A 72,089-nucleotide genomic window follows, 5' to 3' on the forward strand; every position below is an offset into this window, starting at 1 on the left:
GATGTTTTCTAAAATGGTTTGAGTTGATAAACAGGAAATTAAATCAGAGGATTTATGTAATTTAAATAAAAACCTTAACCGGGAGTAGATTATTCGGAAGTCCTATCCTTGTTGGAGTTCTCCCAAGATCAATTGATAATTGAAGGTTGTTCTGCGCAGTTATCCCTTACCAGATAAAGAAAAGTTAAACAAGTTGGAAGTCAGTTTCTATTCACAAGTTATAATCCTCTCCCTTGGGAAGGACTAGTGCCAGTGACTAGAGGGCGACGCAACGATAAACCCAATTATAATTTTACTCTTGAGCATTCCAACTCAAGGTCCTCCTTTCAATCAACTCCCAATCAAGTTATGGAACTACTTGCTCATTATGATTGTAAACTTCACAAAATAAGAAAGGAAAATAAAGAAAGACATGATAAATAATAATAATCAAAGAGACCAATTAAAAATAAAAATAGTTCTTGTATTAATAAATTCTAAAAATAATTCAATAGTAATTCTGAACAAATTAAGGACATGAAAGAGTAAGTGACAAGTAAGGAAACAAACTAGAATGATGAAGTCTTGGCAGAGGTAATAACTCTTCTCAATAGCCCAATCCAAAAAGCAATAAAAACAAAATCCTAAGAACTATGAATGTGTAGAGAGAAAACATAAAGGAGGAGTAAAATCAGATCTCAAAAACTAAAAATTATGCGGAATGAATGTTCCCCTCATCTCTGTATGTTCCCTGGCTCTAATCTGCTTTTCTGGGCTGAAAATTGGGTCAAAACAGGGCCCAAAATCACCCCTAGCGAATTCTGCAGATTCTGCAGATCGCGCACGTCACGCGATCGCGTCATCCAGCATTTTGCCTTGCCACGCGTGCGCGTCGTCCACGCATTCGCGTCACTTGTGCAGTTTCCAATCCATGCGTTCGCGTCAGGCACGCGATCGCGTCACTGCAATTTCCTCTATTTCGCGCGGTCAAGTGAGCCATGCGCCCGCGTCACTTCTCGCTGGTCATCTCCTTAATTTCTTGTGTTCCTTCCATTTTTGCAATCGTCCTTTCCAATCCCCAAGTCATTCATGCCCTATAAAGCCTAAAACACTCAACACACGGATCACGGCATTGAATGGAATAAAGGAGAATTAAAATACATAATTAAAGTCTCTAGGAAGCAAGTTTTCAACCATGGAGTAATTTTGGGAAGGAATTGTAAATACATGCTAATTTAATGAATAAGTGGGTAAAGATTTGATAAAACCACACAATTAAACACAATATAAACCATAAAATAATGGTTTATCAGCACGCCTGCAACCTAAGAAGGTACTATAGTTAGGGATGATAAAGGATCTTAGCATAAGGTGCACTCTTTTTCCTTAAAAGGTTTTTTAATGAGGCACCAAGCCAAGACCTACAAATTATCCGACTTAAAGGGATAAAAATTCCCGCATGTATATATTTGCATTTTCTTTTGAATAAAATATGTTTAGATATTCTACAAATTCTCAAGCCGCATTAATCTGAAACATTCATCGTCCGATTATAAAGCAACAGATCGGCAGAAAGTGAAAATCAAATTCACTGCACGATCACGATAAAGACCAACAGAGATGAAAACCAAATTCATCAAAAGGTCGACCAAGCGAGGATTGAACCCAATTTCTACAAATCGGCAAAGATGAAAACAGAATAATGCAAGAAGTTATCGAAAGTGATCCAGAGAAAGGACCTGACGAGGTCTTAATAAAATGGATTGCTAAATAATAACTTAAAGACTGGCCGACGTCAAGAAGTCGGACCAGTCGCAATAACCAAAGTTATAAGTAAATCCCTAGAAAGAGGTCTGGCCAGCCCTATAAAAGAGGATTACTATAACTTAGAAGGGCCTGACATGACGAAGTCGGCCCAAAACATAAAAGTTATAAAAGTAATCCCTGAAAGAGACCTGAACAAGGTCCAAGAAAGAGGATTACAAAAATAACTTAGAAGGGCCCAATATGACGAAGTCGGCCCAAAACATAAAAGTTATAAAAGTAATCCCTGAAAGAGAACCTGAACAAGGTCCAAGAAAGAGGATTACGAAAATAACTTAGGAGGGCCCGACATGACGAACTCGGCCCAAAACATAAAAGTTATAAAAGTAATCCCTGAAAGAGACCTGAACAAGGTCCAAGAAAGAGGATTACGAAAATAACTTAGAAGGGCCCGACATGATGAAGTCGGCTCAAAACATAAAAGTTATAAAAGTAATCCCTGAAAGAGACCTGAACAAGGTCCAAGAAAGAGGATTACGAAAATAACTTAGAAGGGCCCGACATGACGAAGTCGGCCCAAAACATAAAAGTTATAAAAGTAATCCCTAAAAGAGACCTGAACAAGGTCCAAGAAAGAGGATTACGAAAATAACTTAGAAGGACCCGATATGACGAAGTCAGCCCAAAACATAAAAGTTATAAAAGTAATCCTTGAAAGAGACCTGAACAAGGTCCAAGAAAAAGGATTACAAAAATAACTTAGAAGGACCCGACATGACGAAGTCGGCCCAAAACACAAAAGTCACAAAAGTAATCCCTGAAAGAGACCTGAACAAGGTCCAACAAAGAGGATTACTAACAACAACTTAGACAAAACCAACATGATGAAATTGGCCTCCCGAAAACCTTGGTGATATACAAGGTAATTCCTAATGAAGACATGAGTAAGGTCCAAACAAAGCGAATTACTAGAAATAACGTCAGGCCAAGAAATCAAGCCAATGAAGTCAGACTACGAAAATTCCAAACACCTAGAAAGGTACCGAGATGAGTGCAAGACAAACATGTTACGAAAAACACAATTTATAATAATAACAAGCTCAAGAGGCTACCAAAACTAGCCTCAAGAGCTTGGAAATCACTTTGTTTTTCAAAAGAAAGCTGCTAAACAAGCAACCAGAAATGTAGCAAAGGTCAAAACTATCATCTACAAAATATAAAGAGTTCAAAAGGCCCACAAACCGGGCTATACACACAAACATCTAGAAAACTCATTAAGGATCCAAAGTCTTCTCAGCAGCACGAGGAGAAGGAGGGCGAGTCTGAAGAGGCACTGCATCCACTGTTCTGTCATCTCTGTTCAAGATCTGACAATCTGGTTCAAATTCAGGATGACTAGTCTCGGACGAAGGAGCCGAAGAAATTGGCCCAGCTGAAGTCCTAGTGGCAGGCACAGGGGGGTTCGACATCATCGTCATCAGGATCGTCAGGGACAATCTTGCCATCCTTTACAACATTATCCAGACTGAAGAGAGTAAGGTTGGCCTCAGGTGCAAGAACTTGAACCTGCTCCTTCAGGTTCTCATAAGCAGCATTTACGCTGCCTACAAGATGACCCTGGAGCTCGGCATAATCAACCCAGGCAGACTCCAACTCCTCCCTGAGACGCATTACCTCCCTGTAGGCCGTAACATAGCTATCCTTGTGCCTCAAAGCCATGTCTTCAGCCAACTTTACAGAAGCCGCCAAGGCAATAGAACTAGCCTTCTCACCCTCCAACTCTTTCTCCAGCTTGGTCACCTTCACCTCGAGCTCCTCCTTTAAACCCTTCATCCGATCGAACTCCAATTTTGCCTCCTCCATAAAGGCCTTCGTAGCATGAAGAGGAAGATCTTGGGTAGTCCGATATAAGGCCGCCCCCATATGAGCCATCTTGACACTACTCCGAGTTATAAAGTCTAAATGGTGAAGGAGTGATACATCATCCATAGGGAGGACACCATAAGGACCGATCTGCTGGTCGACAAACCTAACAGCATCGAAGTCAGGGGCATCCAGATTGAAGGGTTCAACAGTTTGAGGTCTTTTGGAAAGGGGAACGACCGGAGGAGAAGATGCAGTAGCAGTAGAAGACTACGAAGGATCCACTACACGGACTCGAGGAGTAGGGATCATTCTCCTCGGGCCGGGAGAGCTCGGCACAGACGGTTTCGACGTCACCTGAGAAGACCCTTCCCCATCCGTTTTGGCCGAGATGTTCTGTGCGGCAGTAGCCTTTCTCGCCTTCTTGAAAGCTTTCATCGAGTCATTATTCTTTGCCATCTCTGCAAAATAGAAACCAGTAGTTTTACAGACCAGGAAAAAAGAGGAAAGCAAAGTAAAAACAAGAATCAATATGTATCAAGTAATACCCAATGCAGTTCGAACAAGGGAGGGGTCCCCCAAGGATTTTTTAGTATCTAGATGAGGAGGTTCCCCCCAAAGGTCCTCCAAAACAGTTACAAAAGCCTGCTCAATCTCGTCGAGCATTTCCCACGTATATCGGGATACTACTACATTCTGCTGCCAACAGAGAGGGAAGGATGGCTCATCATTCGCTTCCAGAAAAAAGGGGCGAGCTCTCTCAACAGCTCGAATATTGAATAAATAATTCTTGAAGTCCCTAAAGGACTCGTCATACATGGTAAAAACCTTATGTCCTTGTGCAGATCTAAAAGAAACCCACGAGGCTTTCTTTTTCGAAGAAATCCCGGGCTTAGTTAAAACAAACAAATAAAGGAAAAGAGTTTGAGAAGGGGTAACATCTAATTCTTGGAAAAGAAGCTGAAAAATCTTAATAAAACCCCAGGAGTTCAGATGAAGCTGGGACGGAGCTACATTACACGACCATAGCAAATCGGTCTCAAAGGAAATAAAGGGACAAGTGATGTCCAACTGGCTGAAAAAATAGTCGTAAGCATAAAAGAAAGGGCGCTCCCCTTGGGTCGGGACAGCGAAGCAAACCCTCTCTTCAGAGTCAAGTGCCACCAATTCATAATTCCTCTCTTGATCTCTACTCTTGCAAAGACGGTGATGTTTTCTAAGCTCTACGCAAAATTCAAAATTGGCTAAAGAAACACACAGTAACACTAGGGAATCCAACCAATCAGACATCCCCTCGAGAACCTTAGAAGACGCCTCGACAATAAATTTGCGAGAAGACATGGCCAACTAGTCTTACAAACAAGAAAGGAAGATTGGATTACTAAAAACATTTCGGACAAAGCCAAAACAACTCGGCCAACCTAATCTAGCACAGCACAAGCAATAAAAGGAAACCCCAGGACCTACACCAAAAAGATCCAGGGGCATCCTTCGAGGCAGGCAGGGAACAAGGATTCAAGAAAACCTACAAGATTAACGTCCCAACAAAACTCGCAGCAAAGACAGAGAAAAAACCTTTTTCAAAGACGCAACATCCCCAGAAAGCTACAAATCAAACAGAATCGAAATAGCTACCTTCCAAATTCACAGTCTCAGCTTATCAGCAAACAAATAGCAAAACATATCAAGAAGAAGCCATCAAAGACACAATCTTTTTCAGAGAAATAAAAAAGAGTCGTTATCTTTTACAAAATTCATCAGCGAAGAAAGCTATCGGCAAGGCGAAAAACATCAAAGGAGCAATCTTTCGAGAAAGCAAGCAGGTTCATGCAGTTCGCAGAAGAGGAAAAACAAGCAGTATGAACCCTAGAGTACAGAAGGACCACTCCAAAAGCCAGAAAAATCCCCCACAATAGTAAACAAGTAGGCGCACAATGATACGAAAAGATTCAGATTTTCCAACATGCACTTTAAGAGAAAAATCAAAACTTTATCAAAAACCGAAGGTAAAATGACAAAAGAGAAGGTAAAACCAACCTGGAGAAAGGAGAAAGAGCTCTGAAGAAAGGAGGAAACCGTAGTAAAGAAATTTTCCCTTAAGCAAAGCACAAGACACAGCGTTGCAGAGAAAAATGAAAAGGCAAGCTCCAGGCGAAACAGAAGAACAAAGAAAAGTGGGAAGTTACAGAAAAGAAGAAACCGTTTCGTGAGAACAAAATTCAAAAAAGCCAAGAGAAACGGAGCATTAAAACCAATTAATGAGGGTATTAAACCACCGCACATTCCCAAGGCTAGGACGCTAATACAAAAGCGCGCGCTTTTAGAGGAAACGAAAGAAGAAATGTTTCGCATTCAAAAAAGAACTCTACAAAGATAAAATCGACAAAAGTGCTCGAGTTCGGCTTCACCAGAGAAGGATCAAAGTCCTAAAACTAAGACTCGACCTCAAAAGAAAGACCGAGCTCGAGCAGGGGCACTGTTCATACCCTGGGTCGAACTGTCCGACCCGGGATGTTCTACCAACAAGACGACCGACCTCTTCAGGTCAGGACAATCCGACCTCTTCTCAAAGAGCTCGGCCAAATCGACAGGAAAGCCCAAAAAAGGGCCCAACTCGAGGAATACAACCCAAATCCAAAGGCAGCCCAAGCCTATAGAGATAAGGGCGGTTTCCTTAAAGATAAGCTGACCTCACCAAAAGAAAGATAAAGATAACTAACTTATCTTATCTAAAAAGGTCACTCCACACTACTATAAATACACTAGAGCACCCAGGTATAACTCATACTCTGATTCTACTAAAAACCTGCTTAATACCCTTGCTAACTTAAGCATCGGAGTCCTTTGCAGGTACCACCACCCTCCGGTGACAAAGGATCAGCAGCATTACTAGTCCAACAAGTCGGACGCGACTGCTTCGGCCACCACCCACAGCCGGACACGTCATCGCCGATCAGTACAGAAGATCTCATCCGAGATTGACCTACAATTTCAGGTAACCCCCGGAACAACACCAAACTTAAAATTTGACACTAGACTCAAACAAGAAACATCAAATTATTTTTGGTTCTATGATTTTATTAATTTTTTTGGATTTTTCAAAAATAATTCGGAAAAAGAAAAATAAGGATTGAAGAACATAGAATAAATTATTTTTTTTGAAAATTTTTCGAAAATAAAAAGCTTTAAAATTAAAATAAAATTACCTAATCTGAGCAACAAGATGAACCGTCAGTTGTCCAAACTCGAACAATCCCCGGCAACGGTGCCAAAAACTTGGTGCACAAAATTGTGATCTTTGGTAACGGTGCCACAAACCTAATACGCACATTCATAATCTCAATTCTTTTTCACAACTCCGCACAACTAACCAGCAAGTGCACTGGGTCGTCCAAGTAATAAACCTTACGTGAGTAAGGGTCGATCCCACGGAGATTGTTGGCTTGAAGCAAGCTATGGTCATCCTTGTAAATCTCAGTCAGGCAGATTCAAATGGTTATGGGATTTTGATGATTAAAATATAATTAAAACATAAAATAGGATAGAGATACTTATGCAATTCAGTGGTAGGAATTTTAGATAAGCGTATGGAGATGCTTTGTTCCTTCTGAATCTCTGCTTTCCTACTGCCTTCATCCAATCATTCATACTCCTTTCCATGGCAAGCTGTATGTTGGGCATCACCATTGTCAATGGCTACTTCCCGTCCTCTCAGTGAAAATGGTCCAAATGCGCTGTCACCGCATGGCTAATCATCTGTCGGTTCTCACTCATGTTGGAATTAGGATCTATTGATCCTTTTGCGTCTATCACTATGCCCAGCACTCGCGAGTTTGAAGCTCCTCACAGTCATCCCTTCCCAGATCCTACTCGGAATACCACAGACAAGGTTTAGACTTTTCGGATCTCAGGAATGGCCGCCAATAATTCTAGCTTATACCACGAAGACTCTGATCTCACGATCAGGAGGCTAAGAGATACACGCTCAATCTAAGGTAGAACGGAGGTGGTTGTTAGGCACGCGTTCATATGTGAGAATGGTGATGAGTGTCACATAATCAGCACATTCATCATGTTCTTGGGTGCGAATAAATATCTTGGAATAAGAATAAGCTTGTATTGAATAGAAAAACAATAGTACTTTGCATTAATTCATGAGGAACAGTAGAGCTCCACACCTTAATCTATGGGGTGTTGAAACTCCACCGTTGAAAATTACATAAGTGAAAGTGGTCCAGGCATGGCCAAATGGCCAGCCCCCTAAACGTGATCAATGATCAAAAGTGATACAAAGATAGTCTCAAAAATGATCAAAAGGTTTTTAAATAAATCACTAAAAGTAGTTTTTATACTAAACTAGTAGCTAGGGTTACAGAAATAAGTAAATGATGCAGAAAATCTACTTTCGGACCCACTTGGTGTGTGCTTGGGCTGAGCATTGAGCTTTCATGTGTAGAGACTCTTTTTGGAGTTAAACACTAGGTTGTAGCCTGTTTCTGGCGTTTAACTCCAGAATAGGGCAGGAAGTTGGCGTTTGAACGCCAGTTTGTGTCATCAAAACTTGGGCAAAGTATGGACTATTATATATTGATGTAAAGCCCTGGATGTCTACTTTCCAACGCAATTAAGAACGCGCCAATTGGGTTTCGGTAGCTCCAGAAAATCCATTTCGAGTGCAGGGAGGTCAGAATCCAACAGCATCTGCAGTCCTTCTTCAGCCTCTTAATCAGATTTTTGCTCAAGTCCCTCAATTTCAGCCAGAAATTACCTGAAATCACAGAAAAATACACAAACTCATAGTGAAGTCCAGAAATGTGATTTTTATTTAAAAAATAATAAAAATATACTAAAAACTAACTAAATCATACTAAAAACTATGTAAAAATAATGCCAAAAAGTGTATAAATTATCCGCTCATCATCCTTCAATTCTGAAGTAAAGTATGGACTATTATATATTTCTAGAAAGCGCTGGATGTTAGCTTTCCAAATCCGTTCAGAACGCTCCATTTGGATGCTATATCTCCAGAAAAGCTCTTTCGAGTGCAAGGAGGTGATACGTAAAAAATTAATTTCACGTAATTACCGGCAAGTATACCGGGTCGTATCAAGTAATAAAACTCACTAAGAGTGAGGTCGATCCCACGGAGATTGGTAGATTAAGCAACTTTAGTTAAATGGTAGATTTAGTCAAGCAGACATGGTTTTGATTTCATAAGAATTTTGATTTTTGAACATAATTGCAAGAATTTAAAGGGCAAGGAGTTTAAAGAACTAGAATATAGAAAGAAAATGAAAGTAAATAACTGAAACTTAAAATGCAAGAAACTTAAATGACATTAAAGATAAATTTCAAGAAAGTAAAGATTGCAGAATTTTAAAGAGCATAAGAGTAAATAGCAAGAAATAGAGAAACATAATGTAAATAACAAGAATAATAAATTGCAAGAATGTAGAAGGGAATTGGGTAATGGGTATTCAAACAACTAAAGAGCAAAAGAAATGAGAAATAATGATGGAAAGGATCATTAGGGATCGGAGATGCAAATTCTCATGAATTGATGTTGATCAATTCCTTCTCAATCATGGGTATAGATCCATGGCAAATTGTGGGTAATTGAGTCCCAATCTCTTGGTAACTCAATTTCTCTCAACACAACCAATTGCCACTCTCGTGATCTAATTGTTCATGAGAAGAGATGAAGTTCAATTTCTAATCCAAGCCACACAACTTCCAGAATCTCAACTAAGGGAGGTTACATCTCACATACCAACCAAAGTGTATTGATCAAGGAAATCATGAAAGGATGAACTCTAAACTGAATTATGTGGCTCCTTTCTCAAATTCACCACATAATTCATATAGATTAATCCCTCTCTCGATGGTGATTAAATCTGTAAAGAACAAGAGTTTCCTCTTAGATGAACCACTTGAATTGAGAAGGAAAAGAGAAGTTATCAATCCATTCAAATGAGCAGAGCTCCTCCCTCTAATGAAAATGGGGTTTAGTGAATCATAGCTCAAATTTCAACAACAAGTGCAAAAGTAAACATTCAAAATTCAGTAGAGAAGAGTAATGAAAAATGAAGAAGTTCTTTAAAAAAACTGAAATTCAAACTTACAGAAGAAAACAAAATAGAGAACCCGTAAGAAGCAGTAAAACAGAAATGCTAGTTTTTCAATGTAAAAGGCTAAGTGTCCAAAATAAAAAGTAAAAGTTCCCCTTTGTACAATTTCCTTCTCTATTTATACTAGTCTTCAAAGCTTCTAGAGGTTCATCAATTGGGTTAGCAATTTGGGCTTTGTCTTTGTTGATTTGGCTGGCTCACTAGAGGAAATGTTGGCCTTTGAAGAGAGCAGAGGATTACAGAGCAAGTTGGCATCAATTCTGGCCCAAGAAGGACGTTACTGGCAAACACGCCAGCCTTGTTGCATGTTGGCAACGTGCATGGTAATTTCCTGGGAGTGGGACATAGTGCTTGGGCATTGTTGCCCAAGTTGTTGCCCAAGTTGTTGCCAAACACTTGCTTGTTCTTCACTTTTTGTGCTTGATGTTGCCTCTGGTTTGACCTTCAATTTTGTGTTCCACTATAAATATGGTTAGAAAGCTCTTGATGTCTACTTTTCAATGCAACTGGAATCACCTCAATTGGATCTCTATAGCTCAAGTTATGCTCCATTGAAGAGGGCAAGGTCAGGCTGCCCTGGTTGGGCGTTTTTGCCAAACACGCCACCAGTAACGCCCATGACAACGCCTCAAGCCCAGATTCTTGGCCTGGGCATTGTTTCCCAAGTTGCCAAGGAACACGCCAGGCCATTCTAGCCTTGGCAACGTGTTTGATCACCCTTCTTTGGCCCATTCATGCTTCCTTGAATTTCAACCTCATTTCCTTATTTTTGGGGCCTAAAGATGACTCTGATTCGAGCTTCCATTTCATACTTTACTATGGACTATTATATATCGTTAGAAAGCTCTAAATGTCAGCTTTCCAACGCAACTAGAAGCACTCAAATTGGATCTCTGTAATTCAAGTTAGTCATCCTTGAAAGAGATGAGGTCAGGCTGCCTTGGTTGGAGTTGTTGTGGGAGTTATTGTGAAACACGCCCATGGCAACGCCCCTAGCCCAGATTTCTTGGCCTGGGCGTTGTTGTCCAAGTTGCCAAGGAACACACCAGGCCATTTTAGCCTTGGCAACGTGTTCGATCACCCTTCCTTGGCCCATTCATGCTTCCTTGAATTTCAACCTCATTTCCTTGTTTTTGGGGTCTAAAGATGACTCTGATTCGAGCTTTCATTTCATGCTTCACTATAAACTATTATATATCGTTGGAAAGCACTAAATGTCAGCTTTCCAACGCAACTAAAAGCACTCAAATTGGATCTCTGTCACTCAAGTTATTCAGCCTTGAAGGAGGTGAGGTCAGGCTGCCTTGGTTGGAGTTGTTGTGGGAGTTATTGTGAAACACGCCCATGGCAACGCCCCTAGCACAGATTTCTTAGCCTTGGCGTTGTTGCTGGCGTTGTTGATGAACATGCCACTTTAGCTTCAAGGCAAGAACGCCTTCGAGCTCTCCTTGGCTCAATTTCTTGGCCTTGCGTTGCCAAGGAACACGCACATTCAACTTCAAGTTGGCAACGCCCATGGTCATTTTTCATAGCCACCTTGCAGGGGCCAGCGTTGTTGTTGGCGTTATTGCCACAAACGCTAGTTCATTATCTCCTTGATAATGTGTTCGAGCCTCTCGCAGGATGCCTTGAGGTGGCCAGCGTTGTTGCTGGCGTTGCTAAGAAACACGCCTTCTCCTCCTTGCCTTGGCAACGTGCTCGACCTTCCTTGGCTTAGCATTTCTGAAGCTGGCATTGTTGCTGGAGTTGCCAAGGAACACGCCACCAACAACTTGCTAGTGAGCTCCTCTTGCTAACAATTTTCACCTTGGCGTTATTATGGGCGTTGCTAGGGAACACGCCAGTTCATTCCCTGCCTGGCAACGCCCTCGATCCTCATCTTGTGGCTCTGTTTCAAGCTTCTCTCCTTGCTCTGTTTCCTTGTCAAGATTGATGCATCTTCAACCCTTTTTACTCTAATTCCTGCTCCATCATCTTCTTTCTTCATCACCTAACATAAACCAAAGAATCTTCCTCAAAGTTTTGCTATTTTATGCAATGAATTTCAAGGACATTATTTAAATCAACGTATTTATAAACCTCTTAATTCATTTGCATGAAGTATGCCAAATTTCACCTAGTTCTTGGTTTATGAATGCATGTAGAGAAAACTCACAAAATTGCTTTTTTATTCTAGTAATAATAAATGAAATTAAGCTAAAACCACCTAAACTAACTAGTTAAAATAGCAAATATGAGAATGCATCACAACACCAAACTTAAAATGTTGCTTGTCCTCAAGCAAGAGATAAGAGGATTGGATAACAGAATTTAAGATGGAAGAATTAACTATCTTAACAGAGAGGCATTTCTTTTAACAAATATTGTTCTCCTCATTTGTGCAATCCTTTGTTCAATGCAAATGATCAAGGCTTCTTCAACATCTTTAGTGAAATGCTTCCTTCACTATTAAACTAGTTAGCTTCACTAGACCTCTTTCTCTTTTTCTTTTTCTTTTCTTCTTCTTCTTTTTTTTTTCAATTGAGCTAAAAATCTTGTCTTAAGGCGGCTCTTTAGAATAAGCTTTCAATCAACAATCCCAAACCAGTTGGTTTAAGTTGTTAAGTGTTGGAACACTCTTAAAGATTTACTAACTCAAGCCTCTCTCCTTAACACATTCAATCACAGGCATATAACTTTAAGAGTTTATTTGGATAGTGGTGTGGTGCACAAAATTGTGATCTCAGGCAACGGTGCCAAAAACTCTGTACGCACGTCTTAATTAATCACTTTTCATTCACAACTTCGATACAACTAACCAGCAAGTGCACTGGGTCGTCCAAGTAATAAACCTTACGTGAGTAAGGGTCGATCCCACGGAGATTGTTGGTATGAAGCAAGCTATGGTCATCTTGTAAATCTCAGTCAGGCGGATAATAATTGGTTATGGAGTTTTCGAAAATAAATAATGAATAGACAGAAAATAAAGATAGAAATACTTATGTATATCATTGGTGAGAATTTCAGATAAAAGTATAGAGATGCTTTCGTCCCTCTGAACTTCTGCTTTCCTGCTGCCTTCATCCAATCAGTCCTACTCCTTTCTATGGCTGGCTTTATGTAAGGACATCACCATTATCACTGGCTACTTTTCATCCTCTCTGGAAAATGGTCCGATGCGCTGTCACTGCATGGCTAATCATCTGGAGGCATCACCGTGGTCAATGGCTGCATCCTATCCTCTTGTGAAAATGGTCCAAATGCTCTGTCACAACACGGCTAATCATCTGAGGTTCTCGATCATACTGGAATAGGATTCACCCTCCTTTTGCGTCTGTCACTACGCCCAGCACTCGCGAGTTTGAAGTTCGTCACAGTCATTCAATTCCAGAGCCCTACTCGGAATACCACAGACAAGGTTTAGACTTTCCGGACTCTCATGAATGCCGCCATCAATCTAGCTTATACCACGAAGATTCTGATTAAGAGATCCAAGAGATAATCATTCAATCTAAGGTGGAACGGAAGTGGTTGTCAAGCACGCGTTCGTGGGGGAATGATGATGATTGTCACGTTCATCACATTCATGTTGAAGTGCGAATGAATATCTTAGAAGCGGAATAAGTTGAATTGAATAGAAAAATAGTAGTACTTTGCATTAAGTCATGAGGAACAGCAGAGCTCCACACCTTAATCTATGGAGTGTAGAAACTCTACCGTTTGAAAATACATAAGTGAAAGGTTCAGGCATGGCCGAATGGCCAGCCCCCATGATCTAAGAACTAAACGTCTCAAGATGTCTAATACAATAGTAAAAAGTCCTATTTATACTAAACTAGCTACTAGGGTTTACAGAAGTAAGTAATTGATGCATAAATCCACTTTCAGGGCCCACTTGGTGTGTGCTTGGGCTGAGCTTTAGCTTTCCACGTGAAGAGGCTTCTTTTGGAGTTGAACGCCAAGTTGTAACGTGTTTTTGGCGTTCAACTCTGGTTCGTGACGTGTTTCTGGCGTTTAACTCCAGACAGCAGCGTAGAACTGGCGTTCAACGCCCTTTTGCGTTATCTAAACTCGGCCAAAGTATAGACTATTATATATTGCTGGAAAGCCCTGGATGTCGACTTTCCAAAGAAATTGGAAGCGCGCCATTTGGACTTCTATAGCTCCAGAAAATACATTTTGAGTGCAGAGAGGTCAGAATCCAACAGCATCAACAGTCCTTCTTCAACCTCTGAATCTGATTTTTGCTCAAGTCCCTCAATTTTAGACAGAAAATACCTGAAATCACAGAAAAATACACAAACTCATAGTAAAGTCCAGAAATGTGAATTTAACATAAAAACTAATAAAAACATCCCTAAAAGTAACTAGATTCTACTAAAAACATACTAAAAACAATGCCAAAAAGCGTATAAATTATCCGCTCATCACAACACCAAACTTAAATTGTTGCTTGTCCCCAAGCAACTGAAAATCAAATAGGATAAAAAGAAGAGAATATACTATAAATTCTAAACTATCAATGAAACATAGCTCCAATCAGATGAGCGGGACTTGTAGCTTTTTGCCTCTTGAATAGTTTTGGCATCTCACTTTATCCATTGAAGTTCAGAATGATTGGCATCTATAGGAACTCAGAGTTCAGATAGTGTTATTGATTCTCCTAGTTCAGTATGTTGATTCTTGAACATAACTACTTTATGAGTCTTGGCCGTGGCCCTAAGCACTTTGTTTTCCAGTATTACCACCGGATACATAAATGCCACAGACACATAACTGGGTGAACCTTTTCAGATTGTGACTCAGCTTTGCTGAAGTCCCCAATTAGAGGTGTCCAGGGTTCTTAAGCACACTCTTCTTTTGCTTTGGACCTTGACTTTAACCGCTCAGTCTCAAGTTTTCACTTGACACCTTCACGCCACAAGCACATGGTTAGGGACAGCTTGGTTTAGCCGCTTAGGCCAGGATTTTATTCCTTTAGGCCCTCCTATCCACTGATGCTCAAAGCCTTGGGATCCTTTTTATTACCCTTGCCTTTTGGTTTTAAGGGTTATTGGCTTTTTGCTCTTGCCTCTTGGTTTTAAGAGCTTTTGGCTTTTTCTGCTTGCTTTTTCTTTCTATTTTTTTTCGCTCTTTTTTTTTCTGCAAGCTTTGTTCTTTGCTGCTTTTTCTTGCTTCAAGAATCATTTTTATGATTTTTCAGATTATCAAATAACATGTCTCCTTGTCATCATTCTTTCAAGAGCCAACATATTTAACATTCTTAAACAACAACTTCAAAAGACATATGCACTGTTCAAGCATTCATTCAGAGAACAAGAAGCATTGTCACCACATCAATATAATTAAACTAAGTTTAAAGATAAATTCAAAACTCATGTACTTCTTGTTCTTTTGAATTAAAACATTTTTCATTTAAGAGAGGTGATGGATTCATAGGACATTTATAACCTTAAGACAAAGTTACTAAATACTAATGATCATGTAATAAGACACAAACTTAGATAAGCACTTAACATAGAAAACAAAAAACAGAGAATGTAAGAACAAGGAATGAGTCCACCTTAGTGATGGTGGCGTTTCCTTCTTGAGGAACCAATGATGTCCTTGAGCTCTTCTATGTCTCTTCCTTGTCTTTGTTGCTCCTCCCTCATTTCTCTTTGATCTTCTCTAATTTCATGAAGGATGATGGAGTGCTCTTGATGTTCCACCCTTAATTATCCCATGTTGGAACTTAATTCTCCTAGGGAGGTGTTGATTTGCTCCCAATAGTTTTGTGGAGGAAAATGCATTTGAGGCATCTCCGGGATCTCATGGTGATGAGCTTCATGCGTCTCTTGAGATCCATGAATGGGCTCTCTTGTTTGTTCCATCATTTTCTTAGTGATGGGCTTCTCTTCCTCAATGGGAATGTCTCCTTCTATGTCAATCCCAGCTGAGTTGCATAGATGACAAATGAGGTGGGGAAAAGCTAACCTTGCCATAGTGGAGGACTTGTCAGCTACCTTGTAGAGTTCTTGAGATATAATCTCATGAACCTCCACCTCTTCTCCAATCATGATGCTATGGATCATGATGGCCCGGTCTATAGTAACTTCAGACCGGTTGCTAGTGGGAATGATTGAGCGTTGAATGAACTCCAACCATCCTCTAGCTACAGGCTTAAGGTCCAGTCTTCTCAGTTGAACCGGTTTGCCTTTTGAGTCAATCTTCCATTGAGCTCCTTCCACACATATATCCATGAGGACTTGGTCCAACCTTTGATCAAAGTTGACTCTCCTTGTATAGGGGCGTGCGTTCTCTTCCATCACTGGCAAGTTGAACGCCAACCTTATATTTTTCGGACTAAAATCTAAGTAATTCCTCCGAACCATGGTGAGATAATTCTTTGGGTTCGGGTTCTTACTTTGATCATGGTTCCTAGTGATCCATGCATTAGCATAGAACTCTTGAACCATTAGAATTCTGACTTGTTGGATGGGGTTTGTTAGAACTTCCCGACCTCTTCTATGGATCTCATGTCGGATCTCCGGATACTCATTTCTCTTGAGTTTGAAAGGGACCTCGGGGATCACCTTCTTCTTGGCCACAACATCATAGAAGTGGTCTTGATGGGCTTTGGAGATGAACCTTTCCATCTCCCATGACTCGGAGGTGGAAGCTTTTGTCTTCCCTTTCCCTTTTCTAGAGGATTCTCCGGTCTTGGGTGCCATCAATGGTAATGGAAAAACAAAAAGCTTATGCTTTTACCACACCAAACTTAGAATATTGCTCGCCCTCGAGCAAAAGAAGAAAGAATAGTAGAAGAAGAAGAAGAAATGGAGAATAGGTAGAGAGAGATGTGTTTCGGCCAAGAAGGGGAAGAGAGGGTTGTGTTGTGTGAAAATGAAGAAGAATGGAGGGCTTTATATAGGGAGAGGAGGGGGGGTAAGGTTCGGCCATAAAGGTGGGTTTTGGGTGGGAAATTGATTTTGAATTTTGAAGGTAGGTGGGGTTTATGAGGTAGGTTTATGGGGAAGAGTGGATGGATGTGAGTGGTGAAGTGGTGATAGGGAAGAGAGATTGTGGTAATTGGCGAAGAGTTTTAGGAAAGAGTGTTTATTGGGAAGAGAGGATGAACATTGAGAAGAGGGAAGAGAGTGAGTGGTGGTAGGTGGGGATCCTGTGGGGTCCACAGATGCTGAGATGATCCTGTGGGGTCCACAGATCCTGAGGTGTCAAGGACTTGCATCCCTGCACCAATTAGGCATGTAAAATGCCTTTGGATGCAATTCTGGCGTTTAAACGCCGAATTAATGCTTGTTCTGGGCGTTCAACGCCCAGATGCAGCATATTTCTGGCGTTGAACGCCAGCCAGATGCTTGTTTCTGGCGTTCAGCGCCAGCTCTTCTTCACTGTGCATTTCTGGCATCTGGACGCCAGGATGCTGCTTGTTTCTAGCGTTCAACGCCAGATCCATGCTCTGTTCTGGCGTTGAACGCCAGACAGATGCTCCTTACTAGCGTTTAAACGCCAGTAAGATCCTCCTCCAGGGTGTGATTTTTCTTCTGCTGTTTTTGATTCCGTTTTCAATTTTTATATTTATTTTGTGACTCCACATGATCATAAACCTAATAAAACATGAAATAACAATAAAAATAAAATTAGATAAATAAAAATTGGGTTGCCTCCCAACAAGCGCTTCTTTAATGTCAATAGCTTGACAGTGGGCTCTCATGGAGCCTCACAAATGTTCAGAGCATTGTTGAGACTCCCCAACACCAAACTTAGAGTTTGGATATGGGAGTTCAACACCAAACTTAGAGTTTGGTTGTGGCCTCCCAACACCAAACTTAAAGTTTGACTGTGGGAGCTCTGGTTAACTCTGTTTTGAGAGAAGCTTACTGTGCCTCTTTTCCATGTTTACAGAAGGATGTCCTTGAGTTTTAAACTCAAGGGAGTCCTCATTCAATTGAAGAACTAGTTCACCTCTGTTAACATCAATCGCAGCTCTTGCTGTGGCTAGGAAGGGTCTTCCAAGGATGATGAATTCATCCTCATCCTTCCCAGTATCTAGGACTATGAAATCAGCAGGGATGTAAAGGCCTTCAACCTTTACTAGTACGTCCTCTACTTGTCCATAAGCCTCTTTTCTTGAATTGTCTGCCATTTCTAATGAGATTCTAGCAGCTTGCACCCCAAAGATTCCCAGTTTCTCTATTACACAGAGGGGCATGAGGTTTATCCCTGAACCAATGTCACATAGAGCCTTCTCAAAGGTCATGGTGCCTATGGTACAAGGTATTAGGAACTTTCCAGGATCCTGTTTCTTTTGAGGCAATGTCAGTTGATCCAGATCACTCAGTTCATTGGTGAACAAGGGAGGTTCATCTTCCCAAGTCTCAATACCAAATAATTTGGCATTCAGCTTCATGATTGCACCAAGGTACTTGGTAACTTGCTCCTCAGTAACATCCTCATTCTCTTCAGAAGAGGAATACTCATCAGAGCTCATGAATGACATAAGGAGGTTTAATGGAATCTCTATGGTCTCTAGTTGAGTCTCAGATTCCTTTGGTTCCTCAGAGGGAAACTCCTTATTGATCACTGCACGTCCCAGGAGGTCTTCCTCCTTGGGATTCACGTCCTCCCCTTCTTCCTTGGATTCGGCCATGATGGTTATATCAATGGCCTTGCACTCTCCTTTTGGATTTTCTTCTGTATTACTTGGGAGAGTACTAGGAGGGATTTCAGTGATCCTTTTACTCAGCTGGCCCACTTGTGCTTCCAAATTTCTAATGGAAGACCTTGTTTCATTCATGAAACTCACAGTAGCCTTAGATAGATCAGAGACCAAGTTTGCTAAATTAGAAATATTTTGTTCAGAGTTCTCTGTCTGTTGCTGAGTGGATGACGGAAAAAGTTTACTATTGTTAAACCTATTTCTTCCACCATTATTAAAGCCTTGTTGAGGCTTTTGATCCTTCCATGAGAGATTTGAGTGATTTCTCCATGAGGGATTATAGGTGTTTCCGTATGGTTCACCCATGTAATTCACCTCTGCTATTGCAGGGTTCTCAGGATCATAAGCTTCTTCTTCAGAAACTGCCTCTTGAGTACTGTTGGATGCAGCTTGCATTCCATTCAGACTCTGAGAAATCATATTGACTTGCTGAGTCAATATTTTATTCTGAGCCAATATGACATTCAGAGTATCAATTTCAAGAACTCCCTTCTTCTGAGGCATCCCATTATTCACAGGATTCCTCTCAGAAGTGTACATGAACTGGTTATTAGCAACCATGTCAATGAGTTCTTGAGCTTCTGCAGGCGTTTTCTTTAGGTGAATGGATCCACCTGCAGAAGTATCCAATGACATCTTAACTAATTCAGACAGACCATCATAGAATATATCCAGGATGGTCCATTCTGAAAGCATGTCAGAAGGACACTTTTTGGTTAGTTGCTTGTATCTCTCCCAAGCTTCATAGAGGGATTCACCTTCTTTCTGTCTGAAGGTTTGAACATCCACTCTAAGCTTGCTCAGCTTTTGAGGAGGAAAGAACTTGGCTAAGAAAGCCTTGACCAGCTTATCCCAAGAGTTCAGGCTATCCTTAGGTTGAGAGTCCAACCATATTCTAGCTCTGTCTCTTACAGCAAAGGGGAAAAGCATGAGCCTGTAGACTTCAGGATCTACTCCATTAGTCTTAACAGTATCACAGATCTGCAAGAATTCAATTAAGAACTGAAAAGGATCTTCAGATGGAAGTCCATGAAACTTGCAGTTTTGCTGCATTAGAGAAACTAATTGAGGTTTTAGCTCAAAATTGTTTGCTCCAATGGTAGGGATGGAGATGCTTCTTCCATGTAAATTGGAATTAGGTGCAGTAAAGTCACCAAGCATCCTCCTTGCATTATTATTATTTTCGGCTGCCATCTCCTCTTCTTGTTCGAAAATTTTTGAAAGGTGCTTGCTGGATTGTTGTAATTTAGTTTTTCTTAGTTTCCTCTTCAGAGTCCTTTCAGGTTCTGGATCTGCTTCAACAAGAATATTCTTGTCCTTGCTCCTGCTCATATGAAAAAGAGAGAACAGAAAAATAATAATAGGGATCCTTTTTACCACAGTATAGAGGTCCCTGTGTGAGTAGAAGAAAAGAAGAAGAGAAAATCTGAACTCAGAGAGAGAGAGGGGGTTCGGATTTTTGGTGAGTGAGGAAGAGATGTTAGTAAATAAATAAATAAATAGAAGAGGATGAGAAGGGGAGGTTTTCGAAAATTATTTTTGAAAAATGGTTAGTGATTTTCGAAAATTAAAATTAAAATTTGAAACAATTAGTTAATTAAAAAGAATTTTTGAAAAAAGAGGAAAGATATTTTCGAAAATTAGAGAGAGAGATTTAGTTAGGTAGTTTTGAAAAAGATAAGAAACAAACAAAAAGTTAGTTAGTTAGTTGAAACAAATTTTGAAAATCAATTTTGAAAAGATAAGAAGATAAGAAGTTAGAAGGGATATTTTAAAATCAAATTTTTGAAAAAGATATGATTTTGAAAAAGATAAGATAGAAAGATATTTTTGAAAAGATATGATTGAAATTAGTTTTGAAAAAGATTTGAATTTTAAAATCACAATTAATGACTTGACTCACAAGAAATCACAAGATATGATTCTAGAACTTAAAGTTTGAATCTTTCTTAACAAGTAAGTAACAAACTTGAAATTTTTGAATCAAAACATTAATTGATGATGATATTTTCGAAAATTATGAGATAAAATTAAGAAAAGATTTTTGAAAAATATTTTTATAATTTTTGAAAATAAATAAGAAAAATGAAAAAGATTTGATTTTTGAAAAAGATTTTGAAAAAGATAAGATTTTTAAATTGGAAATTTGATTTGACTCATAAGAAACAACTAGATTTTAAAAAGTTTTGGAAAAGTCAACTCAAATTTTCGAATTTATGAGAAGAAAAAGGAGAAGATATTTTTTTTTATTTTTGAATTTTTTTATGATGAAAGAGAAAAACATGAAAATGATGCAATGCATGAAAATTTTGGATCAAAACAATGAATGCATGCAAGAATACTATGAATGTCAAGATGAACACCAAGAACACTATGAAGATCATGATGAACATCAAGAACATATTTTTGAAAAATTTTCAATGCAAAGAAAATATGCAAGACACCAAACTTAGAAATCTTTGATGCTTAGACTCTATGGATGCAAAAATGCACATGAGAAATAAGAAAAGATACAAAACAAGAAAACATCAAGAACAAACAAGAAGACTTACCAAGAACAACTTGAAGATCATGAAGAACACTATGAATGCATGAAATTTTCGAAAATTTTATGCAAACTTTAAAACATGCAATTGACACCAAACTTAGAATTGACTCAAGACTCAAACAAGAAACACAAAATATTTTTGATTTTTATGATTTTATGATTTTTTTGAATTTTTCGAAAATTATTTGAAAAAGAAAAATAAGGATTCCAAAATTTTTAATATGAATTCCAGGAATCTTGCATTTTTAGTCTAAAGCTCCAATCTGAGGGTTAGACATGGCTCAATAGCCAGTCAAGCTTTAGCATGTAAATCAGGTGGATCTGGAACAGCAATAGGTGAATTAGCAACAACTAGCTTGCTCTTGATAATATTGGGTTGGGAGTCACAGTCCAAATGAATTTAGACATGGCTTTGCAGCCAGTCAGGCTTCAACATGCTTTATGAAACACTAAAATTCATTCTTAAAAAATTTTAGAATAATTTTTGAAAACAGATGAGAAATTTTTGAAATAAATTTTTTTGAAAAATTTTTTTTTGAAATTTTTTTTTCGAATTTTTTTTTTGAAAATAAAACAAAAAGAAAATTACCTAATCTGAGCAATAAGATGAACCGTCAGTTGTCCAAACTCGAACAATCCCCGGCAACGGCGCCAAAAACTTGGTGCACAAAATTGTGATCTCAGGCAACGGCGCCAAAAACTCTGTACGCACGTCTTAATTAATCACTTTTCATTCACAACTTCGATACAACTAACCAGCAAGTGCACCGGGTCGTCCAAGTAATAAACCTTACGTGAGTAAGGGTCGATCCCATGGAGATTGTTGGTATGAAGCAAGCTATGATCATCTTGTAAATCTCAGTCAGGCGGATAATAATTGGTTATGGAGTTTTCGAAAATAAATAATGAATAGACAGAAAATAAAGATAGAAATACTTATGTATATCATTGGTGAGAGTTTCAGATAAAGGTATAGAGATGCTTTCGTCCCTCTGAACTTCTGCTTTCCTGCTGCCTTCATCCAATCAATCCTACTCCTTTCTATGGCTGGCTTTATGTAAGGACATCACCATTGTCACTGGCTACTTTTCATCCTCTGGAAAATGGTCCGATGCGCTGTCACTGCATGGCTAATCATCTGGATGCATCACCGTGGTCAATGGCTACATCCTATCCTCTTGTGAAAATGGTCCAAATGCTCTGTCACAGCACGGCTAATCATCTGAGGTTCTCGATCATACTGGAATAGGATTCACCCTCCTTTTGCGTCTGTCACTACGCCCAGCACTCGCGAGTTTGAAGTTCGTCACAGTCATTCAATTCCAGAGCCCTACTCGGAATACCACAGACAAGGTTTAGACTTTCTGGACTCTCATGAATGCCGCCATCAATCTAGCTTATACCACGAAGATTCTGATTAAGAGATCCAAGAGATAATCATTCAATCTAAGGTGGAACGGAAGTGGTTGTCAGGCACGCGTTCGTGGGAGAATGATGATGATTGTCACGTTCATCACATTCATGTTGAAGTGCGAATGAATATCTTAGAAGCGGAATAAGTTGAATTGAATAGAAAAACAGTAGTAATTTGCATTAATTCATGAGGAACAGCAGAGCTCCACACCTTAATCTATGGAGTGTAGAAACTCTACCATTTGAAAATACATAAGTGAAAGGTTCAGGCATGGCCAAATGGCCAACCCCCATGATCTAAGAACTAAACGTCCCAAGATGTCTAATACAATAGTAAAAAGTCCTATTTATACTAAACTAGCTACTAGGGTTTACAGAAGTAAGTAATTGATGTATAAATTCACTTCCGGGGCCCACTTGGTGTGTGCTTGGACTGAGCTTTAGCTTTCCACGTGCAGAGGCTTCTTTTGGAGTTGAACGCCAAGTTGTAACATGTTTTTGGCATTCAACTCTGGTTCGTGACGTGTTTCTGGCGTTTAACTCCAGACAGCAGCGTAGCACTGGCGTTCAACGCCCTTTTGCGTCGTCTAAACTCGGCCAAAGTATGGACTATTATATATTTCTGGAAAGCCCTGGATGTCTACTTTTTAACGCAATTGGAAGCGTGCCATTTTGAGTTCTGTAGCTCTAGAAAACCCATTTTGAGTGCAGGGAGGTCAGAATCCAACAGCATCAGTAGTCCTTCTTCAACCTCTGAATCTGATTTTTGCTCAAGTCCCTCAATTTCAGCCAGAAAATACCTGAAATCACAGAAAAACACACAAACTCATAGTAAAGTCCAAAAATTTGAATTTAACATAAAAACTAATAAAAACATCCCTAAAAGTAACTAGATTCTACTAAAAACATACTAAAAACAATGCCAAAAAGCGTATAAATTATCCGCTCATCATGGTGTCCAGCACCTCTTTGGGTTGCTAAATGTCCTGTCATAGAGCTACTCTTGAAAGTGAGTTTTCAATCGATAATCCCGAGTTAGTTAACCCAAGTTACCGGGTGATGAAGCACCCCTCGGATTTACTAGCTCAAGTATGTCCCTTAACATCAATCACCACAGACACATATCCAAATTTTGTCATTGATGCCTAGCTTTTCATTTTGTGTTCTCTGTTTTCTTTATTCAAGATTTCTAACTTCTTGGGTCTTGTAGCTTTCAACTAACTAGCCTTGTGTAAGCAAGCATCCTTTTGATTCCTTGAGCCTTGATTCATTCTCAATGAAAGCATGTATATTGACACTTTTGTAGGACAACTTTATTTTCTTTAGGCTAGATTTCTCTCTGTTTTTGCTCAACTGCATCTTTTATTCCATTATCTAGCAAAAGGGCTTAAAGCAAGCAAACATTCCAAGCATATGCGGATACATGATGTAAACATGCAAATGCATATTATAGACATTAAAGTGCATAAAAGACTCCTAGAAGGTATATCATGTTTCAGACATACATCTTTATTTATTAAAATACTAAAAGAACTTCACCACCTTTAAGTTTTGGGTTCCTTTCCTTTGCTTGATTCTCCTTGTTTTCCTTTGCCCTTTGGATCTTCTTTCTTCTTCCTTCTTACTTCTCCTTGTTGTTTTGTTGTTGGGTCCTCCTCTATTTTCTTCCATATCCCTGAGCTTATCATCCTATCCTTTAGCCTTTGAGCATTAAATTGCACCCTTGCAATTTCCTGTTCTTCTAATACCTTGTGTGCTTCATTGAATTTTTGGATTTGTGGGTTGAGCACTGGGAGCGTTCCACAAATGTAGCTGAGTTTTTCTTGGGTGCATATATCATAATCAATCCTGTCTCTGTGTCTAGCTTCTTTGAACATCCTGTTCTCATTGTAGTCTCTTTGCAAGGCGTCTTGCATTCTTTCCATCCTAAGGAGGAGCTCCCTTTGCTGAGCTTGTTCTTTCCTTAGTTGAGCTTGTTCTTGTATTACTTTCTCCATATATCTTTCATGTTCAGCAGCTGAGTTGTTGATGATTTCATACATCTTGTCATATTGTTCTTGTTGTCGTTCCATCATGTGTGTTTGATATTCACTTTGCTGACTCATCCATTGAACTTGAACTTCTCTTTGCTGATTCATTGCTTGCCAAAGGTCCCTTTGTTGTTGAGCTTGTTCCTCTCGGCTTCTTTGAATTTGTGCATATTGCCCAGAGATTCCTTCCAAAGCGGCTTGGAGTTGATTCATGTTTAAGGCACTTGATTCTTCCATTTCTTCATGCTCTTCCTCTTGTCTCTCTCCTTTCCTTTTCTTTCTTTTTGCTAGAGGTTGCCTTTCCAATTGGATTGTGGTGACGTACTCCAATCTCTTCTTGGTGATGGGCTTCTCTACGGACACTATGTCTGTTTCTTCAAACTCTTCAAGAGGTACCCCAGCTTCTTCACATAGGCGTAAGATGGTACTAGGATATCCTAGCCAACTATCTTGTTTGACATTTTCAGCTGTGTCAATGATGTTTTTAGCTATGATTTCTCCCACATTGATCTCCCATCCTTTCATTATGCAGTGGATCATTATTGCTCTGTTTATTGTCACCTCTGAATTGTTTGAGGTAGGGATTAATGATCTTCTCACTATGTCATGCCATCCTTTTGCTTGAGGTATGAGGTCACCTCTTCTAAGTTTGAGTGGTTGTCCTTGTGAATCCAACACCCAATTCGTGCCTACTTTGCATAGATCACTTAGCACATCCACACATCTTTGGTCATATTTAACCCTCTCCTCATAGCTAGGTTGCTTAAACCGTTTTGGCTTGATCATTAGCACCCTATTGACGGTGTCTGGGCTGAAGTGGACCACCACTCCTCTTACATAGCTCAAATATGGTTCTTCATCATCAGCTTTCTTTATGACATTGGCATAGAACTCATGAATGAGAGGCATGCTTACAACTTGAGGTTGATTACAGAGAAGCTCCCATCCCCTTTTTCTAATTACTTTTTCTATCTCAGGGTACTCCTCCTTTCTTAGCTTGAAAGGTACCTCCGGAATAATGTCTTTGCTTATCATCCAATAGAAGATGCGCTCATGGTTTTTGGATTTGAACCTTCTCTCACCAAATGTGATCTCCTCTTGCATGGGTTGCTTGCCTTTCCCTTTCTTAGCTCCTGAGGATGAGGCCATTGAATTCCAAGTGAGATGGCTGAATTGTCCGCACCAAACTTAGAGGAATACTTATCCTTAGGCATACAAGAATTGGAAGTGAGAGGTGCTTAGAAGAATAGGCTTATGAGGTAAGGAATGAAGGCTTGAAAATGATTATGAAGGGGATGAGGAATGGAGGTGGTTCGGTGGTCTATATATAGGTGTGAAGGCAAGGTGAGTGCAAATGTTCTTGTTGGGGGGGGGGGGCACGGTATTCTTTAAGAAGTGGATGAATTGCCTTAATGGTTTGATTGTGTTATGGGAAGTATGAATCTTCTAGCTAATGCATGTTGAGTTATTCTTTCCAATGCACAAAATTCAAGGCTCATGTGACTTCCTTTTCCTTGTGTGTGTATCCGTGACTCCTCTTCCAAGATTTTCCATCACTTCTTTCTTTCATTTCCCTGCAACAAAATTCCAAAACCTTGAGATTCTTGAAGTGTCTTAACTAATGCTAACAAATTATGATGATATACTAATATAAACTTGACTATAACAAAAATTAAAATCAAAGGATTGCTTTCATATGCTAAAAAAAAACTATACTTTCTCTTTTTTCTGGCATTATTTATGTATGTGAGGACACCAAACTTAGTTTGTGACTAAGTGTTATAATAAGGTTAAAATTTACCATTTGCTTCAAAGTTAGCCACACCAAACTTAGTGTCCTACATACACTACATGCTAATTCAACCCCCGCCCTTTTTTTTAAATTGTATATGATGCAATCTCTCATTGTTGACTACTAAAGTATAAAAATAAAAGAAAACTCCTGTGCATGGGTTGCCTCCCATGAAGCGCTTGTTTAGTGTCCTTAGCTTGACATTGCAGCTCCTCTGCTCATGTTAACAAGTGCACACTTTCTTCCTTGCTCCAAGGGCCACCAAGATAAAGTTTCACCCTATGTCCATTGACTGTGAAGGTCTGTTTTGAAGTTTCATCAAGTAACTCCACATAGCCATGAGGGGATACTTTGGTGATGGTGTATGGACCAGTCTATCTAGATCTCAACTTCCCAGGGAAAATCTTCAGTCTTGAGTTGAATAGCAACACCCTTTGGCCTGGTTCGAATGTTCTTGGGGAGATCCTCTTGTCATGCCACATTTTTGCTCTTTCCTTGTATATTCTGGCATTTTCATATGCTTCTAGTCTGAACTCCTCCAATTCATTGAGCTGTAGTAACCTCTTTTCTTCTGCTGCTTGAGAATCTAAGTTCAAGAGTTTAGTGGCCCAAAAGGCCTTGTGTTCAAGCTCCACAGGGAGATGGCATGTTTTCCCATACACTAGATGAAATGGAGATTTTCCTATGGGCATTTTGAATGCTGTCCTGTATGTCCAAAGTGCATCATCCAGCTTCCTAACCCAATCCTTTCTTGTTGCTCCCACAGTTTTCTCCAAAATTCTCTTTAGCTCTCTGTTTGCGAGTTCAGCTTGTCCATTTGTTTGTGGGTGATAGGGTGTGGCCACTTTATGAGTAACTCTATATTTATGGAGAAGAGAATTTAGTTGCTTGTTGCAGAAGTGGCTTCCCCCATCACTTATAAGTCCCTTAGGCACTCCAAACCTAGTGAAGATGTTCCTCCTTAGAAATTGCAATACCACATTAGCATCACATGTAGTGGTGGCTATTGCCTCTACCCATTTTGAAACATACTCCACTGCCACCAAGATGTATTTGAATGTGTAGGATGGAGGAAAGGGTCCCATGAAGTCTATTCCCCATAAGTCAAAAAGTTCCACTTCCAAAATGAACTTCTGAGGCATCTCATTTTTCTTTGTCAGCCCTCCTGTTCTTTGGCATTCATTGCAGTGACTCACAAATTCTCTAGCATCCTTGAAGATAGAAGGCCAATAGAACCCACTTTGGAGGACCTTTGCAGCAGTCCTTTCGGCTCCAAAATGTCCACCATAGCTTGAATTGTGACAATGTTATAATATGTCTTTCATTTCAACCTCAGGTACACATCTTCTAATCATTCCATCTGGGCATCTTTTGAATAGAAAGGGCTTATCCCACAAGAATAACTTAGCCTCATGTAGCAGCTTCTTGATTTGTTACCTTGTGTATTCTTATGGGATACTCCTTCCTGGTTTGTAGTTGGCCATGTCCGCAAACCAAGGAGTCTGCTGAATCTGCAAGAGGTATTCATCTGGAAAGTTCTCATTCACTGGTTGGGAGGTGTCTTGATTCGTTCCTTGTGGCAACCTTGATAGATAGTCCGCAACTTGATTCTCACTGCTTTTTTTGTCCTTGATCTCAATGTCAAATTCTTGTAGAAGTAATATCCATCTGATTAGCCTTGGTTTGGCATCCTGTTTTGACATTAAATACTTGAGAGCAGCATGATCAATATAAACTAAGATTTTGGATCCAATCAAATATTGCCTAAACTTGTCAAAAGCATACACCACAGCTAGTAACTCTTTCTCTGTTGTGGTATAATTTTTTTGAGCTTCATTCAATACTTTGCTTGCATAGTAGATGACATGGTGCTTCTTGTCCTTCCTCTACCCCAGCACAGCACCAATTGCAAAGTCACTTGCATCACACATCAGTTCAAAGGGCAATCCCCAAATTGGGGGTGTGATGATTGGTGCTGTGGTGAGCTTAGCTTTTAGAGTCTCAAAGGCCTGCTTACATTCATCATCAAAGGAAAAAGGGTTGCTCACCACAAGCAAGTTGCTTAGTGGTTTAGCTATTTTGGAAAAATCTTTGATGAATCGTCTGTAGAACCCAGCATGGCCCAAGAAACTTCTAACAGCTTTTACACTTGTTGGTGGTGGAAGTTTTTCTATAATCTCTACTTTTGCCTTGTCCACCTCTATACCCTTTTTTGAAATTTTGTGTCCAAGAACAATTTCCTCGGGTACCATAAAATGGCATTTCTCCCAATTTAAAATCAAATTGGTTTCTTAGCACCTTTTTAAGACTAGGGTAAGATGGTGCAAGCATGTATTGAAAGAATCACCAAAAACAGAGAAGTCGTCCATAAAAACTTCAATAAATTTTTCTACCATGTCTGAGAAGATGGATAGCATGCACCTCTGAAAGGTAGCTGGGGCATTACACAACCCGAATGGCATTCTCCTGTAAGCAAAAACTCCAGAAGGGAAAGTGAAGGAGGTCTTCTTTTGATCCATGGGGTCAACCACTATTTGATTGTACCCAAAATATCCATCAAGGAAGCAGTAATAAGCGTGGCCAGCTAGCCTTTCCAGCATCTGGTCAATGAAAGGGAGGGGGAAATGGTCTTTTCGTGTGGCATCATTCAACCTCCTATAATCAATGCACATCCTCCATCCAGTCACTGTTCTTGTTGGAATAAGCTCATTCTTCTCATTGACAATGACAGTCATCCCACCTTTCTTTGGTACTACTTGAACTGGGCTAACCCATGGACTATCAGAGATAGGGTAGATGATCCCAGCTTTACATAGCTTCAGTACTTCCTTTTGAACCACCTCCTTCATTGTGGGATTCAATCTTCTCTGAGGTTGTACCACTGGTTTAGAATTTTCCTCCAAGAGAATTTTGTGTATACATATGGCAGGACTTATACCCTTCAAGTCATCAATGGTCCATCCCAATGCATCTTTGTGAGCTTTTAACACCACAAGATGTTTTTTCTCTTCCTCTGCGCTCAATGTAGAGTTGATGATCACTGGGAGGCTGTCTTTTTCACCAAGGAATGCATATTTAAGATGAGGGGGTAATGGTTTCAACTCTTGTTATGGCACCTCTTCTTTCTTGGTTTCACTTGGTTTCTCTGGTGCTTCCAATTTGTTCTCTTCTTGTTCTTGGATGTCATGGATTTCCTCCTGTTTCGCTTGATGGCTTGTTTCAAATACTTCTTCAACCAAAGAATCCACCACATCAACCCTCATGCAACTCTCTTTCTCAACGGGGTATTGCATTGCCTTGAAGACATTTATGGTCATTTGCTCATCATGTACTCTGAAGATCATCTCTCCCTTTTCTACATCAATGATTGTTCTAGCTGTAGCCAAAAATGGTCTACCAAGGATAACTGAGTTACTCCCCTCTTCATTCATATCTAGGACCACAAAATCGACTGGGAATATAAAATTCCCCACTTTCACCAAGAGGTTCTCAACTATACCATTTGGTATCTTGATAGATCTGTCAGCAAGTTGGAGAGACATCCTAGTGGGTTTCAGCTCTTCTATCATCATCTTCTTCAGCATGGTAAGAGGCATTAAGTTAATGCTTGCTCCCAGGTCACAGAGTGATTTGTCAATGGCTATATTCCCAATTGTGCATGGTATGAGGAAGCTGCCTGGATCCTTGAGTTTTGGTGGCAGTCCCCTCTGAATAATAGCACTACACTCTTGAGTGAGAATCACTGTTTCTTTTTCTTGCCAACTTCTTTTCTTGGTGATTAATTCTTTAAGAAACTTTGCATATAATGGCATTTGTTCTAAAGCTTCTGTCAATGGAATGTTGATTTCAAGTTTCTTAAAGATTTCCAAGAACCTTGGAAATTGTTGATCCTTCGTTCCTTTGTGTACCCTGGTTGGGTATGGGAGCTTGGGTACATAGGCTTTAACTCTTTCATTCTTGCTCTCCTGTTGTGGCTTGACATCATCCTTGTTATTGGGGTGGCTATCTTGAGTGTGTGTCTTGCTTTGTGGATTTTCATCTTCTTTGCTTTTTTGAAGTGTTGATGCCTTTTCTTCATCTTGCGTGTCCACTGTGTCTTGCTCCTTGAGTTTTGTTGCTTCCTTGTTGGAACTTTCTCCGATTACTTTGCCACTTCTCAACTGCAGAGCTTTACATTCTTTGCTTGGGTTGGGTATTGTATCATTTGGGAGGACGTTAGTTGGCCGTTCATCTTGTTTGGCCAATTGTCCCACTTGCCGTTCAAGGTTCTTCATGGTAACTTCATATCTCTCTTGCCCTTTAATCATGGTTTGAGTGGACTGAGCAATTGTTTGTAGGGCTGCCTCAAGACTTGAAATCCTATTTTCATGATGGTCAATTGGCGGTATGATGGGGGTGGATTGTTGTTGCTGGAAGTTATTTGAAGGGCTGGTGTGGAAGTTTTGTGGGTTGGATGTTGGTGCGTGAAAGTTATTTTGATGAGCTTGTGAGTTGTTGTGGGGTGGTTGATATGTGTTTTGTGATTTTTTGTATTGGTTAGTGCTGTTAGATGAGTGATTTTGGTTGTGTGTGTTGCGGGGGTGGTTGGAGTTGTTGTTCTTCTGCCATTGATTTTGATTATCACCCCATCTCAGGTTGGGGTGGTTCCTCCAGGATGAGTTGTATGTGTCACCATGGAAGTCATTTTGAGAAGAATTTGAGGCATTTTGTATGTATTGAACCTGTTCTTGTTGCTGCTCAACATGGCTCGCTTCATTTTGACCCCATTCATTTGAAGGTTGATTTGTTGTGTTCACTGAAGCTATTTGGAGGCTATCTATTCTCTTAGCCATCATCTCCATTTGTTGCTGGATTTGTTGGTGCATCAACTTGTTCTTTTCCAAGATTGTGTCCACTCCTTCTAGTTCCAATACACCCTTCTTTTGACTAGGTTGGCATTGCCTCTGATGAGCAAAGAAGTATTGGTTATTAGTTACCATGTCTATGAGATTCTGAGCTTCTTCGGCTGTATTCATCAATTGTAGCGAGCCTCCTGCAGAGTAATCCAAAGACTCTTGAGATCTTTGAGTCAACCCTTCATAGAAATTTTGAAGTTTATCCCATTCACTGAACATCTCAGGTGGACATTTTCTAATCAGAGCTTTGTATCTTTCCCATGCCTCATACAACGATTCCCCATCCATTTGAGTGAACGTTTGCACCTCTATTTTCAACCTGATGATCCTCTGAGGCGGATAGAACTTGGATAGGAATTTATTCACCAGATCGTCCCAATTGTTGATACTTTCTTTGGAAATATCTCCAGCTATTGAAATGCCTTATCCCTCAAAGAAAATGGGAATAATAGCAGCTTGTAAACATCTGGATGCACACCATTTGTCTTGACAGTTTCACATATTCTTAGGAAGACAGATAGGTGTTGATTTGGATCCTCAAGGGGGCCTCCTCCATAGGAACAATTGTTTTGCACGAGAGTGATGAGCTGAGGCTTCAATTCAAAATTATTTGCATGAATATTGGGAGCGAGTATACTGCTCCCACAATGTATTGGATTTGGGAGAGTGTAAGAAGCTAGAACTCTCCTTTGAGGTGGGTTGTTATTGTTGGCAACACTACAAGAAAAATACCCATTCAGCTACACTTATTTTTCAGTGTTGCCTTTTTATAAGAGAAAAGGAAACACAATTCTGGCATCATTTAAAAAGTGTAGCCTTAGGTATTATAGAAATCACTTATAAAGCGTAGCCGTATGTTGATATCTATGAGTTCACTTTTTGTATTAAAGAGAGTGCTTTTAAAGGGTAGCCTATTTATTAAGTTTTGGGTGCACTTTAAAAGTGATGCCTAATGTATCTAAAGCCAAAAGCTTACACTTGATAAATTTTTTTCCTCACTTTCTCAAAAGCAAACTCACACACTTAGTCAAATTTTTGTCCCTTCAAAACTCACACTTAATAGCCTTCGGAAACCCTCTCACCATCAAAGATGTAAGATCCAAAATTTTCGAAAAATATTACTGAGTTAATTTCAACTTATATATTCATTAAAAATTTTATTTTTAGAAATTATTTTATTAAAAGTAATTAAATCAAGTTTTGATAATTAAATTGGAAATTTTACTTAATCTTATAATTATTGAATAATTTTATATATTTAAATTATACAACTTAATAGTTGTAAAAGAATAAAAATTTTATACGATTTAGTTAAAAAATTGAGATTTTGAAATTTAATACTTTGATTTTTATAAACAAAAAATAAATTATATTTCTAATTTTAAAATTAGAATATTTGATTAAAAATTGATTAGTAAATTGATAATTAAGTAGTATTTTTAAAATAATTTTAAAAGAGCAAATTAGATTTCAATTTTTTATAATATACTTTAATTTTATTAAAATTGACCAAATCTCAATTTACCCAAAATTTTTAATTTCACTTTTGTCCCAAATTATATCCTAATTCCTAAATTAATCCCCAAAAAGCCCTAACCCCTTCTAACCTAGCCACCGCCAATGTTTCCCTTATCTGACCAATACACAGCAGCAGTTTTCCTTTCTTCCTAATTCAACCTAAGACACAGCAGCAGTAAAAGGAAAAGAGGGAAAAAGGATAGCGGAGAGAAAGAGAGAACCGAGGGGGAAGAAGAGAAGAGGAAGGTTGCGCAGGCGCCACTGGCCATCGCCGCTTCGTTGTCGTCGTCCTTGCGAGCCGCCACCGCCGGCCTGGAGCCCGCCGCTCGTGTCTCGCCGCGGGACTTGGTGCTGTCACTGCCATCGCGTCGTTTGGAGAGGAAGAGTCATGCCTGAGAGAGGGAGAATCAGGAGGAGCGTCGCACAGGAGGGAGGTGACGCCTTGTTGTCGCGGTGCTTCCATGGCCACCGACGCGCCGCTGCACTTCATGGTAACCGCCGAAGCCTTCGTCACCACAGACACAGTCAACGCTGATTAGGGCAGAGGAGAGTGGAAAGCATGAGAGATACACGGAAGACAGAGGAGCAGAAACGCGACAAGGGGGAGAAGGGCGAGGTCTGCTCTCATGCCGTCCTGCTCCGCCACCGCTGCTGCCATCGATTAGATTGAATTTGTATGCTCTGCTTTATCACCGCTATGGTTTCCATATTCTGATTCTAATTCTAGTCCTTACTTTATCTTGAATCCCTAGGGTTGTAATTTCTTTTAATTCCTATCCAATTTGAATATTCTGTTTTGCTGCAACCATGGCCACTACTGTGAGGACTAATGTGAGGACTAACATTATCGCTATATGGTTTTTTATTTTCTGTTTATAACTTACTTCAATTTCTCTTGGTTTACAGTCACTAAGAAAAATGAACCACCCAAATATTGTGAAGCTAAAGGAAGTTATTCGAGAAAGTGACATTCTGTACTTTGTTTTTGAGTACATGGTGGGTGGCCAGTTCTTCATTAGATGTGGTCTGCATCATCTTGTGCAAAGTCCAGTAATTGATGTTTCAATTTTTTGGGTGATTTAGGAATGCAACCTGTACCAACTTATGAAAGACAGGGAGAAGATGTTTTCTGAGGGTGAAGTTAGGAATTGGTGTTTTCAAGTTTTCCAAGGTCTTGCATATATGCACCAGTGGGGATACTTCCACCGTTATCTGAAGCCTGGTACGTTTATCATTGCATCCGAATCCTTTGTTAAATGTGCTATATGATAAAATAGAGAACATGCTTTTTGAGTATGTTAGCTTTTTTTTTTTCAAACTTCTCAAGAATTACCTAGCTTTTTCTATCAATTATGAATCATTTAGGTTGACATTTTAATGAAGTTGTTATTGTGCAGCAAATGGAGATTTATACTATGGTCTATTCTGATTTTGGCCTAGCACGTGAGATCAGTTCACAATCACCCTACACTGAGTATGTCTCCACACGGTGGTAAGTGCTTTCAACTTTTGTATGTAAATTGTTCAGTTGTGTATTGTGCAGTTTATAAGTTGTACGCTGGCTTCTGTTAGGTATCGTGCTCCTGAAGTGCTACTTCAATCTTATCTGTATAGCTCCAAAGTTGGTAAGTATATGCTTTAAACAGCGATAATGATCAAATTAATACTGTTTGGAGTGATGATAAGTACCATTTTATTTACTGAATTTTCTGTCACTCATTTAGACATGTGGGCAATGGGTGCTATAATGGCTGAACTGTTCTCTCTTCGTCCTCTTTTCCCTGGTGCCAGGTAGTCTCTCTCTCTCTCTCTCTCTCTCTCTCTCTCTCTCTCTCTCTCTCTCTCTCTCTCTCTCAAATACGATCTTCCGTCGAAGATCTTATGTCGTGTTATCAATGTTAAGTGTCTGGTAATGTTTATCTTTTTTTGGTTCCTTATGTTGTGTTATGTGTTCTTGATTGGTAATGTTTATCTAATAATTCTCAGTCCTGGTTTTTGTGAATCTACTTCAAGTTTCAAATGGCACTTTCAAACATGTGCTACTGACCAATTTCAATATGATAATGCCTGAATTCAAAAGGAAAAGAAAGAAAATAGAAAACAAGTACTTTAGTAGCACAAAGAGTCAACTTTGAAAGTTTGACACATTGTAATTTGATCTTATATATTGATGGGTAAATTACTTTAATTAGCAAGAATCTCTAATCCACAAATGTTTGTGTTTTGGCTGCTGGAATCAGACTATTTCGTGAACAGTATTGTATGACAAGAAGACTAGAACTAATTTGCTTCAATGGCCAGTGGAAGAAATAGAGAGCTTGAGACTTAGCAGTGATGAATTTAAGGAATTATTGGTTAAACCTGGCATAGTAGTGCCATTACACATTGGCCCTGCAACACAGGATTTTTCCATAGTTATTGGTTGCATTGTTACAACTTGTATCTCACAGTAATCATGGTTTTACTTTACACTTTCCTGATTTTTATTTATTTATTTATTTTTTGTTGTTCAGTTGGACATATTTTTTGGACCATTTGGCATTTTGGCTATTGCAAATGACCAACTTTCTGAACTAACACCAATTTATTTCTGTCTTTTAAATTATGGAAATGGAACCTCAACTACTACAACTATTACTACTTCTACTTCTACTTCCTTCTGTGTTGATGAAACTAGGTACTATTAACTAATGAATCATCATCATTCATATTTGTTTCTTCCTTTATTAGGAGAAAGTGACAAAATATATGAGTTGTTGGATAATAATGCAGGTCATCAAAGGCACCTGATGTATCAAAGCTAGTTTTCGGAAGCAAATTGCCTATTCTAAGTGATGAAAAACTATCATTGAAGGTATTGGTAAGTAGTGTCAATTAACCTATTTGGTCTCACGTGACTTGATTCACGAGATAATATTAAAATTGGATTATCAAAAATCACACATAAGTCGATATGGTTCATTAAACTGATTAAAGATTCAATACTTTCAATTTAGTTCTTGAAAGATATCACTATGTGTCAAGTTGGTAAGTTAACTTTACTACTATGTCACTAATGATCGCTGACATATGGAGACACCTGCACTCTTTTCTTTGAAGGCATGTTAAGCATATCATCTAATTAACTTGTGGCAATGACTTTTCAGCTTTCCGAGGCAAAAAAACGAGAGCGGGCCTTTACGAATAGAGGACGCCGGAATCAGTTGCGCTCAATGGGAGAAGCCAAGAATTTGCTTCAATATATGTTCAATTCAGTCGCAGATGTTAGGTGCTCTATTTGACATCAATTTGTTTTTTTCTCTTCTATCAGAAGATTAATAACTTTTATTAGAAGATACTTATGTAGAATACAATATTTTGGTTTTTTATAGTTTATTAGTAGTAAATTCTAAGTGGTCTAATGTATATTTTGATATGGGTATATTTAATTTAGTGTGAGATGTATGAATACTCATTTATGATCATCCCAATATTTTTAGTTTATTATAAATATATTTTGTTAAAGGATATTTTTTATTATTTAAAGAATATTGTATGGTATTATTATGTATTTATTTTTATTTTATAATTTTTGACTAATTTAATTAAAAAAATAGGATTATATATATAATCATATTACTAAATATTAGGTTTTAAAAAAAATTATTAGAATATATATATATATAGAAAATAAAAAAAAAACAATGAGGGACCTAAGGCTACACTTATATACAGTAGCTATAGTATACAAAAAAAAAAAAAAAAAAGAGGGACTTAAAGCTACACTTATAAAAAGTAGCTATGGTATACAATGTGGCTACGCTTTACAAATGATGCAGTAGCGTTGAAAAGCGTAGCCTATTCTGAAAAAATGAAAGCTGAAAAGCGTAGCCTTTGGTCCTGGACAGCATCACTTGAAAAGCGTAGCCTATTTCCAAACGCCAAAAGCGTAGCCTTTGGTGCAGAAAAGCGTAGCCTTTGAGAATAGGCAACGGCCGAATAGGAATCACCCCAAAAAGCGTAGCCGTATCCCAAAAAGCATAGCCGTAGCCTAAGGCATCATTTTTTTCACTTTTGGCTACACTTTTCAAGTGTACCTGAATGGGTGTTTTTCTTGTAGTGCAACTCCCTCAGCAGGGTTATGTGAGTTGCCCTCCATGACCTGGTCTTCTCCTGCTGAATCCTTTTCACCAATTATCCCTTTTCCTGTTGCTTCTCTTCTTAACCTTCGGAGGGTTCTCTCGTCTCCAGGATCAAGTCTCCTTGCCCCTGACATACACAAACACACAAACCAACAACACAAATGAAACACTCTATTGCTAGAGTGAAGTTTAGTTAGCAAAACAAAATATCAAACAGTTAGTGGGCTTTAACAAAGAAAAGAAAAATGCTTAATCTAAACTACCATTCACTTAATCATTGTTAATCTTTGCCAATCCCCGGCAACGGCGCCAAAAACTTGATACGTAAAAAATTAATTTCACGTAATTACCGGCAAGTATACCGGGTCATATCAAGTAATAAAACTCACTAAGAGTGAGGTCGATCCCACGGAGATTGGTAGATTAAGCAACGTTAGTTAAATGGTAGATTTAGTCAAGCAGACATGGTTTTGATTTCATGAGAATTTTAATTTTTGAACATAATTGCAAGAATTTAAATGGCAAGGAATTTAAAGAACTAGAATATAGAAAGAAAATGAAAGTAAATAACTGAAACTTAAAATGCAAGAAACCTAAATGACATTAAAGATAAATTGCAAGAAAGTAAAGATTGCAGAATTTTAAAGAGCATAAGAGTAAATAGCAAGAAATAGAGAAACAGAATGTAAATAACAAGAATAATAAATTGCAAGAATGTAGAAGGGAATTGGGTAATGGGTATTCAAACAACTAAAGAGCAAAAGAAATGAGAATTAAGGATGGAAAGGATCATTAGGGATCGGAGATGCAAATTCTCATGAATTGATGTTGATCAATTCCTTCTCAATCATGGGTATAGATCCATGGCAAATTGTGGGTAATTGAGTCCCAATCTCTTGGTAACTCAATTTCTCTCAACACAACCAATTGCCACTCTCGTGATCTAATTGTTCATGAGAAGAGATGAAGTTCAATTTCTAATCCAAGCCACACAACTTTCAGAATCTCAACTAAGGGAGGTTACATCTCACATACCAACCAAAGTGTATTGATCAAGGAAATCATGAAAGGATGAACTCTAAACTGAATTATGTGGCTCCTTTCTCAAATTCACCACATAATTCATATAGATTAATCCCTCTCTCGATGGTGATTGAATCTGTGAAGAACAAGAGTTTCCTTTTAGATGAACCACTTGAATTGAGAAGGAAAAGAGAAGTTATCAATCCATTCAAATGAGCAGAGCTCCTCCCCCTAATGAAAATGGGGTTTAGTGAATCATAGCTCAAATTTCAACAAGTGCAAAAGTAAACATTCAAAATTCAGTAGAGAAGAGTAATGAAAAATGAAGAAGTTCTTTAAAAAAAACTGAAATTCAAACTTACAGAAGAAAACAAAATAGAGAACCCGTAAGAAGCAGTAAAACAGAAATGCTAGTTTTTCAATGTAAAAGGCTAAGTGTCCAAAATAAAAAGTAAAAGTTCCCCCTTGTACAATTTCCTTCTCTATTTATACTAGTCTTCAAAGCTTCTAGAGGTTCATCAATTGGGTTAGCAATTTGGGCTTTGTCTTTGTTGATTTGGCTGGCTCATTAGAGGAATTGTTGGCCTTTGAAGAGAGCAGAGGATTACAGAGCAAGTTGGCATCAATTCTGGCCCAAGAGGGACGTTACTGGCAAACACGCCAGCCTTGTTGCACGTTGGCAACGTGCATGGTAATTTTCTGGGAGTGGGACATAGTGCTTGGGCATTGTTGCCCAAGTTGTTGCCAAACACTTGCTTGTTCTTCACTTTTTGTGCTTGATGTTGCCTAAAGTTGCCTCTGGTTTGACCTTCAATTTTGTGCTCCACTATAGACTATTATACATAGTTGGAAAGCTCTTGATGTCTACTTTCCAATGCAACTAGAATCATCTCAATTGAATCTCTGTAGCTCAAGTTATGCTCCATTGAAGAGGGCAAGGTCAGGCTGCCCTAGTTGGGTGTTTTTGCCAAACACGCCACCAGTAACGCCCATGACAACGCCTCTAGCCCAGATTTCTTGGCCAGGGCGTTGTTGCCCAAGTTTCCAAGGAACACATCAGGCCATTCTAGCCTTGGCAACGTGTTCGATCACCCTTCTTTGGCCCATTCATGCTTCCTTGAATTTCAACCTCTGATGAGCGGATAATTTATACGCTTTTTGACATTGTTTTTAGTATGTTTTTAGTAGGATCTAGTTACTTTTAGGGATGTTTTCATTAGTTTTTATGTTAAATTCACATTTCTGGACTTTACTATGAGTTTGTGTGTTTTTCTGTAATTTCAGGTATTTTCCGGCTGAAATTGAGGGACTTGAGCAGAAATCAGATTCAGAGGTTGAAGAAGGACTGCTGATGCTGTTGGATTCTGACCTCCCTGCACGCAAAGTGGATTATCTGGAGCTACAGAACTTGAAATTGCACGCTTCCAATTGCGTTGTAAAGTAGACATCCAGGGCTTTCCAGAAATATATAATAGTCCATACTTTGGCCAAGAATAGACGATGTAAACTGGCGTTCAACGCCAGCTTTCTGCCCAAATCTAGCGTCCAGCGCCAGAAAAGGAGCCAAAACCAGAGTTGAACGCCCAAACTGGCACAAAAGCTGGCGTTCAACTCCAAGAAGGACCTCTACACGTGCAACACTCAAGCCCAGCCCAAGCACACACCAAGTGGGCCCCGGAAGTGGATTTATGCATCAATTACTTACTCATGTAAACCCTAGTGACTAGTTTATTATAAATAGGACCTTTTACTATTGTATTAGACATCTGGGAACGCATAGTTCTTAGACCATGGGGGCTGGCCTCTCGGCCATGCCTGGACCTTTCACTTATGTATTTTCAACGGTAGAGTTTCTACACTCCATAGATTAAGGTGTGGAGCTCTGCTGTTCCTCAAAGATTAATGCAAAGTACTACTGTTTTCCATTCAATTCATCTTATTTCGCTTCTAAGATATCCATTTGCACCCAAGAACGTGATGAAGGTGATGATTATGTGTGACGCTCATCATCCTTCTCCCTTATGAACGCGTGCCTGACAAACACTTCTGTTCTACATGAAATAAGCTAGAATGAATATCTCTTAGATCTCCTAACCGGAATCTTCGTGGCGTAAGCTAGAATGATGGCGGCATTCAAGAGAATCCGGAAGGTCTAAACCTTGTCTGTGGTATTCCGAGTAGGATTCAATGATTGAATGACTGTGACGAGCTCCTAACTCGCGATTGCAGGGCGTTAGTGACAGACGCAAAAAGATAGTAAATCCTATTCCAGCATGATCGAGAACCGACAGATGAATAGCCGTGCCGTGACAGGGTGCGTGAGCATATTATTCACTGAGAGGATAAGATGAAGCCATTGGCAAGGGTGATGCCTCCAGACGATTAGCCGTGCCGTGACAGGGCATTGGATCATTTTCCCGAGAGATGACCGAAAGTAGCCATTGACAGTGGTGATGTATCACATAAAGCCAGCCATGGAAAGGAGTAAGACTGATTGGATGAAGATAGCAGGAAAGCAGAGGTTCAGAGGAACGAAAAACATCTCCATTCGCTTATATGAAATTCCTACCAATGATTTACATAAGTATCTCTATCCCTATTTTATTATATAATATTCGAAAACACCATTATCACTTTATATCCGCCTGACTGAGATTTGCAAGGTGACCATAGCTTGCTTCATACCAACAATCTCCGTGGGATTCGACCCTTACTCACGTAAGGTATTACTTGGACGACCCAGTGCACTTGCTGGTTAGTTGTATCGAAGTTGTGAACCATGGTATTGGCACCATGTTCTTGGCGCCATTGCCAGGGAAAGAAAGAGCCATGAATTTTACATCATTAAAGTGTAATCACGATTACGCGTACCAAGTTGCTCACGTTGCCAGGGATTGTTCGAGCCTGGACATCACAATTTCGTGCACCAAGTTTTTGGCGCCGTTGCCGGGGATTGTTCGAGTTTGGACAACTGACGGTTCATCTTGTTGCTCAGATTGGGTAACTTTCTTTTCGTTTTCTTTTCAAAAATTTTTCAAAAAAAAAATTTTCAAAAAAAAAAATCTTTCAAAAATTTCTCATCTGTTTTCGAAAAAAAAAAAATTAAATAAAAATGTTTTCAAAAATCTATTTGTCTTCAGAATTTTTAAAAATGAATTCTAGTATTTCATGAAGCATGTTGAAGCCTGGCTGGCTGTAAAGCCATGTCTAATTCCTTTGGAATGAGTATGTTGGGCGTGTCATGTCTGAGTTACATACTAAAGCTTGGCTGACTATTAAGCCATGCCTGACCCTTTGATTGGAGCTTTAGAGCATAAGATTCCTGGAATTCATATTAAAAATTTTGGAACCCTTATTTTTGTTTTTCATATAATTTTCAAAAAAATCCAAAAAAATTAGAAAATCATAAAAAAATCGAAAACATTTTTTGTGTTTCTTGTTTGAGTCATGAGTCATGTCATAAGTTTGGTGTCATTTGCATGTGCATCTTGCATTTTTCGAAAATTTCATGCATTCATAATGTTCTTCATGATCTTCAAGTTGTTCTTGGTAAGTCTTCTTGTTTGATCTTGATGATTTTTTGTTTTGTGTTGTATGGTGTTTTTCATATGCATTCTTGAATTCTTAGTGCATAAGCATTAAAGAATTCTAAGTTTGGTGTCTTGCATGTTTTCTTTGCATTAAAAATTTTTCAAAATTGTGTCTATGATGTTCATCTTGACATTCAAAGTGTTCTTGGTGTTCATCTTGACATTCATAGCATTCTTGCATGCATTCATTGTTTTGATCCATAACTTTCATGCATTGCATCATTTTTCATGTTTTCCTCTCTCATCATAAAAATTCAAAAAACAAAAAGATATCTTTCCCTTTTTCTCTCATCAAATTCGAAAATTTGAGTTGACTTTTTCAAAAATTTTTAAAATCAAGTTGTTTCTTACGAGTCAAATAAAATTTTCAATTTGAAAATCTTATCTTTTTCAAAATCTTTTTCAAAAATCAAATCTTTTTCAAAATTCTTAGTTATTTTCGAAAATTCCAAAAATATTTTTCGAAAATCTTTTTCTTATTTTTATATCAAATTTTTGAAAATAACATAATCAATTAATGTTTTGATTCAAAAATTTGAAGTTTGTTACTTGCTCGTTAAGAAAAATTCAAACTTTAAATTCTAGAATCATATCTTGTGATTTCTTGTGAATCAAGTCATTAATTGAGATTTTAAAAATCAAATCTTTTTCAAAATTAATTTCTAAAATATCTTCTTATCTTATCTCTTTCAAAAATATCTTTTCAAAATATCTTTTCTAACTTCCTAACTTCTTATCTTTTCAAAATTTGTTTCAACTAACTAACTAACTTTTTGTTTGTTTCTTAACTTTTTCAAAACTACCTAACTAACTCCCTCTCTCTAACTTTCGAAAATATCTTCCCTCTTTTTCAAAAATTTCTTTTTAATTAACTAATTATTCTTATTTTTATTTTTAATTTCAAAAAAAAAAATTTTCGAAAAAAATACTAACAATTTTCAAAAACCATTTTCGAAAATCACTAACTCTTTTTCAAAATAATTTTCGAAAATTATCCCTCCCCCATCTTATTATATTTATTCATTCATATCCTAACATCTCATCTCACATCTCTACCATCCTCACAGTTGTGTTTCTTCTATTATATTACATTCTTTGTCTCCCCCTCTTCTTCTACTCACACATGGATCCCTATACTGTGGTATAAAGGATCTCTATTATTATTATTATTTTTCTGTGCCCTCTTCTTTGTCATATGAGCAGGAGCAAGGATAAGAACATTCTTGTGGAAGCAGATCCAGAACCTGAAAGGACTCTGAAGAGAAAATTAAGAGAAGCTAAAATACAACAATCCAGAGATAACCTTTCAAAAATTTTCGAACAGGCAGAGGAGATGGCAGCCGAAAATAATAATAATGTAAGGAAGATGCTTGGTGACTTTACTGCACCTAATTCCAATTTACATGGAAGAAGCATCTCCATTCCTGCCATTGGAACAAACAACTTTGAGCTGAAACCTCAATTAGTTTCTCTGATGCAGCAGAACTGCAAGTTTCATGGACTTCCATCTGAAGATCCTTTTCAGTTCTTAACTGAATTCTTGCAGATATGTGATACTGTTAAGACTAATGGAGTAGATCCTGAAGTCTACAGGCTCATGCTTTTCCCTTTTGCTGTAAGAGACAGAGCTAGATTATGGTTGGATTCTCAAACCCAAAGACAGCCTGAACTCTTGGGATAAGCTGGTCACGGCTTTCTTAGCCAAGTACTTTCCTCCTCAAAAGCTGAGCAAGCTTAGAGCTGATGTTCAAACCTTCAGACAGAAAGAAGGTGAATCCCTCTATGAAGCTTGGGAAAGATACAAACAGTTGACCAAAAAGTGTCCTTCTGACATGCTTTCAGAATGGACCATCCTGGATATATTCTATGATGGTTTATCTGAGCTATCAAAGATGTCACTGGACACTTCTGCAGGTGGATCCATTCACCTAAAGAAAACGCCTGCAGAAGCTCAAGAACTCATTGACATGGTTGCTAATAACCAGTTCATGTACACTTCTGAAAGGAATCCTGTGAGCAATGGGACGCCTATGAAGAAGGGAGTTCTTGAAATTGATACTCTGAATGCCATATTGGCCCAGAATAAAATATTGACTCAGCAAGTCAATATGATCTCTCAGAGTCTGCATGGAATGCAAGCTGCATCCAACAGTACTCAAGAGGCTTCTTATGAAGAAGAAGCTTATGATCCTGAGAACCCTGCAATAGCAGAGGTGAATTACTTAGGTGAACCTTATGGAAACACCTATAACTCATCATGGAGAAATCATCCAAATTTCTCATGGAAGGATCAAAAGCCTCAACAAGGCTTTAATAATGGTGGAAGAAACAGGTTTAGCAATAGCAAGCCTTTTCCATCATCCACTCAGCAACAGACAGAGAACTCTGAACAAAATACTTCTAATTTAGCAAACTTAGTCTCTGATCTATCTAAGGCCACTGTAAGTTTCATGAATGAAACAAGATCTTCCATTAGAAATCTAGAAGCACAAGTGGGCCAGCTGAGTAAAAGGATCACTGAAATCCCTCATAGTACTCTCCCAAGCAATACAGAAGAGAATCCAAAAGGAGAGTGCAAGGCCATTGACATAAGCACCATGGCCGAACCTGTGAGGAGAGGAGAGGACGTGAATCCCAAGGAGGAAGACCTCCTGGGACGTCCAGTGATCAATAAGGAGCTTCCCTCTGAGTAACCAAAGGACTCTGAGGCTCATCTAGAGACCATAGAGATTCCATTGAACCTCCTTATGCCCTTCATGAGCTCTGATGAGTATTCCTCTTCTGAAGAGAATGAGGATGTTACTAAAGAGCAAACTGCCAAGTTTCTTGGTGCAATCATGAAGCTGAATGCCAAATTATTTGGCATTGATACTTGGGAAGTTGAACCTCCCTTGTTTATCAATGAACTAAGTGATCTGGATCAACTGACATTGCCTCAGAAGAGACAGGATCCTGGAAAGTTCATAATACCCTGTACCATAGGCACCATGATCTTTAAGGCTCTGTGTGACCTTGGTTCAGGAATAAACCTCATGCCCCTCTCTGTAATAGAAAAACTGGGAATCTATGGGGTGCAAGCTGCTAGAATCTCATTAGAGATGGCAGACAACTCAAGAAAACAGACTTATGGACAAGTAGAGGATGTGCTAGTAAAGGTTGAGGGCCTTTACATCCCTACTGATTTCATAGTCCTGGATACTGGAAAGGAAGAGGATGAATCCATCATCCTAGGAAGACCTTTCCTGGCCACAGCAAGAGCTGTGATTGATGTTGACAGAGGTGAAATAGTCCTTCAATGGAATGAGGACTCCCTTGTGTTTAAAACTCAAGGATCTCCCTCTGCAACCATGGAGAGGAAGCAGAAAAAGCTTCTCTCAAGGCAGAGTCAACCAGAGCCCCCACAGTCAAACTCTAAGTTTGGTGTTGGGAGGCCACAACCAAACTCTAAGTTTGGTGTTGAACTCCCATATCCAAACTCTAAGTTTGGTGTTGGAGAGTCTCAACAAAGCTCTGCACATCTGTGAGGCTCCATGAGAGCCCACTGTCAAGCTATTGACATTAAAGAAGCGCTTGTTGGGAGGCAACCCAATTTTTATTTATCTAACTATATTTTTCTTAGTTATATGTCTTTGTAAGTTCATGATCATGTGGAGTCACAAAATAAATATAAAAATTGAAAACGGAATCAAAAACAGCAGAAGAAAAATCACACCCTGGAGGAGCATCTGTCTGGCGTTCAGCGCCAGAACAGAGCATGGTGCTGGCGCTGAACGCCCAAAATGGGCAGCTTCTGGGTGCTGAACGCCAGAACAGGCATGGTTCTGGCGTTCAACGCCAGAAATGGCACACAAATGGGCATTGAACGCCCAAAATGGCCACCAGCCTAGCGCTGAACGCCCAGAGTTGGGTACAAAGGCATTTTTACATGCCTAATGGGTGCAGGGATGTAAATCCTTGAACACCTCAGGATCTGTGGACCCCACAGGATCCACTCAGGATCTGTGGACCCCACAGGATCCCTACCTACCTCCACTCACTTCTTCTCACCACTCTCTTTCACACAACCCCATAAACTCTCTTCCCCATCACCTCTTCACCACTCACATCCATCCACTCTTCCCCATAAACCTACCTCATAAACTCCACCTACATTCAAAATTCAAAACCAATTTCCCACCCAAACCCACCCATATGGCCGAACCTTAACCCCCCTCCCTTCCCTATATAAAGACCTCCATTCTTCATCAAATTCACACAACACACCCCTCTACACTCCTCTTGGCCGAAACCACATCTCCCTCTCCCTCTCCATATTTCTTCTTCTTCTTCTTCTATTCTTTTGTTTATTGCTCGAGGGCGAGCAATATTCTAAGTTTGTGTGGTAAAAGCATAGCTTTTTTTGTTTTTCCATTACCATTGATGGCATCTAAGACCGGAGGATCCTCTAGAAGAGGGAAAGGGAAGATAAAAGCTTCCATATCCGAGTCATGGGAGATGGAAAGGTTCATCTCCAAAGCCCATCAAGACCACTTCTATGATGTTGTGGCCAAGAAGAAGGTGATCCCTGAGGTCCCTTTCAAACTTAAAAGAAATGAGTATCCAGAGATCCGATATGAAATTCAAAGAAGAGGTTGGGAAGTTCTAACAAATCCCATCCAACAAGTCGGCATCCTAATGGTTCAAGAGTTCTATGCCAATGCATGGATCACCAAGAACCATGATCAAAGTAAGAACCCGGATCCAAAGAACTATGTTACAATGGTTCGGGGGAAATACTTAGATTTTAGTCCGGAAAATGTGAGGTTGGCGTTCAACTTGCCAAACATAGAAGAGAACGCACGCCCCTACACAAGGAGAGTCAACTTTGATCAAAGGTTGGACCAAGTCCTTATGGGCATATGTGTAGAAGGAGCTCAATGGAAGATTGACTCCAAAGGCAAGCCGGTTCAACTAAGAAGATTAGACCTCAAGCCTATAGCTAGAGGATGGTTGGAGTTCATTCAATGCTCAATCATTCCCACTAGCAACCGGTCTGAAGTTACTATAGACTGGGCCATCATGATCCATAGCATCATGATTGGAGAAGAGGTGGAAGTTCATGAGATTATACCTCAAGAACTCTACAAAGTGGCTGACAAGTCCTCCACTATGGCAAGGTTAGCCTTTCCTCACCTCATCTGCCACCTATGCAATTCGGCTGGAATTGACATAGAGGGAGATATCCTCATTAAAGAGGACAAGCCCATCACTAAGAAGAAGATGGAGCAAGCAAGAGAGCCCATTCATGGAGCTCAAGAGGCGTATGAAGCTCATCACCATAAGATTCCGGAAATGCCTCAAATGCACTTTCCTCCACAAAACTATTGGGAGCAAATCAACACCTCCCTAGGAGAATTGAGTTCCAATATGGGACAACTAAGGGTGGAACATCAAGAGCATTCCATCATGCTTCATGAAATAAGAGAATATCAAAAAGCAATGAGGGAGGAGCAACAAAGACAAGGAAGAGACATAGAAGAGCTCAAGGACATCATTGGTTCCTCAAGAAGGAAACGCCACCATCACTAAGGTGGATTCATTCCTTGTTCTTATTTCTTCTGTTTTTCGTTTTCTATGTTATGTGCTATCTATGTTTGTGTCTTCATTACATGATCATTAGTAGTAGTAACTTTGTCTTAAAGTTATAAATGTCCTATGAATCCATCACCTCTCTTAAATGAAAAATGTTTAATTCAAAAGAACAAGAAGTACATGAGTTTCGAACTTATCCTTGAACTTAGTTTAATTATATTGATGTGGTGACAATGCTTCTTGTTTTCTGAATGTATGCTTGAACAGTGCATATGTCTTTTGAAGTTGTTGTCTAAGAATGTTAAATATGTTGGCTCTTGAAAGAATGATGACTAGGAAACATATTATTTGATAATCTGAAAAATCATAAAAATGATTCTTGAAGCAAGAAAAAGCAGCAAAGAACAAAGCTTGCAGAAAAAAAAAATAGGCGAAAAAAAAATATAGAAAGAAAAAGCAAGCAGAAAAAGCCAAAAGCTCTTAAAACCAAAAGGCAAGAGCAAAAAGCCAGTAACCCTTAAAACCAAAGGCAAGGGTAAATAAAGAGGATCCCAAGGCTTTGAGCATCAGTGGATAGGAGGGCCTAAAGGAATAAAATCCTGGTCTAAGCGGCTAAACCAAGCTGTCCCTAACCATGTGCTTGTGGCGTGTAGGTGTCAAGTGAAAACTTGAGACTGAGCGGTTAAAATCAAGGTCCAAAGCAAAAAAAGAGTGTGCTTAAGAACCCTGGACACCTCTAATTGGGGACTTTAGCAAAGCTAAGTCACAATCTGAAAAGGTTCACCCAATTATGTGTCTGTGGCATTTATGTATCCGGTGGTAATACTGGAAAACAAAGTGCTTAGGGCCACGGCCAAGACTCATAAAGAAGCTGTGTTCAAGAATCATCATACTGAACTAGGAGAGTCAATAACACTATTCGAAATCTGAAGTTCCTATAGATGCCAATCATTCTAAACTTCAATGGATAGAGTGAGATGCCAAAACTATTCAAGAGGCAAAAAGCTATAAGTCCCGCTCATATGATTGAAGCTCTGTTTCATTGATAGTTTGGAATTTGTAGTATATTCTCTTCTTTTTATCCTATTTGATTTTCAGTTGCTTGGGGACAAGTAACAATTTAAGTTTGGTGTTGTGATGAGCGGATAATTTATACGCTTTTTGACATTGTTTTTAGTATGTTTTTAGTAGGATCTAGTTACTTTTAGGGATGTTTTCATTAGTTTTTATGTTAAATTCACATTTCTGGACTTTACTATGAGTTTGTGTGTTTTTCTGTGATTTCAGGTATTTTCTGGCTGAAATTGAGGGACTTGAGCAGAAATCAGATTCAGAGGTTGAAGAAGGACTGCTGATGCTGTTGGATTCTGACCTCCCTGCACTCAAAGTGGATTATCTGGAGCTACAAAACTTGAAATGGCGCGCTTCCAATTGCGTTGGAAAGTAGACATCCAGGGCTTTCCAGAAATATATAATAGTCCATACTTTGGCCAATAATAGATGACATAAACTGGCGTTCAACGCCAGCTTTCTGCCCAAATTTAGCGTCCAGTGCCAGAAAAGGAGCCAAAACCAGAGTTGAACGCCCAAACTGGCACAAAAGCTGGCGTTCAACTCCAAGAAGGACCTCTACACGTGCAACACTCAAGCCCAGCCCAAGCACACACCAAGTGGGCCCCGGAAGTGGATTTATGCATCAATTACTTACTCATGTAAACCCTAGTGACTAGTTTATTATAAATAGGACCTTTTACTATTGTATTAGACATCTGGGAATGCATAGTTCTTAGACCATAGGGGCTGGCCTCTCGGCCATGCCTGAACCTTTCACTTATGTATTTTCAACGGTAGAGTTTCTACACTCCATAGATTAAGGTGTGGAGCTCTGCTGTTCCTCAAAGATTAATGCAAAGTACTACTGTTTTCCATTCAATTCATCTTATTTCGCTTCTAAGATATCCATTCGCACCCAAGAACGTGATGAAGGTGATGATTATGTGTGACGCTCATCATCCTTCTCCCTTATGAACGTGTGCCTGACAAACACTTATGTTCTACATGAAATAAGCTAGAATGAATATCTCTTAGATCTCCTAACCGGAATCTTCGTGGCGTAAGCTAGAATGATGGCGGCATTCAAGAGAATCCGAAAGGTCTAAACCTTGTCTGTGGTATTCCGAGTAGGATTCAATGATTGAATAACTGTGACGAGCTCCTAACTCGCGATTGCAGGCCGTTAGTGACAGACGCAAAAGGATAGTAAATCCTATTCCAGCATGATCGAGAACCGACAGATGAATAGCCGTGCCGTGACAGGGTGCGTGAGCATATTATTCACTGAGAGGATAAGATGAAGCCATTGGCAAGGGTGATGCCTCCAGACAATTAGCCGTGCCGTGACAGGGCATTGGATCATTTTCCCGAGAGATGACCGAAAGTAGCCATTGACAGTGGTGATGTATCACATAAAGCCAGCCATGGAAAGGAGTAAGACTGATTGGATGAAGATAGCAGGAAAGCAGAGGTTCAAAGGAACAAAAAACATCTCCATTCGCTTATCTGAAATTCCTACCAATGATTTACATAAGTATCTCTATCCCTATTTTATTATATAATATTCGAAAACACCATTATCACTTTATATCCGCCTGACTGAGATTTGCAAGGTGACCATAGCTTGCTTCATACCAACAATCTCTGTGGGATTCGACCCTTACTCACGTAAGGTATTACTTGGACGACCCAGTGCACTTGCTGGTTAGTTGTATCGAAGTTGTGAACCATGGTATTGGCACCATGTTCTTGGCGCCATTGCCAGGGAAAGAAAGAGCCATGAATTTTACATCATTAAAGTGTAATCACGATTACGCGTACCAAGTTGCTCACGTTGCCAGGGATTGTTCGAGCCTGGACATCACAATTTCGTGCACCAACCTCATTTCCTTGTTTTTGGGGCCTAAAGATGACTCTGATTCGAGCTTCCATTTCATGCTTCATTATGAACTATTATATATCGTTAAAAATCTCTGAATGTCAGCTTTCCAACACAACTAGAAGCACTAAAATTGGATCTCTGTAACTCAAGTTATTCATCCTTGAAGGAGGTGAGGTCAGGCTGCCTTGGTTGGAGTTGTTGTGGGAGTTATTGTGAAACACGCCCATGGCAATGCCCCTAGCCCAGATTTCTTGGCCTGGGCGTTGTTGCCCAAGTTGCCAAGGAACACGCCAGGCCATTTTAGCCTTGGCAACGTGTTCGATCACCCTTCCTTAGCCCATTCATGCTTCCTTGAATTTCAACCTCATTTCCTTGTTTTTGGGGCCTAAAGATGACTCTGATTCGAGCTTCCATTTCATGCTTCACTATAAACTATTATATATCGTTGGAAAGCTCTGAATGTCAGCTTTCCAACGCAACTTGAAGCACTCAAATTGGATCTCTATAACTCAAGTTATTCAGCCTTGAAGGAGGTGAGGTCAGGCTGCCTTGGTTGGAGTTGTTGTGGGAGTTATTGTGAAACACGCCCATGGCAACGCCCCTAGACCAGATTTCTTAGCCTTGGCATTGTTGCTGGCATTGTTGATGAACACGCCACTTCAGCTTCAAGGCAAGAACGCCTTCGAGCTCTCCTTGGCTCAATTTCTTGGCCTTGCGTTGCCAAGGAACACGCACATTCAACTTCAAGTTGGCAACGCCCATGGTCATTTTCCATAGCCACCTTGCAGGGGCCAGCGTTGTTGCTGGCGTTATTGCCACAAACGCTAGTTCATTATCTCCTTGGAAACGTGTTTGAGCCTCTCGCAGGATGCCTTGAGGTGGCCAGCGTTGTTGCTGGCGTTGCTAAGAAACACGCCTTCTCCTCCTTGCCTTGGCAACGTGCTCGAACTTCCTTGGCTTGGCATTTCTGAAGCTAGCGTTGTTGCTGGAGTTACCAAGGAACACGCCACCAACAACTTGCTAGTGAGCTCCTCTTGTTAACAATTTTCACCTTGGCGTTATTATGGGCGTTGCTAGGGAACACGCCAGTTCATTCCCTGCCTGGCAACGCCCTCGATCCTCATCTTGTGGCTCTATTTCAAGCTTCTCTCCTTGCTCTGTTTCCTTGTCAAGATTGATGCATCTTCAACCCTTTTTGCTCTAATTCCTGCTCCATCATCTTTTTTCTTCATCACCTAACATAAACCAAAGAATCTTCCTCAAAGTTTTGCTATCTTATGCAATGAATTTCAAGGACATTATTTAAATCAACGTATTTATAAACCTCTTAATTCATTTGCATGAAGTATGACAAATTTCACCTAGTTCTTGGTTTATGAATGCATGTAGAGAAAACTCACAAAATTGCTTGTTTATTCTAGTAATAATAAATAAAATTAAGCTAAAACCACCTAAACTAACTAGTTAAAATAGCAAATATGCGAATGCATCAGGAGGCCAGATCCAGACAGCATCTGCAGCACTTTCTCTGCCTCTGAAACAAATTTTTGCTCCAACTCCTCAATTTCAGCCAAAAAATACCTAAAATTGCATAAAAATACATAAACTCACAGTAGAATCCAAAAATGTGAATTTACACTAAAACCTATGAAAATATAATAAAACTTAAATAAAGCAAACTAAGAACTATATGAAAACAATGCCAAAAGGCGTATAAAATATCCGCTCATCAGAACACCAAACTTAAACTTTTGATTGTCCCCAAGCAACTAAAAGCAAAGTAGGAAAAAAAGATTAGTAAGATACAAGAAATCTCAGAGTTTCCAATGAGGCTCAGTTTCAATTAGATGAGTGGGACTTAGTAGCTTTTTGCTACTGAATAGTTTTGGCATCTCACTATTCATTGAAACTCAGAAGTGTTGGTATCTCTAGGAACTTAGAATCCAGATAATTTTATTAAATCTCCTATTTTAGTTCTCTTTGATTCTAGAACACAGCTTTTTAGAGTCTTGGTCGTGGCCCTAAGCACTTTGTTTTCCAGTATTACCACCGGATACATAAATGCCACAGACACTTAACTGGGTGAACCCTTTCGGATTGTGATTCAACTTTGCTAGAATCCCCAGATAGAGGTGTCCAGAGTTCTTAAGCACACTCTTTTTACTTTGGATCACGACTTTAACTGCTCAGTCTTAAGCTTTTCATTTGACACCTTCACACCACAAGCACATGGTTAGGGACATCTTGGTTGAGCCGCTTAGGCCAAGATTTTATTTTCTTTTGACCCTCCTAACCATTGATGCTCAAAGCCTTGGATCCTTTTACCCTTGCCTTTTGGTTTAAAGGGTTATTGGCTTTTTCTGCTTTGCCTTTTTTCGCATGCATGTATACATTTTTTTCTTTTATTCTAACATGCTTTTTCTTTTTCTTTTTGCTGCTTTTTCTTGCTTCAAAAATTAATTTATTTAGGATTTTTCAGATTACCAATAATACTTCTCCTTTTCATCATTCTTTTAAGAGCTAACATTCTTAATTCCAATTTCAAATATGAATTGTTCGTTCATACATTCACGAAACAAAAGCAATGCCACCACATCAAGATAATTGAACTATTCTTAAGATCAACTTGAAATTCATGTATCTCTCAATTCTTTTCAAAATAAAATTTTCTTTTAAGGTGAGAGATATATGGAACATTTTATAACTTTAAGACATAGATGATCATGCAACAAGAACAAGAGAGCATACAATAAAACCTAACAGAAAACAGAAAAATAACATAAGAAAAGGGAATTAAGAGAACAAATCCACCTTAGTGATGGTGGCTACTACTCCTCCTTGAGGATCCAATGTAGTGCTTGATCTTCTAATTATCACGCCCTTGTCTATGTTGTTCTTCCCTCATAGCTCTCTAATCTTCTTTATTTCATGGAGGACGGTGGAGTGCTCTTGATGTTCCAACCTCATTTGCTCCACGTTTGAGCTCCACTCTCCTAGAGAGGTATTCAGTTGATCCCAAAAAATTTTGGGGAGGAAAATACATCCCTTGAGACATCTCAGGGATTTCTATTGAGGCGGCTCCACATGCTCTTGCTGTGGTCCATGTGCCGGCTCTTTAACATGCTCCATCCTTCTTTTAGTGATGGGCTTGTCCTCTTCGATGACAATTCTTGCTAAATTGCATATGTGACAAATGAGATGAGGGAAGTGGAGGCAAGTGCCTTTCCCTTCCTCTTTCTTGAGGTTTCACCAGTCTTTGGTGCCATACATAAGAGTGGTAGAAGTCAAAAAGGAAGGCTTTTGCAACACCAAACTTGGAGTTAATAGTCAAAATCGTCCCTAAAAGATACCTCAATGTCTATTTTCGTCCTCAAAAGATAAAGTTAACCAAAATAGTCCTCGAAAGATAACCGAGTTATTCACGTTCGTCCTTCCGTCATCTCCCTCACTGAGTTGGCTAACGTTAGCTAACATGTGACGTTAACTGCCATCGTAGCAGACGCCTAGGTGTCCCCTGCTATTGCTGACAAGGTAACTATGCTGAAATAGTTCAAATCAGTCCCTTAGTCTTTGTACCCTAATCTTCAATTCAATGATAAATAAGTCACATTCAATAATCAGAGGTTGAAGATTCAACACCTTCACAACAATAGGTCTTTCAAATTGGACAAGTGTTCCTTTATATACAGAGCCAAAGCTTCCGGTGCCAACTAGATTTGATGAAGAAAATCCGTCAGTTGCTTGATGTAGCTCTCCATAAGAAACCTTCAAGAACCTATGTTCCAGTGATGGTGAAGAAGATAATGTTTTGGGCTGTGATGTGTGCGGCTTCTATGATGGTATAGAATTTCCTCAATTGGATGAATTCTCGTTGCAAGTATAGTTCTACACCAACAAAGAATCCTCACATGCAAAAAAATTTGGTTGTCACAAGTACAAACCCCAATAAAAATTTACCGAAGTATTTAGACTCCGGGTCATCTCACGAGGATGGCAATGAAGTGGTCAATTATTGGCTATGAAGGGGCAAAGGGGGTTTGATTAATAAGAGGGCAAGAAATTAAATGACAAAACACGTAAATCAAGCAAGTAATTAAAAGAAGCAAGATAAAGGACTCTTGGCTAAGACTTAGGTAATTGAGATCACTATTCTTGTCAACAATTCAAACATTGATAATTATGCGAAACCGAGCTCATTAGGTCTACTCACTAAAGGCTTAAGTACGTAATGTCTACTCCTAGGCTTGGAGTACATCAAATGGCTTGATCAACATCAATCCATAAGTTCCAACCTAGCTACTAATCAACTTAGTAGTAGGCTAGAGTCAATGGTTATCAAATTGATCCCCAAGGGTCCTAGATTTACCATTTCAATGAAGCCCAAGGACTCAAGATCACTCAATCCCCTTAGCCTAGGCCAAGGGTCAAGAGGACTACTCAAAAACTATAGAAAACATTATATCAAACACCTAATATGCAATAGAAGTAAACATCACAAAATGCTAAAATTAGGGAAACCTACAACTATCATAAGCAAGAACTCAACAATGTCAATGAATGTAACATAAAAGAGATATGGAAAGATAAATTTGCATTAAAAGGAATTTAGATCCACAATGTTCATCAACATAAAAGATAGCAAAATGAGAATTTAACATTACAACTAAGAAAGACAAGATGTAGACGTGAGAAATTGTAAAAGAACCAAGATGAAATCAAGTAATTAATTCAAGATCCAAGACATTTTAACCTAATCCTAACCTAATTCTAGAGAGAAGAGGGAGCTTCTCTCTCTAGAAAACTAACTAAAGGCTCATATTGACTAACTAATTGCTCCCCCTTGCTTGGACTTCAATTCTGCATGAAATACACTCATAAACAAGTTGGATTTGGGCCTGGACAGCTCAGAAATTGCCGCTAGCGTTTTGCCCTTAAGTGGGTCACATGCTAGTATCGGGGCGTATGCGCCATGTGCGCGTGCGCATCGATTGGCTGTTTCTTCATCCGCGCGGATGCGTCATATACGCGTGCGTGTATCTAGGCAAAATCACTTCTGCGCGTGCGCATCTTGTACGCGTGCGCGTCCATCAATGCATTCCCAATTTTTTTTGTTTCTTCATGCATTCTCCACTTTGTATGCTTTTCTCCTCATTTCTTCCATCCAATACTCGCCTTATGAACCTGAAACCACTCATCAAACACATCAAGGCGTCAAATGGAATTAAAGTGAATTAAAATCATCAATTTAATGGCCTAAAAAGCATGTTTTTACACTTAAGTACAATTCAAGGGAGAATTACAAAACCATGCTATTTCATTGAATAAATGTGAGAAAAAGTGATAAAATCCCCTAAAATAAGCAGAAGATAAACAATAAAATCGGGGTTTATCAAATCTCCTCACACTTAAACTAAGTATGTCCTCATGCTGAAATCAAGAAAGAAGCAAAGGGATCAACTTTTATTCAATGCAAACTAACTAAATGCAATCTATCTATATGCAACCTATTTACATGAATGCAATGGCTTAGTCAAAATAAATCAATCTCCAAGAATACATATGCAAGCACAAGGGCTAAGGCAATAGCAATCAAGCAAACTACAATTGGATTGAATCATTGGAAGATTTTCCAAACTTGCAAGAAAAGATGATCATGGGTGGAAACATGTAATTGAGCAATCGAATCCTCACCGGATGTGTATCCGCTCTAGGCACTCTAGTGTATGGGGTTGATTCACTCAATTCTCCCGCAATCATGCTTTCTAAGATTTGTTTTTCATCTAACAATCAACAATTATTTTATGCATGCATACAAATATCATGAGGGCTTTCCCATAGGTTGTAATGGGGCTAGGGTTAAGGTAGGATGCATATGGTCAAGTGAGCTTAAGATTTGAATCTTTGATTAACTTAAACTTCCCACCTAACCTATGACAACCTATACAATTCTAAACAATCCTTACTACCCATTCTTCACTTTTACATACACTCATGTATTCTCTTTTGATCACCACACATATGCATTGATTATTATTAAACTTTGAACCTTGGGACATTTTTGTCCCCTTTTTGTTTCAGATGGTTTTTTTTATGGAAACATATACAAGAACATCAATGCATATGGTTTACACATGATTAATACATGAGTATGTACCCAATTTCTAAAATTTTTCAACAAAAACACATACACACTTTTATCTCTACCCAATGTACCCAACTTTTCCAAAATCAAATGATGAACACTCTCACTAGCCTGAGCTAATTAAAGATCCAAACAAGGGACATTTATTATTTTTCACTTAAGCTTGTAATGTGTTTCAATTAAGAATAAGTGAGTTAAGCATAGGCTCAAAATTAGCTAGCAATGGAAGATAAAAGGTTGGCTATTTGGGTAAGTGAGCTATTTGAACAATAGCCTCAATCATATAAATGTATGTATACACAAAGTAATGGACATAAAGAATCAAACAAATCAAAGATTACAATCATAGGAAGAGAATAATGCACACAAGAATGAAAATAAGTGGTTATATGATGTAACCACATAATTAGGCTCAAAACTCTCATGCTTGTGTTCTTTGCTCAAAACATGATCCACAAAGTGTATTAATCAAGCAAGTTAAAAAAAATTTTTCAACCAATTGGAGTGGTGCTCTAGAAATGGAATTCTTAGAAATTTTCATTATATTGACTAAGCTTATTCTAATGCAAGCTTGTGATTTAGAAAATTTTTAAAAATTTTCCCTAGTTTACCCTCTCTTTTTAATCAAAACACATCCTTTACATAAAAAGGGTCAACTAGGTTTTAACAATCCAAAATATTTTTCTAATCACAATCAAAAGCCAAAATGCAATATATATATATATATATATATATATATATATATATGTAATACAGGTGTGCAACAACAAAAATAAGGGTATCCACAATAGCAAATATATACAATAATCCCAAAATGATTTCAAAGATAAAGTGCAAGAATAAAATGCGAAATAAAATAAAGTGGCAGAAACTAGAGGATAAATGTCTAAAAATTCACCACATAAATGCTATTCACCGGTCACAAACGGTGATCTCCCAACACTTTAGGATGAAGCATCGTCCTCGATGCTACTACTGAAGCTCGGGATGGGGGTCAACAGTCGCGCCGGGCTGTGGCTCAGGCTCAGGCTGTGGTACTGACTGTGAGTCCTCAGGGGTGGCCTGTGTCTCTGGGGGTGCATCTTGATGAGTCAGCTCCTCACCATGCTCCTCCTCCTGATCCTGCTCGTCGGAGGTAGGAGAGTCTGGAAGCGGAGGTAGCTCAATGCCCTGTGAGATAAACACCTGGTCTATGCGGTCGAGACGTCGTATGATACCACGCTCACTGCACTCTATGAAGCGAAACAGGCGCTGCACCAACAGGTATGTCGGCTCGGGTGCTGGTGGTGGTGGCAAGGATGCTGCGGCTGAAGTAGAGGGGGGGTCCTGCTGCTGCTGCTGATGATGAAGGCGGAGCTTCCTCCACACTACTCTGGCTCGAGAACGGCGTCTGGGTGGAGGCTTCTCGTGCACCCACCCACCCCATGGAAAAGTAACCTCCTTGTCGTCGTCATCTGGGGGTGGTGGTATCACATCATCGTCCTCCCATGGGACATCAGCTAGCTCAATCATGCTGGTGACCAGTGTAGAGAATGGCAAGAGCCCACGGATATGTGCGCGCCACATACTCTGCCTGATCAGCCGAGGGAAGTCTACCTCCTTCCCCTCCATGACACAGCCAATAAGAACTAGCATGTCCATCGAAATCTCTGAGCAGTGAGTGGTGGACAAGACATAATGGGCGAATATATGTTGCCAAGCCTTAGCCTCTCTCGACAGATAGGTGAATAGCATCCCCTTGGGCTTCTTGTTGCCAGAATCCATCACCCAAGGGGCGTCTGGTGTGGCAATCACGCGCTTAAGCGCCTCATAATCAAAAGTCATGCAGTGGATAGATACCTCTGCTTGTTGATAGGCGCATGTGTCATCAGTACGAGGTTGACAAAGCAATGCCTCCCCAATAGCTGCCTCAGTGATCAAGATCTCTCTACCCCTTAGAAGGACTGAATCAAGAGTGGCACGGAAAAAGTTGCAGTAGAATTCTCTCACCCACGAAATGTTTATCCTCCGCAAATCTCTATCAACAAAGTCCATGCCCAACTCCACAATATGGCTATTGATGGCGCGTCTCACATCATTGGGAAGGACTAGTTTCTTTTCAATATTCAGGTTCGTCTTCCGGTATTTATGGAAGCGAAGCTCACAGTAGAGGTTGGGAAATTTGATTGGGTCAATGGATGGGAGTAGCTGATTCTCTATGTCCACGTCATTCAGCGGATTCTTAGCATAATTAGCATAAGGAGAAGGGGTAGAGGCTTTAGAGCGCTTTCTCTTCTTTGAAGTAGTGGCTATAGCTTTTCCTTTGTCTGACATCCTGAAAAATAGATATAATATGGTATAAGCAATTAGCCAAGTATATGTATAGCACTTAAAGTAAGGCATACTCATGAAGTGAGTGAAGAAAATAGAATTCTTGGAATGCAAGTAACAGAATTCAAAATTCAAACCAAGTCACAAACCAAGAGATCAAACCACAATTGCACAATGCTTATTCATTAAGCCTAAGAAACGCCATATTCAAAAGAATGATCAAAAGAGTTAAGTTGAGAACTAAAAGAGAAGTTAGTAGGTCAAACAAGTTAGAAGTTAGAGAAATGGTTCAAAAGTTAGTGATATGACGGTTATCGGCTCAATTAAAAGAAGTGTACAAAATAGGGGTGTAAGCATACTCACAACCATGAAATGCATATAGTCATTGATGATGACATATGATATTGCCAAAAAGCAACCAATATGAAAACAAGTCATCAATCAATGTAAGGATCATTAGGGTTGTATTAAGTGGTGTTGGTAAAATCGAAACTTTGAAAAAATAAGTCAATCAAGAAACATTCAACATCCAATTCAATGAGGCATAAAAGTCACAAGTTCAAACAAGAATGGAAAACCTCATGATCCATATGACTTAATGCAAATTAGGTATGAATATAATGAATCAATTAGCCACATAGATTAAAAACCTTTAAACTTGTGAGTTTGTGCAAAAGAGGCACAAAATCTCCAAGGAATTTCAAGCTCATGGTCAAGTTGAAAATTCAATTGAACTATTCAATGCATAAAAGTAAGTTGACATCACAAGTAAGCAAAGAAAGTTATAAGCATGACCAAAACTTTCAGGGAAGCTCAAGAGAAAATTTCCAAATCCATTTAGCGAACAAGATTCTATTGACACATAATTTCATCAAATAGAAGCTTGTTGCATCAATTAAAACAATGTTAATTCATGAGATATGGTTAGGAAAAATTCGGCAGCATTTCGGCAGTAAATTGGCCATTTCCCAAATTCAAACAATCAATTCAGCTTCCATATGAATTCATTAATAATTAAAAACACAAAAATCATATGTGAGTTCATATGAATGGAACAAATATTCCAATCTTTTAGCAGCAAAACATCAAAAAGTAATTTAAACTAAACCAGCCAGCAACAAATAACATTCTTTCCAGAAACAATGTACAGAAATACTGGCTCAAACATAGCACCAACACAGAGTGAAACAGGAATTCAGCAAAAATCCTCACTGCACAAGCAAGCAACATGAATCCACACAAATGCTCCTAACTGAACCCAGTGATTAGACTCAAATTAAGATAAGACTCAGCATCAACCAGGCAGGACAAGGCAGCAATAAATCAGTATGCAGCAGCATCAATCAAGCCAAATTGGCATAGGAGCAAACCATACAGCACAAACAAAGCAAGAAAACTAATAGAATGACAACACTTTCAATCATCATTATTCAAAACAAACCTAAATCCACTATCTAGCTCAGATTCTCTAACCACCTAATCAACTAACATGTATTTCTAACTAACTAATCTAATTAACAAAATTAACATAAGGTAGTAAAGAAAACAGAACAGAGGAAAGACAGAGACTTGGAAGCAGACCAGAAGCAGAAACGGGAGAAAGGGACAAAGGCAGCAGCAAGGCGGTGCTGCTAATGGCGGTGCTCACGGTAGCGCACTTAGTCATGGTGGCGGGACAGGTTGCTAGTGGGAGGAGTCAGAGAGTGAACAGAGCAAGGGGAGAAGTGAGAAGGAGAAAGTGAGGAAGCGAGAAAGAAGAAGGGAGGGAAGGAAGAGAGGTGAGGGCGGTGGCGACGGTGATGGTGTCGGTGGAGGTGGCCGGTCGGTTGCTGGTTGCAGAGGCGATGGTGGTGGTTATGGGGGAAAGAAGAGGGAGAGACGTTGGGAAAGGGAGTGGAGGGGCTGTGCGAATGCGCTAGGGCTCTCGCATCCCTAGGTAAGTGAAATTTTGAATCCACGCGAGTGTGCACAGTGCGCGTCCGCGTGGGTGGGAAAATAAGGAACTGGCGCGGAAGCGTTGATAAACCACTATTTCATGGTTTATCTTGTGCTCAATTGAATGGTTTTCATCAACTCTTTACCCACTTATTCATATTATTTGCATGGTTTTACATTTGCCTTCCTAATTATGTGCTTTGATTGAAAACATACTTCTTTGATCTTATATTTGCTTATTATTAATCCTTTCTTATTACCATTATATGCCTTGATATGTGTGTTAAGTGTTTTCAGATATTATAAGGCAGGAATGGTTTGGAGGAAGGAAAGGAAGCATGCAAAAGTGGAAGGAATGCAAGAAGTTGGAGAAATTGCTAAGCTGTCCAGCCTGACCTCTCTGCACTCAAACGCCTATAACTTTAGCTACAGAGATCCAAACAACGCGGTTCTAGTTGCGTTGGAAAGCTAACGTCCGGGGCTTCGATTTGATATATAATATACTATCGTTTCCCTAACGCTAGGCGACGTGACTGCGTGATCCATGCGGCCGCGTCGCAGTGACGGAAATCCAGCGTGGCAAAATTCGAAACTAGTGAATTCTGGACTGTTTTTTACCCAGTTTACAGCCCAGAAAACACAGATTATAGGCTATAAAGTGGGGGACTGCATCCATTCATAAGGAGGCTTTCACAATTCACAATTTTAGGAGTAGATGTAGTTTTTAGAGAGAGAGGTTCTCTCCTCTCTCTTAGGATTAGGATTTAGGATTTCTCTTAGTTTTAGGAGTGCCTCTAAATCCCAGGTTCAATGTTCTTCAGTTATTATTTCTCTTCTACTTTTAGATACTCTAATACTTTTATTTGTTAATTACTTATGTTGCCCATTTGATTCATAAATCTTTCATGTTAGATTGGATTGCTTTTATTAATATAATTTGAGGAATTTTCATATTTAATTTTGCTTTGCTTTATTTATATTGATGCTATTTAATTTAGATATTTTCTTCCTTTTGGCTTTGGTTAAGTAATTGGTAACGCTTGAGCTGTCAATAAAGCAGTAATTGAAATTGGGAGTTGCTCCAATAACTCTAGTCTTTCCATCGGAATTGACTAGGACCTGAGGATTAAGCTAATTAATCCACTTGATCTACCTTCATAGTTAGAGGTTAATAAAGTGAGATTAAAATCCAAATTTCATCGCAATTGATAAGGATAGGACCTCCAGTTCTAATACCTTGCCAAGAGTTTATTTTTATTATTATTATTTTATATTACTTGTCATATAACATATTCCCACCTTACTTCCTAATAAACCCCAATTTACAAACTCATAACCAATAATAAGAACATACTTCCCTGCAATTCCTTGAGAAGACGACCCGAGGTTTGAATACTCGGTTAACAATTTTTAAAGGGTTTTGTTACTTGTGACAACCAAAACGTTTGTACGAAGGGATTTTTGTCAGTTTAGAGACTATATCTACAACGCGACTGTTTTTATGACATTCTTTACTGGCAAAAATCCCAACGTCAAAATGGCGCCGTTGCCGGGGAATTGCAAACGTGTGCCTTATTATTGGTTATTGTAAATATTTTCTCTTGCTTGTTTATTTGTTTTTATTTTTGTTTTTATTTTTGCTTTTTCATAAATTAAGAGGTTATTGATTTTTATTTAGTTATTTAAAAAATTTTTTTTTCAAAAATTTGTTCTTAGTGTTCATCTTGATCTTCAAGCTGTTCTTAGTTGTTTTCTTCGTTTTGATCTAAAAATTTGAAATTTGGTGTCATTTTATTGTTTTTCTCTTTCCTCATTAAATTCAAAAATATTTTTAATTAATTTTTTTTCAAAAAAAAATTCAGATTTTTATTTTTAAAATTTTTATCTTATCTTATCTTATTTCAAAAATCAAATTTAAAAATTTTCAAAATTTAAATTTGAAAATTTTCAAATTTCAAATTTCAAATTTCAAAAATTCAAATTTCAAAAATTTAAAATTCAAATTTCAAATTTTAAATTTTAATTTTCAAATTCAAAATTTAAATAACCTTTTAATTTAAATTTATTTTTATTTTCATTTTTAATTTTTATTTACTACTATGAACTCTCACCCCTTTGGCTATGAGTCTGGTTACAATAATGTTGCAGGAAGAAGAAATTACAATGAGAACATGCATCAAGGTTGGAACAATCAAAGATGGGAAGAGCCACAAGGATTTGATCAACCCTCATGGCAACAAACACCTCCAATGGACTATCAACAACCACCACCATATGCCTATGAACCCTTTCTTCAACATAACTTTGAACCACCACACTCACAAGCCAACTACCAGCATTCACCTCCATATGACCCTAACCCTCAACCACCATACCAACCACCTTATGAACCAAATGAACCATACATAGATCCACCCCAAACCTCCATGAAGAGAGCACTTACCGATCTAAACTCTACTATACGAGCTCTTGTCGCCCAAATCAGACCACCAAATACCTTTAACAATCAACCCTCAAGCTCTAGTGCACTTCCTTTTCAATCATAGAATGATCTCCCCATCCCACCACCACCTCAATATCTGCCATCTCTATATCCATCAATCCAAGAGCACTATGATCCTACCTATGATAACCGAGTGCATCAAGAGACAAAGGATCGTTTCAAGGAAACAGTGGATCGATTTCAGGCAACCACTCAACAACTGGAGCAAGCATTAATTCAATGGGCTTCTAGGCGCTCAAATATACAAGGATCAGCCACAGCTCCATGTGGACAGTCTAGTGAAGAGCGTAGCATGAAGGAGATACAAGAAACCCCAGTGGACAAGACAGAGAATGAATTCGTACTAGAACAAGTAGAAGACGCTGTCATTGTTCAAGAAGAAGAAGAAGTGGTTGAAGACTTAGGAGATGCAGAACCTCCATGGGAAAGTCCAGTCATAGAACCCCCTTTCAAGACGTTTGAAATTGATGCTAAGGAAGGTGTACAACCTCCAAGGCATATCACAGTTGAAGACTTGGAAGAGGTTGATCAAGAGATGGAGATTCAAGAAGAAGAAGCACAACCTCCCATGCCCTTGGAAAGCAATGAAGAGGAGATTAAATTGGAAAAGAGCTGCCAAGAGGAAGAGGTTGAAATTGAAGAAGCTTGCAAAGAGGTGGTAATTATCAGAGAAGAGCACAAGGGAGTGGAGCTTGCAATTTCATTAAAAATACCTCCCCCTAAGTTGCCATCATCCTTCACAACATTCAAGTGGGTAAAATTCATATCCCATAGCTTTCTAATCCCACTTGAATATGGGCTACTGGAGACGGATGGTCAACTTAGAGCTCTTTGTGGCATTAAGAGTAAGAGGAAGATGGTCAGTGGTAAGAACTGTCCTGCAAGGTTCATCATGGTTGGAAGTTTTAAGTTCAAACGCAAAGGTTGGTATAAAGCTCAACTGAATGGGTCTAGGAAGCTGTTTGGTCGCTGCAGTGAGAATTCAGATCACCTTTCACCCGGTTGGAAAAATGCAGATCGAGACAAAAACGGGTGTAAAAGCAAGATTTGGGATTCTGGAATCTGTTCTGACATCCAATACCCCGGGAGCCTAAGAATCTTTTTGAAGCTGCTCAAGGGTTTTACATGCCTAGTTTGGGACCCCGAAGGTTACTGGAATCACAAACACTGGTGGAGATTCCTGGATGAGTTCAAGCATAAGCTACCATAGCAGGAATCTCATCAAATGTCCAACTTAAGGACTATAACTAAAAGTGCTAGGTAGGAGACAACCCACCATGGTATGATCGTTCCCTTTCCATTACTTAGTTTTATTTATTTTTGAATTTTATTCTATTTTGTTATATTGAACCTGGAGTTTTGCATCACATTCATATTAACATTGCATTCTGTATTTTTCAGATTATAAAAAAAAAAGCGAGCACGCGACGCGACCGCATCAGCGACGCGTCTGCGTCGCAAGGAGAGAAGAGAAAATAAAAACGAACAGAGAGTCACGCTGGAGCAAGGCTGGAGGTGTGCCAGTGGAACAATTCGTCCCACGCGACCGCATCGCTGACGCGTCCGCGTCGCAGGGGAATACTGGCCTCCCATGCGATCGCGTGCCCCACGCGGCCGCGTGACCTGGATTTCGACGTCAAAGGGTGCATGGCCGAAAGTTGAGCTGGAGTTGGGCTGGAATCGTGCTGAAAGCCCAAGCCTCACCACGCGAACGCGTGCCCCACATGTCCGCATCACATCCCCATGATGGCCACTCACGCGATCGCGTCCCTCACGCGATCGCGTCACCCAGGATTTTGGCAATACTAAGTTTTGAACAGAGAGTTGTGCAACCGCGAGGCTGCACTCGCGCCACTAGCACAAATCAAGTCACGCGATCGCGTGCCCCACGCGTCCGCATCGCCTAACCTTATTGCGCACCATGCGACCGCGTCACCCACGCGACCGCGTCGCCGGCGTCACACAACCTATCCAGATTAGTGCCAATTTTCTTATCTTTTCTTCTCCGAATCCTTATTCTCTTATCTTTTCTTATTTCTTTCTTCTTCCTTTCTTATTTTCTCTCACTCCCATTCTAGTTTATTTAATTTATTTGCATACTCTCATTCATTGCATATTTTTATTTTTCTAAAATTATTATTGGTGTTCAAATATTCTTATTCAACTGTTACATCTTTTCTGGTATTTTCTTGATGCTTAGTGACTTGTTTTAATTCTGATTGAGTAATATTATTTAAATCAATGCCAATCTTTTATACCTGTATTACTTTTACATTGATATGAATTTATATTATCTCTCCTTACCCACACTCTCTCCCTCATTGTTGCAATATTTTGCACCACTAGTATGCCATGTGCTTCTATTGTTTTCTCACTTGCATGTTGTAGCTACCATGTAATTGAGACCCTCACTTTTGGCATTAACCAACCCATGTTTTATTTGTTTTTTATCTTTGCTTTGGGTTACTTTCCTTCCCTTTTTCTTTCAGGATGGCCACCAGGAAGAGAACCGGAAGACGTTCACATGGGAGAGACAAACAAATTCCTACGCACATTCCTTGATGAGAAAAGCGTCAGTTGAAACAACCCATCCACCTGCAAATCTCAGCATGCACCGAGGACGGTGCAATCTTTAAGTGTGGGGAGGTCGATACCGATCTCCATGGGTTAGTTATTTCCTGACTCAACACCAAAATTTTTATTTTATTTGTTTTTTTTATTGCATATTTGTTTGATTTTTTGCATATTTTACCACTTGGTTGAAGTAATATTTTCTTTTTCAAGAATCCTTTTTAGAGCATTTCACTAATTTGAATAAAATTTAATATTACACTTGTTTGAAGAAATATTATACTGGAACATGGTTTAGAGCTCGAACACACAAAACCTGTGAGATTTTGAGCCTATTTGAATTGGTTGCATTTTTCAACCAATATTTTATTTTTGATGTGTGTTTTTCTCTCAAAAAAATGTGATCTTTGTCTTGCCTAATTCTATATTTCCATAATTTGATGTATACATGCACTTATATGATTGAGGCCTTTATTTCACTGAGCTTACATACCCATATGGCCTTACTTTTCATTATCCCTTGCAAACCAATTTTGAGCCTATTGTACCCCCTTTGTTCTTTTTATTTAGCACATCATTAACTCTAAGCGGAAAACAATAATGTCCTTAATTTGAATCCTTAATTAGCTTAGACTAGTGAGAGTGCTTATGATTTAAGTGTGGGAAAAGTGGGTTTGGAAACATTTGGTTTGAGAATTGAGTATGTTAGAATTTTCTGAAAATGTGAAAGAATGTTGAGAATATGTTCATGCATTCAATACTTTAATCATATGCATTGAGAAAAATAAAAGAAAAAAATAATAAAAAAAAATAAAGGAGAAAAAGAAAAGAAAAAGAGCAAATAATAAAAGGGGACAAAATGCCCCAAAGTAAGTGGTGAAAGCAACGCATATGTACTGTACTTGAAATTAGAATGCATGAATATATGGAAAACATGGTTAATGGATGGTTAGATGTTGTATTATGATTACATGGATTGTCTAAAGTTAGGTAGAAAGTTTAAGTTAATTGAGGATTCAGATTTTAGTCCACTTGACCAAATACAATCCTACCTTGACCCTAACCCCATTACAACCCTTAAAAGACCTCCTGATTTGTGTATTTGTGCATTAAACTTATGTTGATTGTTAGATGAAGAGCAAGCCTTAGAAAGCAAGGATAGTAGAGAATTGAGACAATCGAACCTTAAACACATGAGTGATTAGAGTGTATACACTTCCAGTGAAGGTTCGATGCTCAATTCCTTGTTCCCTGCTTTCATAAGCTATTTTCTTCTTGCAAATCTATTTGTACTTCATTTTTATGATTTGAATTAGTGAAATCCAGTTCATATTTATTCTTGGAGAATTTATTTACTTTTAAACCAAGTAGGTAGAAGCATTTCACATTTAGCTGCATTCATATAGATAGGATTGCATTTCATACTTTCTACCATTCCTCTTCATCTTTATAGCTTCTCTTGAGCTTAGCATGAGGACATGCTAGTGTTTAAGTGTGGGGAGGTTGATAAACCACTATTTCATGGTTTATCTTGTGCTCAATTGAGTGGTTTTCATCAACTCTTTACCCACTTATTCATATTATTTGCATGGTTTTACATTTGCCTTCCTAATTATGTGCTTTGATTGAAAACATGCTTCTTTGATCTTATATTTGCTTATTATTAATCCTCTCTTATTACCATTAGATGCCTTGATATGTGTGTTAAGTGTTTTCAGATATTATAAGGCAGTTGCATTGGAAAGCTAACGTCCGGGGTTTCGATTTGATATATAATATGCTATAGTTCTTCTGACGCTAGATGATGCGATCGCGTGATCCATGCGGCCGCGTCGTAGTGACAGAAATCCAGCGTGGCAAAATTCGAAACCAGCGAATTCTGGACTGTTTTTGACCCAGTTTGCGGCCCAGAAAACACAGATTAGAGGCTATAAAGTGGGGGACTACATCCATTCATAAGGAAGCTTTCACAATTCACAATTTTAGGAGTAGATGTAGTTTTTAGAGAGAGAGGTTCTCTCCTCTCTCTTAGGATTAGGATTTAGGATTTCTCTTAGTTTTAGGAGTGCCTCTAAATCCCAGGTTCAATGTTCTTGAGTTATTATTTCTCTTCTACTTTTAGATACTCTAATACTTTTATTTGTTAATTACTTATGTTGCCCATTTGATTCATAAATCTTTCATGTTAGATTGGATTGCTTTTATTAATATAATTTGAGGAATTTTCAGATTTAATTTTGCTTTGCTTTATTTATATTGATGCTATTTAATTTAGATATTTTCTTCCTTTTGGCTTTGGTTAAGTAATTGGTAACGCTTGAGCTGTCAATAAAGCAGTGATTGAAATTGGGAGTTGCTCCAATAACTCTAGTCTTTCCATCGGAATTGACTAGGACCTGAGGATTAAGCTAATTAATCCACTTGATCTACCTTCATAGTTAGAGGTTAATAAAGTGAGATTAAAATCTAAATTTCATCACAATTGATAAGGATAGGACCTCCAGTTCTAATACCTTGCCAAGAGTTTATTTTTATTATTATTATTTTATATTACTTGTCATATAACATATTCCCACCTTACTTCCTAATAAACCCCAATTTACAAACTCATAACCAATAATAAGAACATACTTCCCTGTAATTCCTTGAGAAGACGACCCGAGGTTTGAATACTCGGTTAACAATTTTTAAAGGGGTTTGTTACTTGTGACAACCAAAACGTTTGTACGAAGGGATTTTTGTCGGTTTAGAGACTATATCTACAACGCGACTGTTTTTATGACATTCTTTACTGGCAAAAATCCCAACGTCAAGCGTCATACGCGCCTGCGCGTGGATGGGAGATATGGGAATGGGCGTGGAGGCATATGGTGCGCGTTCGCGTGGGTGAGCTGGGCCAAAGGAACAAAACTGGCCCAGAGTTGGCATAACTCTCGGGTCTTTGGCCTGGGTGATGAAAAATCTCACCGACGTGCGCATGCACTGTGCATTTGCGCGTCGATGAGAGAATTAATGATAGGGCGCGGAGGCGCCAGGTTCGCCTACGCGTGGGTAGGGAAACACAAAGGGACGCGGACGCACCATGCACGCGTCCGCGTGGCTTGAGGCCCAGAGTTGGCCCAAAAGTGGCATAACTCTCTGGTCCTTGGCCCAGAAAGCGCGAAACCTACAGCCGACACGCGCGCGCTTTGTGCTCTCGCACGTAGCTTTTTTTTTTAAGAGCATCAAGAAGAGCTCCTAATCCTTCCAACCTCCTCTAAGACTCTAAAACTGGCTAAGATGCAAAATTAAACATATTTTTGAATTTTTTGGGGATTTTTCAAATAAATTGAGGAAACTTGCAATCCAAGCAAAAACTCAAATTCAAAGAATCATCCCTAGTTAAGGCATATAATCTATAAACAACTTAGCAAGAAAGACAAAATATACTAAGGGGTGAGGAAACTATATACAATAGAACCCAATTCATTCATTTATAATATCTACAAGAGAGTGGAAAGAGTTTACCATGGTGGGGTGTCTCCCACAAAGCACTTTTGATTTAAGCCCTTAAGTTGGACATTTGGAAGGATCCTTGTCAAGGTGGTTTATGTCTGTATTCATCCTTGAACTTCCAAGAGTGCATGTCCTTCAATTGGTTGTCAGAAGTTCCAACCATTTTCACCAAGCTTTGGTGAGGTTCTCTCCAAGATATGAGTTCCCAAGGTTGATTTCCATGTTGTGATCCAAGATCCCATATCTTATCTTCGCACCCATCTTCTAGTTGATCGCCTTGATTCCGTTCGGGTGACAAGAAAGCTGAATCCTCATGAAGGCACCAAACTATCCTCCTAGACCTATTTAATTGAGTACGACACCAACCTTTGCTCCTTGAAGCTTCAACCATAATTAGCCTAGACTTGCAACGCCAACTACTAAACATCCTCCTCTTTCGCTTAATTCCACAAAGCGCCCTAAGTTGGCCATCCCTCTCAAGCAAGCCATACTCAAGTGGGATAATAAAGCTAAGAGTTAGAAATTTTACCCACTCAAATGAAAGATTAGATGACAACCTAGGTGGAAGAGTTCCCAAGGATCTTGACAAAGCACGCTCTACTCCCGTCCATCTTCTTCTAGAGGCTTCCACTACTTGGCAAGGTTCTTCAAGCTTTACCTCTCGCCAAGCTTCTTCAAGTTCACCTTCATCATAGATAGGGGGTTTAGTGAAGTCTACCTCGTCATCAATTCCAAGCATAGTGGGGAAGGATTCGTCAAGCTCTAAAGGGTCATATGTTGATGCGAAATCATCATATGTAGGAAGGCTTGTTGATTGGGACACTTCTTCCAATCCTTCATTCACAATATGCCTTGGAGGTTGCACGTCCTCCTCAACATTGCTTTCTAATTCATTGGAAGAAGGCTCAACAAGATCATCAAGGTTGATCAATGTGGACAAAAAATCACTAATGATGGAATCCACTTCTTGATCAATTTCCTTCGACTCTTTATCCACTTCCTCAACGTCACTCTCCTCTTTAACATTCCTTCCAAACTTCGTGGAAGAGGGCTCTTCAACTTGAGATTCCTTTATGTGCTCAACATATCCTAAACATCCAACCACTACTTCCTTCTGTTCACTAATTTCTACCTCCTCCACTTGTTGTACTTCTTGTTTTAACTCCTCCTCCTCTTCATGGAGCTTCAAGTTCACTCCCTCACTAAGCTCTTTGGTTGCTTCTCCACATTCAACAAGGGGAGTGCCTTGATCACATAGGCTTCGGCAGGATGAGACCATGTTACCAATGGCTTCTACCATGATAGCCATTTTTGCTCTTAACTCCGCAAACTTCTTTTCATCCTCCTCTTGTCGCCTTAAGATATGAGATTCAAGATCTCTCAATTCCAACATGGGGGCTTCATCGGGAGGTGATGGTGGGAGAGAAGGTTCATTGTTTGAGGGAAGGTTGTTGTAATCAGAAGGTGGTTCATATTGGTGAAATTCTTGAGGTGGTGTGTATGGACTGTGTAATTCATGGGAGTACTGGTGTTGGAAAGGTGGTAGGACTAGATGTGGTTCATATGGTGGCTGGTATGGTGGGTATGGGTTAGGGTCATATGAAGGTAAATGGTGGTAGAAAGCTTGTGAGTAAGGTGGTTCAAAATTATGTCTCGAAGGGGGTTCATATGCATGTGGTGGTTGTGGTTGACAATCACAATAAGGGTCATCACACACATTGGATTGGTACGCATTAGGATTAGGATTATACCCATCAGAGTTCGGAGGGGGTTGTTGCCAAGAAGGTTGTCCATAAGCTTGGGACTCCTCCCATCTTTGATTTCCAAATCCTTGATGCACATCCTCATTGAAGCTTCCATTTCCTACAACACAGTTTGAACCACACTCATAACCAAAGTGATGAGAATTCATGGTGATAAGATAAGACAAAAATAAAACTAACAAGAAACAAAGAAAACAAAATCCTACAACTAGCAAAAGTCAACAAACAAACCAAAAATCAAAATATTCACAATATATACAATAGCCAATAACATAGAACCATTGCTATCCCCGGCAACGGCGCCATTTTTTTTTATGCGCGCGGCTTCTATGATGGTATAGAATTTCTTCAATTGGATGAATTCTCGTTGCAAGAATAGTTCTACACCAACAAAGAATCCTCACATGCAAAAAATTTTGGTTGTCACAAGTACAAACCTCAATAAAAATTTACCGAAGTATTTAGACTCTGGGTCGTCTCACGAGGATGGCAATGAAGTGGTCAATTATTGGCTATGAAAGGGCAAAGGGGGTTTGATTAATAAGAAGGCAAGAAATTAAATGACAAAATGCGTAAATCAAGCAAGTAATTAAAAAAAGCAAGATAAAGGACTCTTGGCTAAGACTTAGGTAATTGAGATCACTATGCTTGTCAACAATTCAAACATTGATAATTATGCAGAACCGAGCTCATTAGGTCTACTCACTAAAGGCTTAAGTACGTAATGTCTACTCCTAGGCTTGGAGTACGTCAAATGACTTGATCAATATCAATCCATAAGTCCTAACCTAGCTACTAATCAACTTAGTAGTAGGCTAGAGTTAATGGTTATCAAATTGATCCCAAGGGTCCTAGATTTACCAATTCAATGAAGCCCAAGGACTCAAGATCACTCAATCCCCTTAGCCTAGTCCAAGGGTCAAGAGAAATACTCAAAAACTATAGAAAACATTATATCAAACACCTAATATGCAATAGAAGTAAACATCACAAAATGCTAAAATTAGGGAAACCTACAACTATCATAAGCAAGAACTCAACAATGTCAATGAAGGTAACATAAAAGAGATATGGAAACATAAATTTGCATTAAAAGGAATTTGGATCCACAATGTTCATCAACATAAAAGATAGCAAAATGAGAATTTAACATTACAACTAAGAAAGACAAGATGTAGAAGTGAGAAATTGTAAAAGAACCAAGATGAAATCAAGTAATTAATTCAAGATCCAAGATATTTTAACCTAATCCTAACCTAATTCTAGAGAGAAGAGGGAGCTTCTCTCTCTAGAAAACTAACTAAAGGCTCATATTGACTAACTAATTGCTCCCCCTTGCTTGGACTTCAATTCTGCATGAAATACACTCAGAAACAAGTTGGATTTGGGCCTGGGCAGCTCAGAAATTGCCCCCAGCGTTTTTCCTTTAAGTGGGTCACGTGCTAGTATCGGGGCGTACGCGCCATGTGCGCGTGCGCGTCGATTGGCTATTTCTTCAT

The 72,089-nt window shown here is 39.1% G+C and overlaps 1 protein-coding gene, 2 non-coding genes and 1 pseudogene across 3 annotated transcripts; 3 read left to right on the forward strand and 1 right to left on the reverse strand.

Moving 5' to 3' along the window:
- Positions 1–19,125: 19,125 nt before the first annotated feature.
- Positions 19,126–19,233, forward strand: LOC148561161 (small nucleolar RNA R71). The gene has a single exon (XR_015887160.1). It is a non-coding gene; the product is annotated as a small nucleolar RNA R71 (small nucleolar RNA).
- Positions 19,234–32,733: 13,500 nt separating this feature from the next.
- Positions 32,734–33,170, forward strand: LOC148561162 (uncharacterized; annotated as a pseudogene).
- An 861-nt stretch (positions 33,171–34,031) lies between these two features.
- LOC107648208 (cyclin-dependent kinase F-4-like) lies at positions 34,032–35,912 on the forward strand. The gene is made up of 5 exons (XM_088492048.1): positions 34,032–34,123; positions 34,204–34,256; positions 34,356–34,422; positions 35,404–35,491; positions 35,778–35,912. The coding sequence occupies exons 1-5, from the start codon at positions 34,032–34,034 to the stop codon at positions 35,910–35,912; spliced, it is 435 nt and encodes a 144-aa protein (XP_088348174.1).
- A 7,183-nt stretch (positions 35,913–43,095) lies between these two features.
- LOC148561163 (small nucleolar RNA R71) lies at positions 43,096–43,203 on the reverse strand. Its single transcript, XR_015887326.1, has one exon. It is a non-coding gene; the product is annotated as a small nucleolar RNA R71 (small nucleolar RNA).
- Positions 43,204–72,089: the final 28,886 nt, after the last annotated feature.

The sequence above is a fragment of the Arachis ipaensis genome, chromosome B6 (assembly GCF_059453495.1).
Source record: "Arachis ipaensis isolate K30076 ecotype BB chromosome B6, ASM5945349v1, whole genome shotgun sequence".
Taxonomy (NCBI): domain Eukaryota; kingdom Viridiplantae; phylum Streptophyta; class Magnoliopsida; order Fabales; family Fabaceae; genus Arachis; species Arachis ipaensis.

What these genes read in the sequence shown, in the direction of transcription:
- LOC107648208 (XM_088492048.1), top strand. Translation starts at nt 34,032, where the DNA reads ATGGAGATTTATACTATGGTCTATTCTGATTTTGGCCTAGCACGTGAG. An exon ending in GAGTATGTCTCCACACGGTG is followed by an intron (nt 34,124 to 34,203) that starts GTAAGTGCTTTC and finishes GGCTTCTGTTAG; the next exon opens with GTATCGTGCTCCTGAAGTGC. An exon ending in AACTATCATTGAAGGTATTG is followed by an intron (nt 35,492 to 35,777) that starts GTAAGTAGTGTC and finishes ATGACTTTTCAG; the next exon opens with CTTTCCGAGGCAAAAAAACG.